Source organism: Eschrichtius robustus, chromosome 9, assembly GCF_028021215.1.
Source record: "Eschrichtius robustus isolate mEscRob2 chromosome 9, mEscRob2.pri, whole genome shotgun sequence".
Lineage (NCBI taxonomy): Eukaryota > Metazoa > Chordata > Mammalia > Artiodactyla > Eschrichtiidae > Eschrichtius > Eschrichtius robustus.
This window is the reverse complement of record NC_090832.1, coordinates 23,699,996-23,772,084: the sequence shown is the minus strand read 5'-3', so window position 1 is coordinate 23,772,084 and position 72,089 is coordinate 23,699,996.

Sequence of the window (72,089 nt, the reverse complement as noted above, 5' to 3'; positions counted from 1 at the left end):
ATCACAGTCACTCTGGAAACAGTTTGGCAGTTTCTTAAAAGGCTAAGCATCCACCTATCATAAGACTTAGCAGTTTTACTCATAATATTTACCAAAAAGAAATGAAGCATGTATCCACAGTAAAGATTTAGAAAATCATGCTTATAGGTATGCTCTAAATAATAGCCCTTAATTGGCAACAACTCAGCTGTTCATTAACAGGAGAACTAATTTTTTAAAAAAATGTATCTATGTTTATAGCATTGAAAATACCTAGAAAAAAAAGAAACTACTGACTCATACAATAACATGCATGGCTCTCAAAAACGTTTTGATGGTTCTCTGGAAAGATAAACAAAATTGACAAACCTTTAGCTAGACTCACCAAGAAAAAAAGACAGAGGGTTCAAATAAATCAAAAATGAAAGAGGAGACATTACAATTGATACTACAGAAATACAAAGGATCATAAGAGACTACTATGAACAATAGCATGCCAACAAATTGGATAACAGGAAAAATGGATAATTTCCTAGAAACATACAATCTTCCATGACTGAATCATAAAGAAATAGAATACCTGAATAGACTGATTACTAGGAAGGGGATTGAATCAGTAATCAAAAAACTCCCAGCAAACAAAAGTCCAGGACCAGAGAGCTTCACTGTTGAATTCTACTAAACATTCAAATAAGAATTAATACCAATTCTTCTAAGATCTTCCAAAAAGTAGAAGAAAAGGTAACACTTTCAAGCTCATTTTATGAGGCCAGCATTACCCTGATACCAAAACCAGACAAGGATGCTACAAGAAAATTGCAGCCCAATAGTCCTGATGAATATAAATGCAAGAACCCTCAACAAAATATTAGCAAACCAAATTCAGCAATACCCTAAAAGCATCATATACAATGATCAAGTGGCCCTTTATTCCAGGGAGGCAAGAATTGTTCAACATCTACAACTCAGTCAATGCAATATACTACATTAATAAAATGAAGAATAAAAATCTATGAGCTTCTCAGAAGATGCAGAAAAAAGCTTTTGACAAAATTTGACATCCATTTATGATAAAAACTCTCAATAACGTGCATTTAAAGGGAACATATCTCAACATAATAAAGGACATGTATGAAAAGCCCACAGATTACATCATACTTAATAGTGGAAAACTCAAAGCTTTTCCTTTAAGATCAGGAATAAGACAAGGATGCCCACTCCCACCACTTTATTCAACATAGTATTGGAGGTCCTAGACATAGCAATTAGGTAAGAAAAAGAAATAAAAGGCATCCAAATTGGAAAGGAAAAGTAAAACTGCCAGTATTTGCAGATTACAGGACATTACATAGAGAAAACGCTAAAGACTCCATCAAAAAACTGTCAGAACTAATAAGCAAATTCAGATGAGTTGCAGACCCAAAACAGTCAATGAATGGACACACTTTATAATATAGTGACTACACAAGGTGTTGATGATGTGAAGCTGAATAAGACATAGACCATTTTAGGAATAAACTTAGAAACACAAAAGTAAAATAGGCAAATAACCAAATCTGTATATATACAATGTACAAATATAACCTATATGAATTTTGTTTAATATATAATATTAAGCTATAATATAGTATGCTATATTTCACTACAAAAGTATCAGGGATAATGGTACTAAGTCTTCCATAATGTATTGAATTTTCTGCCTAGTGAAATAAAAAAGAACGTAACATGTAAATCACAGTTCATAATATATTTTAAAGTTTGATTTTTCAGCCAAAAAATACTAACCTGTTTTTTCAACCCTCTTAGTCACATTCATTTTCCTTCTGCTTTCCTTTGCATTACCCTTTGGATAAACTCCATTTCTGCAGCATCAAACAACTCATTTCCAACGGGACTGAGTTCGCTTGCTGCCAGGGGTAGACATATGACAAAACCCTGGAAAGTCAGTGATTTCTACTTCACTGTGCTCAGTAATTACCTCCAGGAAGTTATATGACTAAGGCCAACCCAATGCATGTTATTGTTGGAATTTTACCATGAATATTAAGACTGAGGCATTCTATTTTTATCAAGATTATAGGATATAATGGTGTTTAAGCCTATAACTCTTGGCAGTCATTTTTGTCACCATGTGGGAGAGCGTTCCTGAGAATTAAGCCAAAAAGAAGAAACAGGCTAATAGGTGTATTGAAAACACACTTACCTGATGACGTTGCTTGAATCCTTAACTCAGCCCTGGCTGGAATCTATTTTCTTCCTTGAGGTTCCAAGTCTCCTATTTATTTCTGAAATTTTGGTAACTGGAAAAAGTAAAAACAAACAAACAAACAAACAAAAAAACAGCTTTTTAAAAAGCTGCAAGAAATATCTTCCTATGATTCCAAGTATATAATTGTGTGTTTGTTTGGAGAGCTAGTTTGGCATTTCCTGTGAGAGGGCCACTTTGGTGAAACGACTAGTAAACTCAATAAAATGAAAATACCTGAAACTGAGAGTGGGTTTTTATTGATAGCATAAATGACTGTCAAGAAGAATACTTCTCTAGGGAGTAACTTATTTTGAACGATAATAATATTATTTTATAAGTATTATATTACTAGTATTATACTGGAGAGAGGCCATTTCTTTGGGCAATCTAAATATAGATATTGGTGTCCTCTGGTACTAGGCAAAGGAGGAGATGAGATAGCAGTACATGAAAAGACTAAAGAATATATACATATATGAAAAACAGATTCATGGAATTAGTAACAAATTAATCTGAGTGTTTCCTTTAAATTCTGTAAAAATATTTTGAATAGAGTTATTTCTACAAGAAATTATAGAAACTTTATAGAAACTATCTAAATAGTAATTAGAAATTGCATTAATAAATGCACGCTTTTATCTAAAATTTATTTTTAAATATGTATTTTCCCACCACTGAAGGATAGCTGGGAAGCATGATCAAAATTAGCTTGAATGCTGAAAAAATATGACACAGTGTGTACTAAGTATGTTATCATTCTTGTTTTAAAAATTAGGACATGATTTTAATGCATCTTTTACAATACATTTCAATTAAAATATTCAGCTAATTGTTTTTGTTTCCTTAATCTACTGAACCAGACTTTTTTCCTCTTCTTTGAGATATACAAAAGCATGGTTTCTCTTATCACCAGTAATATTTTTTTCTTATTGTTGTTTTCTGAAGACTGTATTGTTTTTGACTTTTGATTATTCTGAAAATAATATGTAAGTGGAATCATACAGTATGTGACCTTTTAGATTGGTTCTTTTCACTCAGTATAAAAGCCTTGATCCATCCAAGTTGTTGCAGGTATCAATAGTTTGTTCTTTCTCATTACTGAGCAGTATTCCATGGCATAGATGTACAGTTTGTTTAATCATTCAGTTATTGAGGGACGTTTTGGTTGGTTTGAGTTCTTGGTGAGGATGCAGAGAAATTAGATCTCTCACATATTATAGGTAGGAATGTAAAATGGTATAGTCAGTCACTCTTGAAAGAAGTTTGGCAGTGTCTTAAAAAACTAAACATGCACTTACCATACAATACAGCAAGTACACTTGTGGGCATTCATCCTATATAAATGAAAACCAATGTCCACACAAAAATCTAAATAGGATTATTCATATCAGCTTTATTTATGTAACGTTTTTTTGTTTCCTATCTTTAGAGTGACAGTTATTGCAACAAATATGTGCTCAATATCTATTCCACACCCAGTCTGTAATTTCACAAGGTACTTGTCTCCATCAAATATACGAACTTTGTACATGTGCCTCACTCCTCCAGCCTGCATTCAAAGCACCCGCTACATCTGACCAGGCCACACCCATACCTCCATGCACTGCCTGACCAAACATGTGCCACTTTTCTATGAAAACCATCCTGACCTCATTCCTATATGTCAGACCTGACCCCTCCCTCAGGAGTAACATATACTCTCATGACTTTTATGAATATTCAGTGCACTTATATTTCCATATGCCTCTTCCTTTCTATTAGCTGTTTGAAGGGAGGGTCTATGTTTTATTCGTCTTTGCTTTTCTAGCACGTGGCATATAATTCTTCCCTCAGAGTGGACACTAAATGCTTAGTAAAAGAACAAACAGATAAGTTAATCTTTCAATTAACTGTGACTGACACTTTTATATTTAATTCTTACAACTATGCTTTGAGTCGATATTATCATCTCCATGTTATAAAGAGTATGGCAAGGCTGAAAAAACTGTTTTTAACTAGAACTTTACAGCTCAGCCTGGAGTTGACGGAATGTAAATATCCTGATCTAAAATCAATCTTCTTTCTACTATAAATGGCTGCCTAAATCAATAGACTGCCCTATTTTTAAAAATTTGTTCATATTGTTTTTCAATTATGAAGTAAGTTTTCTTCAAAAATGGAGAATAAAATAAAGAGCAGGGGGCTCAGGAACACAGAGGTAACTTCTCTGTACGCTGACCCAGCTTTGCTTCAGGCTGGGCTCCAGGCCCTTCCCTACGGGGCATGAGGTCTACAGAGGTTTCCTATCCTCCACTCGTCTGTGGAACATCCCTTCAGAGATTTCACTCCAAACACTTGTTTTAAATTAGTCCTCTAAAATCCTTACAGCTCATTGTTTTTAATACAATTTTAACAAGGCCTCTAAACTTCATAATATCTTTTTGCCAACTTTATTCTTTTATTGCAAAAATAGAAAGAGCTCCCTTTTCTGGGTGGTGGTGGTGGGATGAATTGGGAAATTGGGATTGACATGTATACACTAATATGTATAAAATAGATAACCAATGAGAACCTGCTGTATAAAAAAATAAATAAAATAAAAAAATAGAAAGAGCTCCCTTTTCTATCTTATTTAAATATTTATTTTCATTAAAGGCAGTAGGATCACCAGCTTGCCAAACACTGATTCCTTTCCATTCTGTGCTTCCCTCTCCCCCTTGCCTCAAAAAAGAGTGAGGTAAACCGTGCCTTGGAACTACCTCAGACAGCTTCTCTACATAATCACTCAAATGTTCTGTTTTGCCTTAGACTGTCTTAGCCCATGTCGCTGAACACTTTCTAATTAGTTATGCTTATAGACCTATCTAGATATTTGCTAATAAGGAATATTTTAGAAAATTATAATATGGTTCTACTAAATTGTCTCTATTTGAGTCATCTACCTGTACTGCTTGCATAAAAATAATATTTCACAAAAATAATCTTTCAGCTTAGACCTTTTGCCTTCAGCATCACAGCTCCCCATAAATTACTGTCTAATTTCAGATAATTAAGCCACACATTCAATATTATACACCTTCAGCTAAATAGAAATCACTGGTATCTAATAATTAGTGACTAAAGGGCTTCCACTTCAACATTGATTATTTTCTTAATATTTCCCTCAGCATGTAGAAGCATTCAATTTTCTTGTTTCTGAATTTTATTTTCTGATTAAAAAAAACAGATCCTTCTGTTTATGAAAATTGGCCCTGTCTAGTTTTGCAGGTTGCTTGGAATATGCCCAAATGAGACAGAAACTTCATTCAAGTCAATGGCTTTTATTTAAACTTTCACTGTTTTTCCATATCATAGTAACTGACATTGGTCTAGTGCACTTACGTTGTTTTCCCACTATTGCTGCAATATAAAATTGTCACCTGGACAGCCAGAAGGCTTTACAACTATACATATTTAGGATCTTAGCACAGTAGCAGTATTGAAGGCGTTTGAAACATTCCAAATGAATAATGCTTAGCAATGAGAACAGAGAACTAATGATGGAAACAGACAAGATTCACTCACTTGATATGAAATAGCATAAGTTGCCTGATAGGACCAGAGAAGGAGATTTCTGCCATAAGTTTCATTTGTTTCACTTGTTTCCATTTTGAGAAAGAATAAAATCCATTCAAAAATATGAGAGCTACTTTTTTAGCCTTTTTATGACTAGACTTCTAGGTTTTCCTCCTTATGTTCCCATTTTTCCAAATTTTTACTTTAGTGTTTTTGTGAATTAACATAAAAAAATAAATAAAAGGGTGAGAAAAGGAGTAGGATTACAAAAAGAGAAGTAAATATATTCAGTATTTCAGAAGATGGGCAGCAAAAATAAATGTAGTGATACATATAGTTAAGGTGAAATGAAGTTAGGCAAAATTATCATAGTTTGAAAGCACTTAAGGTGAGGAATGGTGGGGAGACAAAATATACAGATGATGAGAGAAGGAGGTAGCAGACTTTGTCTCTGGACATAGATTTTAAGTTGAGGGATGCACGGATATATACATGGACTCAGAAGGATCTGAGAGGGAGTAAGGTACCTTGAGAGATGAAGAGTTGACTTAGTGAGAGAATGAGAGAGTAAATAAATGTGACAGAGAAGTAACAGCTCTAGTTTACAAGATAAATTTTTGTGTTCCTTCTCTTGGAAACAGCAGCTGCTTCTTCCTCTTTTAAATTTGGTATATATAGTACTATGTAGAGCAAATTTAATTTATGACATTGTTAACATTAAATTATTGGGTTGAGCTCTAATATCCTCTAACTAATGCGTTCTTTTCTTGATAAGATTTAACATTTGCTTATCTATCTAACATAAAGATTGTTGTCCATTTAAAGTAAGTATAAGTTGATGCATGGACTTTAGCCAGTAAACAAAGTCATCACCACCAACCCCCCTCTCCTTCAAAAGCTTAATATATCCAGTTTCTAACTCAGTGCTAAAAATGAAAATTCTGAGTTGAATATTGGTATAAAATATGGATCGTGTGTGCCATTTAAAAACAGCTTATCCTTGGTGCTAAAGAGTATTTTGGGTAATATGTTCAGGAATAGAAATTTTGTGTCCTCTGGTTGGACATTGAAGGAACTGGTGCTTTTTGAAAATCAGTATTCAAACATAGAGTTTATCCTCTCCTTAGAAAGGATGAATTTTTGTCTTCTTCCAGAAACTTCTAATCTTGCCAACATCAATGACAGTACTACCAACTCTCAATATTGTAAAAAATTCATGATGTAAAATCTAATCTTTGCTTTCTTATTTGTAAGATCCCTTAAAAGTGTTCACATGTGATACTTTTATCCCAGATTATGCCAGAATTATATCTTCAATCATAAATGCATAGGTATAATAATTTGCACCAAAAATTACTCTGGGCATGAATGAGTGGAGAATAACTTCATTGTCATTCTCTGTGTACACCTGGACTTTCTCCATCAACTTAGTACTCTGTGTCCTTCTGTTGACTGCCTCACTTTTCAGACTTATCACACTACGTTGTGCCCCCGGGTTACCTGGCTAATCATTTATATATATAGATATATCCAATAGAGACGCATATCTATCCTTTTCTACATCTTGCCTGGTCACTAAAAGAGTGTTCAAAAGTCTCAGTCTAAATACTACATGATTTTTAAAGGACGGTAAAGGCTTGCAATGCTCATATTGTACTTGTTGGATAAATAACATTTACAATTTACCAACTGCCTCCAGATTTTGAACACAATGCCATAAATATAATAATCCTTTGTCAAGGTCCGATGTGCTATATTGTCAGCATTAGCCTTTTTTCAGATTAATTCTAGCTCTTCCAGAATCTTAATGATGATGGTAGGAACTGCTTAGGTTCTAAATACATATACATGCCTATTCTTTAGGAAGAGTCAGCTATGTGAGTAAAATTTCTACTTTCTCAGGAAAGGCCACTAGTTATTCAGGGATGTTTGATAACTGCCCATAATAAGTGCAGATAATTTGGTTAGAGAGATGAACGGAATATCATGGCCACAGAGATTAAATAAAGGATAAATTTAAAAAACAAGCGAGTTTGTCAAATCAGATGATATATTCAGGGAAAAAGCAAACTACTACTTGAATTTGGAGGATGAAGGAGGAAATCAGGCATTTGATTAAATCCCGAAAATCCTTACCGTGGACTTTTCCTCTTTACTCATTAGAGGCAATTTATGTATTTGTGTTGAACTATTTGTAAATTTTCTAACCACCCTCTGATGGATGCTGATAGAAAGATTTAGTGGCAGAGAAAGGACAAATACATAGCTATTTTAAAATTAGTATTTCTATTTTGAAAATTTGGTTGACCTCTTTTCCTCCTCTGAATGCTTACATAATTTTATGTAACCATTGTATTTATAGCTAAGTGGGGTGATAAAACATAGCGTATGATTTGTTATAATAAAAAGAGAGCAGCAAGTCCCACTGTTTATGTAGGACAAGTGCAGTGGCAGTGACATTGCCTGCTGTGTCAGTGACATTGAAAGAAAGCATTGCAATGGAAACACACACACACACACACACACACAACTATTCGGAGCCCTTACAGCCTTTTCTAATGAGATGCTGTTGCATAAACAAGGAAATAAGGGGGCAGTAGAGGTTCTCTTGTATTCCATTATAAATATTGATGATGGTTTGTGATGAGTGGTAGCGCATATGGAAAAATATAAAATGGGAAATGAAATCAGCTTTAATTTCAACAGGCCAGATCTCTGGAATTAAATATCAAAAGATAAGTTTCCAATTTGGTGAATGATTTTTTTTTAAATAAAGGAAGAAAGGCCTTTTACATTTTAAAACAAACAGCTTAATTTTTCCACCTTATTTCCCCCTTTATATTTGAATATAAAATATTTGAGTTCCATTAAGCTATAAATATGAGCAATACAGATCTATGTAAAATTATCTTTTTGTAAAATTTTACTGATGCTTCAGAAACTATTGTTTTAAACTTTCAAAATATTTTTTGTTAGTAATAATCTAAACCAAATAAGCATGCAAACTAAATTGTAACACCCTGCACTACTTAACATGTCAAGTGTGCTTTTATATATATTATTTCATTAGTATGTTTGTTATCAATGTCTAGTTGAGAAAATCTGGCTTAGTGGTAGTAATGCATTAATAATCACAAAGCAAATAAGTAGAACACTGAGGCTGATATACCCCTTCAACATTACCATACAACTGAAAACAAATTTATGGTAAGAATCCAGACTAGATTTTATTAAATTCAAAAAATTAAAGGGCAGCTGGAAGAAGGAAGGGGTATATAAGAATAGCCATTGACTTTAGTGATACTAGAGAAAAAATACAACAGTATAGTCGATTAAGGGCTGTCACGTTAGTACTTTAAACAAAAATATATTGAGCCCATTAAGCTTGTATCTGAGTTAGTTTCAACACTATAATCACTGAGTTGCTGTTCTTGATACCAGTGGCTCAGTTAAACTCAGCAAGCATAACGTGTGGAAAGATTGACACATGGTAACAGTAACAGTCAATCAAATGAGAAGCTGTCAAATAAAGAATGAATTGTTTCTAACATCAGAAGATTAAAAAGACAAGACTCTCAAAGGAAGGAGATTACTGACCATGGCAACACCTACACAAATATTTTATTGCATTTGTTTTCCAATTACATAAGATTTTAATAAGCTGTGGAAAAACAGTAGGTGTAGATTACACTATATTAGGCTTATCTTCAGCAGCTGTCTCTGGCCTTGAATGACATTTTACCACAACAAAATTATTCAAAGCATATGACCACATGCATAAATCTGGTGATTTTGAAACCCCAATCAAAAGTACCATATTTGTCATTGTTCTAATGCCTATGAAATGTATTGACCTGAATAGTACAAGGAAAATAACTTCTTTTGAGGCAATCAAAAGCCTCCTTTGTGAAAAAATAAGAAGGTGTTAAAAAGCAGTAGATAATATCTCGGATGCTAAAGGATTTTTATGGCAATATGTTTTCTCACACTAATTAAATAAGCAAATAATACTAATAAAAGCATTGCATCATTTTCTTTCTTCTTTATTTTATCTGACAAAGACATGCAAAATGTATTTAGAATAAAATAATTCATAAAATAAAATATCTATCTATTTTTGGAAACAACCAATGACATTCCCTGTTAAAAGCACATTTTATTCACATGCATCTCACCAAACATCTTCCAGAACAGTTCTAAAATAACCACTGTCATGCTGATATTTCTATCCTACTAAAGAACATTGTTTTAAACCATGTTTTGGAAAGGGAGAATATTAAAGTTTTAAGTTAATTCCATTAGTCTACATTAGGAAAATGAAAGGTCTGTTATGAATATAATATTTATATCCACATTTAGAAACACACTATAATAACTTCTACAACTTAGGGGAGATATATGTCTAATTACAAAATTAGATCAAGTTATTTGTGCTGTATTATAGTACCAATATTTCCAGAATAATAAAGGTTCTTAATGAATTTTTGAAGATTAGATAATGAAAAACATTTGAAAGAATATTCCTTAACGATCTTTCTAAATTATTTGAATAATAAAGGTCAGTTAATTTTGAGGAAAACTAAGGAGGCTTGATTCTTATGGAAAAAAGCACCATATATATATTAAGGAAAATAACCATCTTCATACATGTAGACTCGTACTTTAAAGGACAGAAAGGATACTAAATAATTATGAGTTTATTACCAAGACCAGGTATTATGCCAATTTACTAACAACATTTGTTACATTTAATATTCACAAACATTTCCTTCACCATATAAAAATGATATTTCAATAGTTCCTAGGCCAGAAATACTACTTTTTTTCACATAATCATTTAAAAATCTTAATTATTTCTCATATTTTTCACAAACAAGGCAAATATGTTGCAGAAAGTGTTTTTTTAAAAAAGCAGAGATCTAGAGAAGTTAAAATGAACTATCTTTTTAATGATAACAAAAAAGAGAACGATTTTCTCTTTCTCTTATTAAGAAAGAGAATTTTTTTTTAAATCCCATTTTCAATACCATCAAAAAGAATAAAATAGAGGTCTCAGGCCATGGCCTGTAAGAGCGCAGGCCCCACTGGTGCTTCAAACGAGGTGCCAATGGGCAGCCTGCCTTCAGAGGCCATGTCTGGGACATCCCCCAGGTATGCACTCAAGCCTTTTAAAAATATTGGGAGATGTGAATGGGAGCTTTCTCAGATAGTATATGAATAATTCATTTATGGGGCCATCAGGACCTCATGGAGTTTGAGCACAGACCGTTACCTTGCAGAGAAGGAAGACTCCCAAACAGCGACGGCAGATGGCATGCAGAGTACCAGCAGGAGGACCTACAAGATGGCAGAGGAGTAAGACATGGATATCACCTTACCCCCTACAAATACATCAAAAATAAATCTACATGTGGAACAATTCTTACAGAACACCTACTGAACGCTGGCAGAAGACCTCAGACTTCCCAAAAGGCAAGAAACTCCCCACGTACATGGGTAGGGTAAAAGAAAAAAAAAGAAAAACAGAGACCAAAGAATACGGATGGGACCTGCACCTCTGGGAGGGAGCTGTGAAGGAGGAAAAGTTTCCACACACTAGGAAGCCCCTTCGCAGGCAGAGACGGGGGTGGGCAGGGGTAGAAGCTTCAGAGCCACAGAGGAGAGCGCACCAAGTGTGCAAAGGGCAAAGCGGAGAGATTCCTGCACAGAGGATCAGTGCCGACCAGCACTCATGAGACTGAGAGGCTTGTCTGCTCACCCGCTGGGGCAGGTGGGGGTTGGGAGCTGAGGCTCAGGCTTCGGAGGTCGGATCCCAGGGAGAGGACTGGGGTTGGCTGCGTGAACACAGCCTGAAGGGGGCTAGTGCACCACAGTTAGCTGGGAGGGAGTCCAGGAAAAAGTTTGGAACTGCCTAAGAGGCAAGAGACCTTTGTCCTGGGGCACGCGAGGAGAGGGGATTCAGATCACTGCCTAAACGAGCTCCAGAGACGGGCGCAAGCCACAGCTATCAGCGTGGACCCCAGAGACGGGCATGAAATGCTAAGGCTGCTGCTGCAGCCACCAAGAAGAAATACACAGCAGTTGAAGCAGCAAGGTTAAAAACCCACCAGGCCAAATAATTAAGAGGAAATAGGCAATCTACCTAAAAAAGAATTCAGAGTAATGATAGTAAAGATGATGCAAAATCATGGAAACAGAATGGAAAAAATACAATAAACGTTTAACAAGGACCTAGAACTAAAGAGCAAACAAATAATTATGAACAACACAGTAAATGAAATTAAAAATTCTCTAGAAGGAAGCAGTAGCAGAATAACTGAGGGAGAAGAACAGATAAGTGACCTGGAAGATACAACAGTGGAAATAACTACCTCAGAGCAGAATAAAGAGAAAAAAAAAAAAAGAAAAGAATTAACGACAGTCTGAGAGAACCCTGGGACAAAATTAAATGCACGAACATTCAAATAATAGGGGTCCCAGAAGAACAAGAGTAAAAGAAAGGGTCTGAGAAAATATTTGAAAAGTTTATAGTTGAAAAATTCCCTACCATGGGAAAGGAAATAGTAAATCAAATCCAGGAAGCACAGAGAGTCTCATACAGGGTAAATCCAGGAAGAAATATGCCAAGACACATATTAATCAAACTATCAAAAATTAAATACAAAGAAAAAATATTAAAAGCAGCAAGGGAAAAGCAACAAATAACACACAAGGGAATCCCTATAAGGTTAACAGCTGAACTTTCAGCAGAAGGGAGTGGCAGGACATATTTAAAGTGATGAAAGGGAAAAACCTACCAGCAAGATTACTCTACCCAGCAAGGATCTCATTCAGATTCGATGGAGAAATTAAAACCTTTACGGACAAGCAAAAGCTAAGAGAATTCAGCACTACAACACCAGCTTTACCACAAATGCTAATGGAACCTCTCTAGCCAGGAAACAAAAAAGAAGGAAAAGATGTACAATAACAAACCCAAAACAATTAAGAAAATGGTAAGAGGGACATACATATCGATAATTATCTTAAATGTAAATGGATTAAATGCTCCAACCAAAAGGCATAGACTGGCTGAATGGATACAAAAACAAGACCCGTATATATGCTGTGTAGAGGAGATCCACTTCAGACCTAGGGACATATACAGACGAAGAGTGGGGGATGGAAAAAGATATTCCATGCAAATGGAAATCAAAAGAAAGTTGGAGTAGCAATTCTCATATCAGATATAATAGGCTTTAAAATAAGGACTATTACAAGAGACAAAGAAAGACACTATGTAATGATCAAGGGATCAATCCAAGAAGAAAATAAAACAACTGAAAATATTTATTCACCCAACATAGGAGGACCTCATTACATAAGGCAACTGCTAACAGCCACAAAAGGGGAAATCGACAGTAACACAATCACAGTAGGGGACTTTAACACCCCACATTCAGCAATGGACAGATCATCCAAATTGAAAATAAATAAGGAAACACAAGCTTTAAATGACACATTAAACAAGAGGGGCTTAACTGATATTTATAGGACATTCCATCCAAAAACAACAGAATACACATTCTTCCCAAGTGCTCATAGACATTCTCTAGGATAGATCATATCTTGGGTCACAAATCAAACCTTGGTAAATTTAAGGAAATTGAAATTGTATCAAGTATCTTTTCTGACCAAAATGCTATGAGACTAGATATCAATTACAGGAAAAAAATCTGTAAAAAATACAAATACATGGAAGCTAAACAATACACTACTTAATAACCAAGAGATCACTGATGAAATCAAAGTGGAAATAAAAAATATCTACAAACAAATGAAAATGAAAACATGGAGACCCAAAACTTATGGGATGCAGCAAACACAGTTCTAAGAGGAGGTTTACAGCAATACAATCCTACCTCAAGAAACAGCTCAAATAAACAACCTAACTTACACCTAAAGCAATTAGAGACAGAACAAAAAATCCCCAAACTTAGCACAAGGAAAGAAAACATAAAGATCAGATCAGAAATAAATGAAAAAGAAATGAAGGAAAAAATAGCAAAGATCAATAAACTAAAAGCTGGTTCTTTGAGAAGATAAACAAAATTGATAAACCATTAGTGAGACTCATCAAGAAAAAAAAAGAGAAGACTCAAATCAATAGAATTAGAAATGAAAAAGGAGAAGTAACATCTGACACTGCAGAAAAACAAAGCATCATGAGAGGTTACTAAAAGCAACTAATGCCAAAAAAATGGACAGTCTAAAGAAATGGACACATTCTTAGAAAAGCACAACCTTCTGAGAATGAATCAGGAAAAATAGAAAATATAAACAGACCAATCACAAGCACTGAAATTGAAACTGTGATTAAAAATCTTCCAACAAACAAAATTCCAGGACCAGATAACTTCAAAGGCGAATTCTATCAATCATTTAGAGAAGACCTAACATCTATCCTTTTCAAATTCTTCCAAAATATAGCAGAGGTAGGAACACTGCCAAACTCATTCTATGAGGCCACCATCACCCTGATACCAAAATCAGACAAAGATGTCACAAACAAAGAAAACTACAGACCAATATCCCTGATGAACATAGATGCAAAATCCTCAAAATATTAGGAATCCAACAGTACATTAAAAGGATCATACACCATGATCAAGTGGGGTTTATCCCAGGAAGGCAAGGATTCTTCAATATACGCAAATCAATTAATGTGATACACCATATTAACAAATTGAAGGATAAAAACCACATGATAATCTCAATAAATGCAGTAAAAGCTTTTGACAACATTCAACACACACTGATGATAAAAACTCCTCAGAAAATAGGCATAGAGGGAATTTACCTCAATATAATAAAGGCCGTATATGACAAACCCACAGCCAACATAGTTCTTAATGGTGAAAAATTGAAACCATTTCCACTAAGATCAGGAACTAGATAAAGTTGCCCACTCTCACTGCTATTATTCAACATAGTTTTGGAAGTTTTAGCCACAGCAATCAGAGAAGATAAAGAAATAAAAGGAATCCAAATTGGAAAAGAAGAAGTAAAGCTGTCACTGTTTGCAGATGACATGATACTATACATAGAGAATCCTAAAGATGCTACCAGAAAACTACTAGAGCTAATCAATGAATGTGGTAAAGTAGCAGGATACAAAATTAATGCACAGAAATCTCTTGCATTCCTATACACTAATGATGAAAAATCTGAAAGAGAAATTAAGGAAACACTCCCTTTAACACTGCAACATAAAGAATAAAATATCTAGGAATAAACCTACCTAAGGAAGTAAAAGACCTGTATGCAGAAAAGTATAAGACACTGATGAAAGAAATTAAAGACGATACAAACAGTTGGAGAGCTATACCATGTTCTTGGACTGGAAGAATCAACACTGTGAAAATGATTATACTACCCAAAGCAATCTACAGATTCAATGCAATCTCTATCAAACTACCAATGGCATGTTTCACAGAACTAGAACTAAAAATTTCACAATTTTTATGGAAACACCAAAGACCCCGAATAGCCAAAGCAATCTTGAGAAAGAAAAACGGAGCTGGAGGAATCAGACTCCCTGACTTCAGACTATACTACAAAGTTAAAGTAATAAAGACAGTATGGTGCTGGCACAAAAACAGAAATATAGATCAATGGAAAAGGATAGAAAGCCCAGAGATAAAGCCACGCATATATGGTCACCTTATTTTGGATAAAGTAGGCAAGAATATACAATGGAGAAAAGACAGCCTCTTCAATAAGTGGTGCTGGGAAAACTGGACAGCTACATGTGAAAGAATGAAATTAGAACACTCCCTAACACCATACACAAAAATAAACTCAAAATGGATTAAAGAAGTAAATGTAAGGCCAGACACTATAAAACACTTAGAGGAAAACATAGGCAGAACACTCTATGACATACATCACAGCAAGATCCTTTTTGACCCACCTCTTAGAGAAATGGAAATAAAAATGAAAGTAAACAAATGGGACCTAATGAAACTTAAAAGCTTTTGCACAGCAAAGGAAACCATAAACAAGACGAAAAGACAACCCTCAGAATGGGAGAAAATATTTGCAGATGAAGCAACTGACAGAAGATTAATCTCTAAAATATACAAGCAGCTCATGCAGCTCAATATAAAAAAACAAAAACCCATTCCAAAAATGGGCAGAAGTCCCAAATAGACATTTCTCCAAAGAAGATATACAGACTGCCAACAAACACATGAAAGAATGCTCAACATCATTAATCATTAGAGAAATGCAAATCAAAAGTACAATGCAATATCATCTCACACTGGTCAGAATGGCCATCATCAAAAAATCTACAAACAGTAAATGCAGGAGACGGTGTGGAGAAAAGGGAACCCCCTGCACTGTTGGTGGGAATGTAAACTGATACAGCCACTCTGGAGAACAGTATGGAGGTTCCTTAAAAAACTAAAAATAGATCTACCATACAGCCCAGCAATCCCACTACTGGGCATATACCCTGAGAAAATCATAATTCAAAATAGAGTCATGTACCACAATGTTCACTGCAGCACTATTTACAATAGCCAGGACATGGAAGCAACCTAAGTGTCCATCCACAGATGAATGGATAAAGAAGATGTGGCACATATATACAGTGGAATATTACTCAGCCATAAAAAAGAAATGAAATTGGGGTTTTTTTGTAGTGAGGTGGATGGACTAGAGTTTGTCATAGAGAGTGAAGTATGTCATAAGGATAAAAACAAATACCATATGCTAACACACATATATGGAATCTAAAAAAAAAAAGGTTCTGAAGAACCTAGGGGCAGGACAGGAATAAAGATGCAGATATAGAGAATGGACTTGTCAACACTGGGAGGGTGAAGGGTAAGCTGGGATGAAGTAAGATAGTGGCATTGACATACATACACTACCAAATGTTAAATAGATAGCTATTGGGAAGCCACCGCATAGCACAAGGAGATCAGCTCGTTGCTTTGTGACCACCTAGAGGGGTGGGATAGGGAGGGTAGGAGGGATATGCAAGAGGGAGGGGGTATGGTGATATATGTATACATATAGCTGATTCACTTTGCTATACATCAGGAACTCACACAACATTGTAAAGCAATTATACTCCAATAAAGATGTTTAAAAAAAAAAAAACTGAAAAAAAAAAAGAACCACTCCAGTAGAATTCGTTATGACTTTGGTGTACAGAAAGATTTCTTGTACAAGGCTCAAAATATGCAAACAATATGGAAAATATCTGATAATCTTAAAAAAAAAAAAGAATAAAATACCTAGGAATAATCCTACCTAAGGATGTAAAAGACCCTTACTTGTAAAACTAAGACACTGATGAAAGAATTTGAAGACAACACAACCAGATGGAAAGATATACACTGTTCTTGGATTGGAAGAATTAATATTGTTAAAATTACCGTACTACCCAAGGCAATCCACAGATTCAGTGTGATCCCAATCAAAATAGCAATGGCATTTTTCACAGAACTAAAACAAATAATATTAAAATTTGTATGGAAACAAAAGATCCCGAATAGCCAAAACAATCTTGAGAAAGAAAATAGCTGGAGGAGTCATGCCTCCTGACTTCAGACTATACTACAGAGCTACAGTAATCAAAATAGTACGGTACTGGCACAAAAACAGACACACAGATCAATGGAACAGAATAGAGAACCCAGAAATAAACCCACACACTTACAGCCAATTAATCTATGACAAAGGAGACAAGAATTACAATGGAGAAAATACAGTCTCTTCAAAAATTGATGCTGGGAAAAATGGACAGCTACACATAAAACAATGAAATTAGAACATTCTCTAACACCATATAAAAAATAAAATAAAATTGTATTAAAGACCTAAATGTGAGACCTGAAACCATAAAACTCCTAGAGGAAAACATGGGCAGAACACTCTTTGACATGAATCATAGCAATAGCAATATTTTTTTGGATCTGTCTCCTAAAGCAAAGGAAATAAAAGCAAGAATAAACAAGTGGGACCTAATTAAATGTAAAATCTTTCATACAGCAGAGGAAACCATGGAAAAAACAAAAAGACAACCTACTGAATGGGAGAAGATATTTGCAAATTATATGACCCATAAGAGATTAATATCCAACATATATAAACAGCTCATACAACTCAACATACAAAAAACAAATAACCGAATTAAAAAATGGGCAGAACTGAACAGACCTATTTCAAAAGAGGAAATGCAGATGGCCAATGGGCACATGAAAAGATGCTCAACATCGCTAATCCTAAGAAAATGTAAATTAAAACCACAATGAGATATCACCTCACACCTGTCAGAATGGCTATCATCAAAAAGAACACAAGGGGCTTCCCTGGTGGCGCAGCGGTTAGTAATCCGCCTGCCAATGCAGGGGACATGGGTTTGTGCCCCGGGCTGGTAAGACCCCACATGCCGTGGAGCGGCTAGGCCCGTGAGCCACAACTACTGAGCCTGCGCATCTGGAGCCTGTGCTCTGCAACGGGAGAGGCCGCGACAGTGAGAGGCCCGCGCACCGTGATGAAGAGTGGCCCCCGCTCGCCACAACTGGAGAAAGCCCTCGCACAGAAACGAAGATCCAACACAGCCAAAAATAAATAAATAAATAAATAAATTTATTTAAAAAAAAAAAAGAACACAAATAACACATGTTGGTGAGGATGTGAACAAAATGGAATCCTCGTACACTGTTGATGGGAATGCAAATTGATGCAGCCGTTGTGGAAAACAGTATAGAGGTTTCTCAAAAAACTAAAAGTAGAACTGCCATATGACCCAGCAATTCACTCCTGGGAATAGCTCTGAAAAAAACAAAAACATTAATTCAAAAAGATACACACATTCCAATGTTCATCACTATTTACAATTGCCAAGGTATAGAAGGGACCTAAGTGTCAATCAACAGATGAATGGATAAAGATGTGGTGTATGTATATATATATATATATATATATACGTGTGTGTGTGTGTGTGTGTGTGTATATATATATATATATACACACACACAATGGAATACTACTAAACCATATAAAAAGAATGACATTTTGCCATTTGCAGGAACATGGATGAACTTGGAGAGCATTATGCTAAGTGAAATAAGTCAAATACTGTATTACATTACTTATACGTGGAATCTAAAAAAAATACAACAAACTAGTGAATATAACAAAAATGAAGCCGACTCTCAGATATAGAGAGCAAACTAGTGGTTACCAGTGAGGAAAGGAAGGGGGGAGTGCAATATAGGGATAGGGGATTAAGCAGTACAAACTATTATGTATAAAATAAGCCAGAAGGATATATTGTACAACACAGGGAATAAGCAAATATTTTATAATAACTATAAATGGAGTATAAAATTTAACATGGTGAAGCACTATATTGTTCACCCATAACTTAAATAATATTATATATCAACTACCTTCAATAACAAATTAAATAATAAAACTTATGGAAGATAACATAAGAGAAAAAAAAGTAATTTTTCTACCTCAAGAAACTAAGTAAATAGAAGTTAAATCCAAATAAACAGAAGGAGGAATATAGTAAAGAACACGAGATCATGAAATTTTAAATAAAACAAAAACAAAACCAATAGAGAATATAAATTAATATAAATCTGGATCCTTGAGAAGATCAATAGAATTAATAAAACTTCAGTCCAACTGACCATGAAAAAAGGCAGAAGATGAAATTTACCAATATTGGGAATGAAAGAGGGACTTTCAGTTCAGAGTATATAGACATTAAAAGACCATAAGGGAATGATACAAATTTTATGTCAATAAATTAATTAATTTAAAAGAAATTGACAAATTCCTTGAAAGATACATATTATAAAAATTACAAAATGAAATAGATAAAATAAAACCTTATATGTATTAAAGAAATGGAATGTGTAGATAAAAACCTTCTCACAGGGAAAACATAGGGCCTAGATAGCTTTATTTTATAAATTCATCAGAATACTTAAGAAGGAAATAATACCAATTCTACATAATCTGTTCTAGTAAATACAAGAAAAGGGAAACTTCCCAATTCATTTTGTGAAGCCAGCATTGCACTGATACAACAACAAGACAAAAACTTTACAGGGGGATAAAAGAATACAAACTGATATCCCTCATTGAATATAGATACAAAATACCTTAATACAATATCAGCAAATTGAATCCACCAATACAGAAAACGAATGCTATATCATGAAGAAGTGTAACTTATTCCAGAAATGCAAGGTTAGCTTAATATTTTGAAAATGATCAATTCGATTCACCATATCCAGAAGATAAAAAAGATTTATACGTCTACAAGAAACCAAATAACCCAGTCAAGAAGTGGGCAAATTATTTGAAGAAAATGAGTACTTTACCAAAGACGATCTGCAAATGACCAATAAGCTCATAAAAAGATGCATAATATCATTGATCATTAGGGAAATGCAAACTGAAGCCATGCAATGATATACCATTACACTCTTCAACAATGAAAATTAGAAAATTTGACAGTGTAAGTGAGAAAATAGAGCAACTGGAATTCTCATATATTGTCAATGAGAATGCAAAATGGTACCAACACTTTGTAAAGCAACTTGGATATTTCCTATAAAGTTAAGTATATATTTGTCCAATGACCAACAATGCCACTCCTAGGTAATTACTAAAAATAAATAAAAACTTAAATACAAAGGCATGTACCTAGTTATTCATGTTTGCTTTATCTATAATAATCTCCAACTGAAAAGAACCCAAATGTCCATCATAATATATCTAAATTGTGATATACCTATACAATGGAATACTACCCATCATTAAAAAGAATCACCTACTGAAACATGCAGACACATGGATTAATAACAAAAGGAATACATAAAATCAAAGAAGCCACTGAGAAAAGATTATATATTTTATGCATATATTTACATGAATTTCTAGGAAATGCAAAACTATAGTCATAGAAGACAGATCAGCATTTGCCAGGATCCAGGGGATCAAGGAAAAGGAATTGACTGCAGAGGGACATGGGGTTAAGTTTTAGAATGTTAAAGGTATTTTATGTCATTATTTTAGTGATTATATACAAATTATCACAACTCTTCAAACTTTACCCTTAACATTTAGGTGGATTTTATTGTATGTATATGATACTCTAACAAAGCTGATTTAATACAAAAGTGTCTTATCCAAAGTCACTTACTTTGTTAAAGGTAGACTAGTTCTCAAATCCAGATATCCAGAGTCTGAGACACTACAATATATGTTTCTGAAAGTTAGTGCTACTATCACATATGAAGAAATAAACTGAGATGACCTCTCCCAGCTGTGAAGAAAAGTTAATTCAGAGTGCTATGCCTTTTTCATGATTTTCATTCTGATTAATATTATGCTGTAAGACAGGTCCATTGCTACCACACAGAGATGATATGATTTATGTGAATGGGGACTGTTGGTTAAGTTGTGTCCCCCCAAAATTTAAATATTAAAATCCTAACTCCCAGTACCTCAGAAAGTGACTTAATTCGGAAGCAGAGTAGTCCCAGATGTAATTAGTTAAGATAAGGTCATATTGGAACAGGGTGAACCCCAAATCCAATATGACCACTGTCAATATGAAAAGGGGGAGTTTTGAGACAGAACTGCACACAGCAAGAACACAATGTGAAGATGAAGGCAGAAAATGGGGTGATGGACAGAAGCTAAGTGATGCCAAAGATAGCCAGCCACCACCAGAAGCCAGGAGAAAGACATGCAACGATTCTCTGTCACAGCCCTCTAAAGGAACCAACCCTGCTACACTATGACTTTGGACTTCTAGCCTTCAGAACTGTGAGAAAATTAATTTGTTGTTTAAACCACCCAGTTTGTGGAACTTTGTTACAGCAGACCTAGGGAGCTAATTACAGGGACTCATGAAGTTGTACAGGACACAAGGTGCAATGACAAGAGAGTCCTCCAGCAGCTGCAGGGTTCAGGCCTTGGGCATGTACATAAAACTTGGTAAATCAAGTATATATACGGCCCTTTTACAAAGGCAAATTTTATAATAAAAATAAAAATAAATATGGAGTTTTAGATATTGAATGACATATAAAATAGATAATAAGGAACTACTGTATAGCTCAGGGAACTCTACTCAATACTCTGTAATGGCCTATATGGGAAAAGAATCTTAAAAAAGAGTGCATATATGTATACGTATAACTGATTCACTTTGCTGTATACCTGAAACTAACACAACATTTTAAATCAATTATACTCCAATAAAAATTTTTTTAAATGTCTTGAATTGTAGGTCATTTTTAAAGAATGCTTTCTGTTTCCAAGATGGAATTTTAGTCTGCTCCACCACCTTTAGCATTAATGTGTCTGTAGAAAAATAACCAACTCTGAAGTCATTTGGCCTAGTTTCCCAATAGTATCAGTTTCCCAAGTTTCAGTGTACTTACTACAAAGTTTGGTGATGACTTCATGAGCACATGGTTCATATAATAATTTCAGGAATATTTGAGTTACTGGAAGAACTCCAAATGCTATTATCCATTTTTCTAATTCACATTTTTTGGCATATAGCTCTAGATACAAAATTAACGCTTCAATAGTACTTTATTGTAATTGTTATTGCTTACTCTTAACTACATACTTAGATGCTTAGTTACTTTAATTTGTTTATTTAGCTAAGCAATTTCACTACATACTAATCTAATTTTCTTTAGCTTATTCACATAGAATATGTTCATTTGCACGTAGGTATGAAGCAGCTGTGCTAGTTTTGATTTTGAATATCTCCAAGTGCACCTTTGTAAATCAGGAGATGGATCGGGTGGGGTGTTTGTCTGAATATTGTTTAAGGTTGTAGCGGGCAGGACAGAGGATGAGTAATGATCAAAGTGACTAATGAAGCTCTGGAGGACTAGAGGACTGGTGAATATAACGGCCCAGCAAAAGTCACTGGAGTTGAGTAACTCTGGTTTCGGTAAGACAGAGAAGCATGAAAGCAGACCTAAACTGCAGTTCAGGGGTTACGCATTAAATGAATGTAGACAATGTCACTTTTGCTAATTATTTCTTATTTGTTATTAATGACTTGACTGTACAAATAATATTGTAAAACTACTAGAATATTTGTCCTTAAAGAGATTAGAATATAAAATGGAAGATAGCTGCTGATACGGAAAAGTGCTTCCAAATACTTCTGTTTATACATGAAAATGACACTACTCCCTCTCAGCCCAAATTAACTTTAGGAGGAATATATAGGTACCACATCATAACTACACCGCAAGTCATTTTTTGCTGTTGTTGTCCAGTGAAATAATGAATCAATTAACTCACAGGTAACATAGCATATATGTTTGAAATAAAAATATTCAAAAACTCTATCACTATTAAACCTTGGCTTCATTAGTGCCACACAAACCAACTGAACTACAGAATGGGCGAGATACTAGATAACGACTGAAAACTTAAGTAGTATGTCTTACAAGTGAGAACTGTCTTACAGATAACTGTTGATACTATTGCCTTTAATACCCCAAAAGGACTGTAAGGAAAATCTTTGAATTGTCCCATCTTGTCCGGTTATATTTTAATACATATTTCAAGTCCACCCTTCCCCAATATTCATTATCTGCCTATGTTAGATTCCAGTGGTGTCTTCCTTTGAGCTAGACAAAAAATAAAGTTATAACACTTGACCTTTAATCATATACTTCCCAGTTGAAAACCTTTAATGTTTCCATACATGTTAGGCTCCTCTCCTTATCTGGGCTGTAAGGATCCAGATTAGACACTTCACTATGCTTCTTTTGTCCTCTCTGCCAGTTTCAGTTCATTGCTGAGCATATAGTAAAAGTGCTACAATAGCAAACATAGAGAAATCAGCACATATTATTATTATACACCTTGATCAACTTTCACAAGTTGAACTTATTCCTGTAACCTGTTCCCAGGTCAAGAAACAGAACATTTCCATCACCCTCAGAAGCTTCTTCATACCCCTTTTTCAAGTTGATACCTCGTCCTCAAGGAAAACCAATACCCTGACATCAAATTGAGTTGCTTTCGTTTTTGTTTTTTAAATATGGAATCATACAATATATACTCTTTTGGTCTGGTTCCTTTCATTTTGCTTGCAAAAATTATCCATATTGTTTTGTGTAGTTTTAGGCTGTTCACGCTCATTGAAGTATAACATTCCACATTTTAGCTATCCATTTTGTTGTTGATGGGAGTTTGACAGATTTCCAGCTGAAGACTATTTCACTAAATATAGAGCTAAAATATACTGATTTGCTCATTGGTATCGGATTTGATTATTCTAAGGTCATCCATTTCTAAGACTTGAAAAGAATGTTATCAATAATAAATTATTCACATTGCATATGTCAATATTTATTATACTGTAAATATGTGCTGTTTGATCTTAGGAAAGGCTATCTTGAAAATATTAAGATGAAATATTTGGATTGTCCCTCAAAAAGCCAATTTCACTTAGCCACTTTCACTTAGCTCTAGTTTTCAAGTCCTCTATTAAAGTGTAGTCTTGCATCTTAGAGCAAAGAAGATACTACTTTTGGTAGGAAACATTTGAGGATTGGTGTAGGTATTCCCAGTTGACTAAATTCAGAAACAAAATAAACCAACAAAAAAAATAAATCAACTAGCGTCTTCTTCACACGCCACCCAGCTTACTTCCTCCAAAACCTCTTAACGTGATGACTGTGAAATGTGTATATGTACATATACATATACACATATATACATAGACATACATAAATATATGTATGTATGTCTATTTTTAACAAAGACTTTTTTTGGAGCAATTTTGGGTTCACAGCAAAATGGAACATAAATTACAAAGAGTTCCCATATAACCATTGCCCCCCCATACCCACAGCCTCACCCAGCAGCAACATCCTATACCCGAGTGGTACATTGTTGCAATCAATGAACCTACACTGACATATCGTAATCAACTAGTCCATAGTTTACTGTGTTAGGGTTCACTTTTGGTATTGTACATTCTATGGGTATTGATAAACCTATAATGACATGTATTCACCATTCTAGTTTTATATAGAACAATGTCACAGCCCAAAAAACTCATCTGTGCTCTGCCTATTTATCCCTCCTTCCTCCATAACCCCTGGCAACAAGTGGTCTTCTTACTGTCTCCATAGTTTTGCTTTTCCAGAACGTCACATAGTTGAAATCAGATATAGCCTTTCATTTGGCTTCTTTCACTTAGTAATAAGCATTCAAGGTGCCCCCATGTCTTTTCATGGCTTAATAGCACTTTTTTTTAGTGCTGTATAATATTCCATTATTTGGATGTACCACAGTTGATACATTCACCTAATGAAGGGCATCTTGGTTATTTAGTATATGATTTTGCTACCATTCTTACTGCCCTCTTCCACACAAATCTTGTTGAAATCATCATCTGAAAAATATGTGTTTTCTCTAATGAAATGATCCAGGTTCTAATTTTTATTGTCCCAATTCAGAGATAATTCTCTTTTGTTTCTTTGAATTTTACTGTGTTGTTTCAGCATATTATTTTGACAGCTTTTTGACAATTTCAGTGATGAGTATAGATGGATTCCCAGTAGAGCTCTCTGCCTAGGCAGTGTGACTCCTGAAGAGAAATAGTAGATAAACTAATAACATCTAGTTTTTTCATTGCTTGTAAATAGAAATTTTAGTCTTTGAAAAACATACTTGCTGTTTTTACTTTAACAGAGAATAATCCCTTACTTTGTTTTATTTTCACACACCTTCTTAGTGTTCATACTAATTTTTATGTACACATTTTTCACATGAAATATCCTATCAGAAAATTAAGGCATGGTCTTCCTCTTAAAAATAGGATTGTGTAAATGGCAGTAACGTTTAGAAATTTTAAAATCCCTTCAGATATACATTTTTTATGTGAATTTATCCTATTTTGTAATTCATTGAGTGATAAAAATCTAAAACTTATTGGAAATTTAATACATTCAGTAGCTTAAATTTATTTTATTGTGGACATGCACATCTGCACAAATGTTAAGTAAAGCAATTTCGGTTCTGTTGAATAAAGGGAAGAAATACCAAGAGTGAATAACTCATGAAAATAGATCTTGGTTGCAACTTCTACTCTATCTTTATTCCTAAGGAGAGGAAGCTCAACAGTTTCTGTCATAACAGAAATCAATGACTATACTCTTCATATATAGCACATGATAAAGGAAATCTCAAAGAACACATAGCTATGTGTATATAGAGGACTGATGCTCATTCACATAGGCTTGTTTTTGGTGTATTATTCTATTTTGCCAAGATTCATCTGTCTATCCGTATAACCATTTCAGGACCCATTTATTTAATAAAAGGTGGTATAATTTGTGAACCTCTATTTATATTTTCTCTTGTTATATCCTATAAGAGCCAATATGTTAAATACTATGTGTGTGCATAATTATATATTAAACACTTTGGTATAAGTTATACATTATAAAATAATCAACATTTTTGCCTTGAGAAGTTGATAAAATTTAGGTAGCAAAATCTATTTAATACTTATGCTGGATGAGGTTTTGATAAACAATCAGCCCCTTCTATTCTCCAGTTATTTACCCCCCTCAAGAGTTATATCTTATGTCTTCTTGACAGACACAATATGGAAGAATTAAATGAAATGAATGAAGTCCTTCCAGTGTCTAAATAATGTCCTCTTAAACAAATGTAAACTTATCAGAATACCACTAATGACTATGTTATGATACTTTCTCATCATCACACCACCTGTGTTATCAACTAGAATAAGGAAAAATATATACACAATGGTATTTTACTCAACCTTAGTATGTTTTGATTTCTAAATGTGTTTCAAGTCTGTCACAAAATAAAATGTGTGAACTTGTTTTACCATCTTTTAAAACAATTTAAACAGACTGATTCTCTGGGTCTAGTTAACAAAGCATTACAAATCTTATGAAAATATATACTCCACTTACTTTATAACATAAAGTGCTCATATTCTCAGAAGAATTTCCTATGTCATCTCTCCTCAGTCTTTATTTTGTTGCAAAAATGCAGCAGGATAAAATAAATCAGTGTAACAAGCTTAGCTTCAATCTTGGTTCTTTCCCTTCTCCACTGTAATCTTGATACGTCTTTCAAAGATTTTCAATCTTAATTTCCTAATAAAAAGGAGGCTTGAGCTTTATTTTTCTGAAGAAAATCTAGTTCTAAAATTATGTTAATAGTCTCCATTTTCATAGATATAATGTCTTTTACATATTTCCTGAAAGTATTTTCCTAAATATTTAATCACTGTAGGTATTTTTATTTTAAGGAGTATTTATGCAATGCATTTCAATACTTTATTTCAGGTGTGTTACAGCCAGGGAGAGCATAGGCATGTGCATGGGAGAAAAGAGAAAATAGTGACTCAAACTATAGATTTGCTGGGCATTTCTTTCACAATTTTTTCTTTTCTTTAGAAAAATCTCATTTTATAGATGAAAAGAGAACTCTGATTTCAAGAAAGCATGGTATCATAATACTATCCAAAGAATTAACAATTTCCTCTATATTTCCTCATCTGCTAAGGTAATCAGCATATGTTTCTCTCTACTTCCCAATCTATTGATTAAAATATTTAACAGGATTTGACCCATCCTAGGTAGCATTACATTCATTTGGCATCTCCTAATGTGATTTTGTATAATTACTGTTCATTTCAGTAATTCATTGTCCCTGTCACAGAATTTACTTCCATTTAAACTTACGACTCATCTGAATTTTATAGTGAAACCGAAGAAACCCCCTTTAATAAAAGTTACAGACACTTAATTTCCAAAATATACAAACAGCTTGTCAACTCAATAACAAAAAACAAAACAAAAAATAGGCAGAAGACCTAAACAGTTCTCCAAAGAAGACATACAGATGGCCAACAGGCACATGAGAAGATGCTCAACAACACTAACTATTACAGAAATGCAAATCAAAACCACAATGAGGTGTCACTTCACACCAGACAGAATGGCCATCATCAAATGTCTACAAATAAAAAATGCTGGAGAGGATGTGGAGAAAAGGGAACCCTCCCTACACTGTTGGTGGGAATGTAAATTAGTGCAGTCACTGTGGAAAACAGTATGGCAGTTCCTTAAAAAACTAAAAATAGTATTACCATATGATCCAGCAATTCCACTCCTGGGCATGTATTGGGAAAAGAAAAAAGCTCTAATTTGAAAAGATACATGCACCTCAATGTTCATAGCGGCACTATTTACAATAGCCAAGACATGGAAGTAACCTAAGTGTCCATCAACAGATGAATGGATAAAAAAGATATTTTATTTATATATATATAATGGAATATTACTTAGACACAAAAATAATGAAAAATGCTGTTTGCAGCAATGTGGATGGGCCTAAAGACTATCATACTCAGTGAAGTAAGTCAGACAAAGACTCATATATGTTATCACTAATTGTGGAATCTAAAATGATAGAACAAATGAACTTACTTAACAAAACAGAAACAGACTCACAGACATAGGAAACAAACTTATGTTTACCAAAGAGGAATGAGGGGGGGAGGATAAATTGGGAGTAAGAGATTAACAGATGCACACTACCATATATAAAATAGATAAACAACAAGGATTTACTGTATAGTGCAGAGAAGTATATTCAATATCTTGCAGTAAACTATAATGGAAAAGAATATAGATATGTATATGTGTGTGTATATATATATATATAAAACTGAATCACTTTGCTGTACACATGAAACTTGCACAATATTGTAAATTAACAATACTTCAATTAAAAAAAGTTACAGACATGAAAATCCATATTCTTTAAGAAGAAAATATATTCTCTGTTGATATCTAAACTTGTTATTTTCCATCCCCTCACATTTGCTTAAAAAAAAAATTCCACAGTATTCAAGATTAACTTTACTAATAAACAAAATATACCACATTTTATATTTATAGCAGGGATATAGGAGATACCAGAGGGGAAGTAAGATGAAACCTTTAGCTCTCAACATGGGCAGGATTTAAATACTTTTTATTATAATAAAGGAAGAAGGTACCATTTCTAAAGGGCCTATGTAAGGGCCTGGATGTAGAAAGGGGAGAAATGTGCAGGTGAGAAATTTCTAGTCATGTAGCGGAGTGAACTCATAGGAAAGTGGTAGGCTGAAGGTCAGCTACAGGGTATATTATGGGATTCCCTCTTCCATAGTGATGAGTTTTGAGAGCCATAAGTATAATTTGGAAAAAGTAGGTTTAAACATCTCTGAAAAACAGGGGTTTCCCTTATTAATCTGTCAATCCCACACCTGGTGCTCTAAAGGCTTAAAATTTGTATCATTTCTAGAGTCAGAGGATTTATAGGTGCTTATCCCTAGAACTTTCCCATCCTCACCTTCTATGCTGCACATGATATATTTGCAACCTCTGTGTTCATTGTACCATTTCATATATACATTGTTTCAAGTTTTCTTCAGAAAGCTACAGGAGGGGTTCGGAAGCATACGGAATATAGCTTCCCTTCCATGCTTCTTTCCATAAAGATATGGTAAATTTATAAAAACTAGATATGTGCTATTTTTGAAATGTTGCTGAACTGTTTCTGATTGATGAGACTTTGGTCCAGCAGAAGCTGCAAACACTTGACATATTTTTTTCTGCCACATAAATAAAATGATATTTTTTCTAAGAATTAAAGTATCTCAGCAGGTGGAATTGATTATTATTCATAAATATTTTCATAGGCCTTGTTAACAAACATAGCTACCATACCTTCAACAGATGCCGTTTGTGATAAGAAGTGAATAAAGGACTTTTTTCTTTAATATAGACATGCAGAATAAATGCTAAACAAGTAACATGTACCTTTGGCTTGGGAAAATGATCAGTATTCTTCTTTTACTGACTCTACCTCTGAATATAACAATTTTTTGGTAAAAACATTTTTGTTAGGTAAGGGTGGAATTCCAGTTATGATGTAAGAAAATCATCATGTTCCATAGTAAATTGGAAAAAAAAAAGATTATTTACAGGTAGAAGAGTAAAATGCCTTGACAGCAAGAAAAATGTTGGGAGAAAAATGTTTCTGTCTTCTTTACAAAACCTTTACTCTGTTTTTTTTTTTTTTTTTTTTAACTCCCAATTCTTAGAGGTATTTATTGACTCAGAACATTCAATGCACTCTCAGGTAGAGAAAGAAAGAAATGTATACAAAAAATGCGGCAGAGTCCCATGGTTTTCTTCTAGCATACCCCTTTGTGTGTGACTTGGCCCACTTCTGTCCATGTCATTTCCACAAACACAATTGTTCTACTGGCATCCTCACTGCCACCAATCCAGGGGTCACACTGGTGAATGATGTGAGGCCCATCACCATGGATGGTCCAGGCCCAGTCATTTCTACAGACCCTAGACCCTTGTCGGGCTTGACGATGAGAGGCAGGCAAGTAATTCAACCTGGTGCAAAGAAAGCCCCTCCTTGGGAATATTAGACTTGGGACTCCAAACACTGAACTACTCTCTTTATTAAGTGAAGCTATGATTGTAAAACTCTGGAGCTGTCCAGAATTCTTACCATGAGGATCAGAAAGAGTAAAGCAATACTTGCTAATACGATGAATTGCAAATATGGCTAATAGGCAGAAAGAAGCAAGGAAAGCAAATCCTAAGATAGCATTCCAAATTTTCAGTAGTTCGTAAAACTCATTTCAATACCATACCTAGGACTTGCATCTGTACTGCATTTTTCTCATTATTTTTCTCAAACTTGGTCAGTTTGTATTTGTCACTTGCAACTAAATTAGTACTGACAAATGCAAATTGCAATATTGCTGATAAATTTCCCAGGTTATTAAAAGCTCTGCTAGGGAATTCCCTGGTGGTCCAGCAGTTAGGACTCCACACTTTCAATACTGAGGGCCTGAGTTCGATCCCTGGTTAGGGAACTGAGATCCCACAAGCCATGAGGTGTGGCAAAAAAAAAAAAAAAAAAAAAGCTCTGCTAGAGTATAATTTTAAGGGTTTTCCTAAACCTTTTCACTTATTATTCTTAGGATTCATTACTTGACACTCACACATACAAGAATGTTTCATTTCCTAGTTCCTTTCTGGTTTTGATAGATTTGATGGAAGAGATAAGGTGGAACAAAAATTGGATTAGGTCAATTCTTAAGTTTGTGAGCTGTTATTGAGAAAGAAGATATTCCGAAAAATACAGTACAGCTAAAATAAAGTAACACTCAAATATAACTTTACAGAATGTGATGGTTATAAAATAACTGGAATACTTTTAAGGCAAAATCATTTACTCAACATCAATCTGCAAATATTTATGGAGCGTCTATTATGTGTCAAGTATTTTTCTATATGCTTTGGGTATAGTAGTAAATCATTTAAAAGTTCCTGTTATTATGGGCCTTATATTTTAGCATAATCTAAGCTTAAGTAGACCCCAAACCATTTTTAATATTTATTTAATGCAATAAGGCTTGAATGAAAGAGAAAATGTAGTTAATACATGGCTCGAAATTTTACTTCTGTCCATTAGTACTTTTGTGAGTAGAGTACCTTATCAGGTGTTTTGGTAAACCTGCAAATATTTTCAAGAGCATTTCAATCTGTTGAAATTCAAAAATGAAATTTCCAGTGTTCTGAGGTCCTTGAGACAAGTAGACAGAGCTGAGATTCTGGGAAGACCAAGGCAGCTAGAGTTCACAGAGAACCAGAGAATAGAGAGCTACACATGGAGAGCATTCCAGAGATCTTTAGAAGTTTCCATTCTAGTATTCAGCTGAGTACTAGTCAGCCAGCATATACATATGAAGAAACTACCTAAGTCAAAGGAAAAAACTACCCAAAAGAATCAAAGAGGAAAAGAATACCCAAAGCTCGCACAATGCCTGTTCTCACAGCCAGACTAGATTTCCTAATTCACAGGTCACTGGGTAGGGTAGTTAGACCAAAACAATAAGACTAAGTTAGCACGTACAAGAAAGATCAAGAATCATTTTAAAAATACAAAAATTATCCAGCATGCAACAAGGTATAATTTACAATATCTAACATCCTGTAAAAAATTAGCAGTCATACAGTGGATAAGGAAAGTGTGATACATAATGAGAAGAAAAGTAAATCAGTTAAAGTATCCACCAAATGGCACAGATGATAAAATTAATAGACAAGAACATTAAAGCAGTTATCACATCTGCATTCAATACATTCAAGAATTTAGAGGAAAGATAGAAAATAATTAAAAAACATGAAAGATATTTTTAAAAGACCCAAATCAAATCTGTAGAGATAAAACTACAATACCTGAGGTAAAAAGTTTACTAATGGAATTAACAACAAATTAATCCTTGTAGAGTAAAGAGTAGTAAACTTGAAGACAGAGGAATAAAAACTATGCAAAACTAAACATTGGAAAAAATTAGTGAAAAGATTAACATGAAAACAATGAACTGGGGTACAACTTCACAAGTGGTCTGTTACACTCATAATTGGAGTCAACAAAGGAGGAGGACTAAATAAATATTTCAAGAACTAATGTACAAAAATGTTTCAAACTTGATGAAAACTATAAATCCACTCACCTAAGACATTCAATGAATGCCAATCTCAAGAAATAAAAATACACAAAGTCTATCAAATTGTAGACTTAAAGTGTGATTTACTGTATGTCAATTATCTGAATAAAAGTTTAAAAAATGACTTAGAAAACCCATGACTTAAAAATCAACACTCTAAACAAGAAAATATTTTCCAAACTCTCTTTTAGCTCTTCCTTCTTATATGACTCTTAACCCATCAATGTAACAAAACCTGGGACTTTTAAGGGAACTCTTAGCACAGTTTTACACTCTGATCAATTTTCCCTAACCTGCCTTGCAGCTATAAAGGACCTGCGGCCCCAGAAACATAACTTCCCCAGTCCTTTCTTCCCCTAGGGACATCCTCATGAATAGGAAGATTAGATTTGATTCATAGAAGGAATTATCCTTATATATCTAACAGGAAGATCTGGATTTTAAAAGAAACTTTGCACTTTTTTAATAAGTATGTTGCATTTTTAGAATTATTTCACTGTAAATCTGTGGTTTATGGTAAGCTTTGGTAATTCATTCTTGACTAGGTTTAATGATTGCTGTCTCTCTATAACTGTTTCTGTGGAGGCCACCTATCTTTTGAAATCTTTGTTTATACAGTCTCATTAACGGTGAGTTAGCAAAAACGGATTGCCAACCAAAAAATTTTGCTCACATTTTACTCAAAAATATAGAAACAACCACAAATTGTTAAAAATAACTTCCACTTTTAGGCATTTAATTTTATATTGACTAGCAGTTTTTAACTTTCTACTTAAGATTCCAAAACTTACTAGAAATGAACTGGTTAATGTTATCAATTTAAGATCATCACACTTAATACATCAGCTTCATTAAAAGAAAAATATTACATTAAAGTACTTTTGACTATATCTAAAAATATGATTATGTAACATCATACCTATTGTGTAACGTGTATTCATGCCTAGCTATGTTTTCCTTTTTCAAATACTGTATTTTATGTTATTTTTTCATAGCTTCTCTTTCAAATCATTTTCTAGTTTACCTATAAATGATAAAATGAAACAGTATATTTTTACCTGTGCTTTGGGAAAACTATCCTCTGCTTCCAAAACTTTCCATGTAACAGAAACACCCATTTATGTTGTAAATAGAAGTTTAAAAATATGGACAGAAAACAAGCAAAGATAAAATATAGTACAGTGACTCTGATCAAGATAAGTGTTTAAAATATTAATTAAGAGAGGTTGTTGAACACCAAAGGAAAGATTGTTTAGGTAACTTCCCTCCCCAGTACACTTCCTTCTAAAATCCTTGCCAAAGATGCTTTTCTTGTGTCTTGAGTTCAGGTGGGACTTTTACATTACCTTTTTAACTACTAAATAAAAATTGGATATATCTAATATATCCAACATTATCTATCTATCTATCTATCTTGACATATCAGTAGATTATCATAAATATTCATGTAATCACTAGGTAAGATTTTTTTGCTAATCCAGTACCCCTAGAAGCCCCTTGTCTGTGGCTTCTATTTTCCACTTTAACAGTAATTTTAGTTGAACAGAATTTCTTGACTTTAATGTAGTTCAATGACTATCTTTCCTGAGGATTCTGAGTTTTGCATCCTATAAGGGAAATATTTTCCTACTCCCAAATCATGGATACATTCTCCTATCTATACAATATTTCATAGTTCAGTATATTTACTATAGGTTTTTCAGATACATTTTATCAGATTAAATGTGTTTACCATTCCTAATTTTCTAATTAGATTTTATTTTAAATGCCCACTTACAAGTTGATGTTGAATTTTATCACCCTTTCTTACCATTGAGATAATCATGACTTTTCAAAATTTATTTTAATTTGATAAATTACATGTTGATTTTCTAATGTTAAAGCAGACTTGCAGTCCTTAAATAAACCCAAATTGGTCATTATGTGTTATATTTTTATATAATACTTGATTTAATTAGCTAATATTTAGTTTAGAATATTTGATTGCATAAATATGAGTGATGTTGTGCTGTAACTTTCATTTCTCATATCATCCTTGTTAGATATTGATTTCTAAGATATGAAAGGCTCATCAACTAAACTCAGATGATTTCTATTCTGAAAATGGAGAAGAATGGGTTATCATGAGAGTAAAGGAATTGAATGAAGGTCACATTTTGATGGGATAGATATTACTGGAATTATGGTGTTCAAATATGGGCTATTTTATTTTTTTTTAATTCTTATATTTATAAAAAACAACTTTCTGTTGATAATGGTTATAATTTACTGAAATCTGACTATCTGTAAGCCACTATTCTTGTTGTATAAAATGTATTTGAACACATTTAATCATTATAAAAACCCTATGAAGAAATACTATTTCTATATCTATTTTGCATATGAAGAAAATGAGGCATGGAGGCGTTTGAAAGCAAGTAAAATATCTCCCAGCTGGAGATAGTAAATAAATATCCAAAACTCAGCAGCATCTAAGTATAAGAACCTGTGTGGCCCCACCTCCCAACCTCTCCTCCCACACATCTCAGAAATTATCTATAATGTTAGTCTGATGTATCAATCAGAATCCAATCAGGAAGTAGAAACTGTATTAATTATTTTACAGAGAGCATTTAATGTTAAAATATTAACTAGGTATTAAAGCGCTGCTAAATAACAGAAAAGGCAAGAACACACCAACTTATCACAGAGGTAGCTAACAAGGACACAGAGAAAAAAATGTAAGAGATTGAAATGAATGAAACAAACACATGGAGGTGAGGACCTTCAGAGCTGAGCCATAGGCATCTGAGAAGGAGTACTATTCAGCTGGCTCAGGGTCTTTAGGCTTGTAGAAAGTTCTCTGATGATTTGTAACCCAAGCCTCCTTAGTGTGTGTTGATAGGGGAATGATGTGGGGAAGCAACCAGCTGGTGCTGCAAAATCGATTCACCTGTTGCTACTGGAACAAACAGCTACTGATTCGGATAATGTAGCTAGGTTTGTGTGATGCTGACAGGAATAAGGAGCAAGAAGAAAGCAAATAAGGAGCAATACACCCCTTCTTCCTTCTCCAGCTATGCAGTCTTCCGTTAGGACCTCAAGTGGCAAAGCTGACCAGGAAATGTGGCTTGCAGAGTCCCAGGACTAACCCCACAGAGTGCACTATAGAAGAGTATGTTTAAGTTGGGAAATAATAGCTTAATAACTGTTACACATATTAATATTCTTCCATGCCTTTTTATGTTTGTGTAAAATTACACCCTGCCCCTGAACTCCACTGCCCTCTGTCCAACACACACAGAACAAGGTTTGAACCCAACGCATAGGAGCATCTGGTACCAGACCTACACACTTAATGACTGCACTATACATGCAGTCTTCCAAAGGGAGTTTTATTCTAGAACATAGAGTATAACCACTGTGAAATTATTCAAAAGAATTTATTTTACTCATTAATTCATGAATTCAACCTGGGAGAATGAGAGAAGAAAAGATGACTCCAAAATTTTAGGTTCAGCAATCAGAAGGATGGTGTAAAGATATGTGGTGCATATTTGCAGAAGATGACAGTCACCCAAAATGATCCCTATGGTTGTTTGTAGTCCTCATTGTTCCCAGTTCCAGCTCAATCAACCACTAATCTACATTGTCTCTATAATTGTATTTTCTGGAATGTATATAAGTGGAATATACAATATGTTCTCTTTTGCATCCGGCATTTTTTACTTAACATGTTTTTGAGTTTCTTCCATGTTATAGCATGTATTAGCCCATTGCAGAATAGTATTCTATTGTTTATCCTTTCATCAGTTGGTGGACATTTGGATCATTTCCACTTTTTGGCTATTAAGCAAGGCTGCTTTAAACATTTGTGTGGAAGGCTTCGTGTAGACATATGTTTTGTGCATATGGGGGGTAGATACTAAGTGTGGAATTACTGGGTTGTGTGATACGTTTATGTTTAACTTCAGAAACTGCCAAATTGTGTTTCAAAATATCTGTACCATTTGACAACCCATCTGCAGTCATTGAGAGTCCCAGTTTCTCCATATCCTCTCCAACACTCAATATAGTCTGCCCTTTTTATTGTAGCTTTTCTCCTGGATGTGTAGTGTATTTTCATCATGGTTTTCATCTTCATTTCTCTAAGTACTATGATTTGAGCTTTTTATGAGTGTATTAGCCATTTATATATCTTTGATGAAGAATCTATTGAAATGGTTTCCTATTTTTAATTGGTTTGTCTTCTGATTGAGTTTTCGGAATCCTTTGTATATTCTGGATACAAGTCCTTTATGATAGATTTGGCCAATATTTTCTCCCATTCTGTGGCTTGTCTTTTCACTTTGTTATAAATTTCCCTAGATGTACAAACATTTTTAATTTTGATGAAGTCTAAGTTATCAACTTTTCCTTTCATGGATCATGATTTTTGGTGTTCCAACTAAGAAATCTTTGCCTAACTCAAGGAAAAACATTTTCTCCTGTTTTCTTCTAAATTTTTCATAGCTTTAACTCTTTCATATAGGTCTATGATTCGTTTTGAGCAAATTTTTCTGTATGGTGCAAGTTCAGGGTCTAAATTCTTCCTTTTGCAAGTGATTACCCAACTGTTCTAATATCATTTCTTAAAAAGACTATTCTTTCCCCATTGAATTGTCTTAACATCTCTGTTGAAAATCAATTGACTGTAAAAGGAATTATACCTGGACTCTTAATTATGTTCCATTAATCTATATGTCTATCTTTATGCACGTACCAAGCTACCTTAATTACTGCAGCCTAATAGTAAGCTTTGAAACTCTGAAGTACGAGTAATCCAACCTTGTTCTTGATTTTTAGGATTGTTTTGGCCATTCAGGTTCATTTGTATTTCAAAGGCTGCTAAAATTAGAGATTGTGTTGAATCTATAGATAAATTTTTGGGGAAGTGTTATTTTTCTACTCAAAAAGTAATTACACCCATTCATTTATTGTTCCTGATGAATTGCTAGGACATGAGTTCATATAGATTGAGTCATGACTACACAGGTCAGACTTATTCTAGAAACTGAACTCCCAAAGTAGCTGCCTCTTCCAAGAGAGAAACATATTGTTTGTCTTATACAATTCATCAATTTCCTAATTTACTGAGTTTTTCATGGTCTTCTTGAGGGCTGAGGCTTCATAACCTCCTTCATGTCCAAAGGTAGATAGCTTGATACTGGCTCAACATAACAAATGGTTTTTCAAGTCCTCATCAAAGTGTAAGGTTAATGTGAAGCTTCATAAATCTCTGGGAACCCTTCTTGACAAATCTTGTCATGCACATTGAGGTACCCCAATTTTACATCACAAAATTGTAATTTTACAGTCTGCTCAATTTTCCTTTTTGTGGCTAGGAGATAGTAGTGAGCATCTCTTCTTGGATCAGGTTTGTGGACAAATAAGGATTTTAACCAGATATCTTTTCAAAGTCTGTAATCTGAAGATGTTGTTCCTAAACTGGAGGCTGAAGTGATGGAGCAACCCAGGAGGCTGCTTCATGTGCCACATCTTGCTCCCACCATCTTGCTATGGCGCCTTGACTACCACTGCTGGAAGATGTTTGGTAAGATGTAAGACATCATAGCATGTTTGTATACTGATGAGAATAATCGTATAACACAAAGATGGATGATATAACAAATAAATTGCTGAAGATATACCATTGATCAGGAAAGAGATTCCTTGCAAAGGTGGAGGGAGAAATTTTAAATAAGGGAATAGTACATCTATAGAAATATGATGGAGGGTGGACATTTGTGGGTGAAATTGGGTACTTGTATATGGAGTTTGTCAAAATTCTCATTGAACTGTTTCAGTTTTCTCAATGAGTTAGAAGCTCTCTCATTAGCTGAAGAAGATGATAAATGAGAACAGAGGTGTGAAATAGTCATCTTGACTGAGAGAATAATTGGACCAGGGAAATATGGCATGATTGCCCAGACTCATTACCAACCTGCTCGGGATTCCTGGTCATTAATTTAAGGTGAGGCCAGTCAGTATGGCTGTATAGGTGTATGTTTGTATGTGTGTGTATGTATCTGTGTGTTCCAGTTATACCCATCTGAATGCATGGAGAAGTTGGAAAGTTAGATTAAAAAGAGTTTGTCTTTTGCCAAGAAAGTATAAAAATGGGAAAGTAAGGTAGTGTGGTGTGTACTGATATAGCAAAGTCTCAAAGATAGAAGTTTAAGATGTAACTTAAATCTGTTAAATTAACAGATCTAAGTAATCAAATTTGTGTGGATGTAAAGTAAATGTTAAAAATTGAAATCATAGCTTTAGACAGCTGAGATGTTGCCAGATTTTACTATTGTTTTGGTAATGCCATGGTGGTAGATCGCCCACTGCAACTGAGCTCTGAATCAAATCAAATCACACTATACTCTGAGAATAAAGATTTTCCAGAGATCTGCAAGTCAGACAAAGTATTTACTACGCTATGGGGATGAAGCATTTAACAGAGTGCTGAAAAAGGTTCACTAATTCTTTTATGTGCAATGCTGCCAGCTTTTAGCTACTACAGTACTGAACCAGGAAGTGAGGATTGGTAAGAATAGCTACATGTCAAAATGTCACAGATTCCATCATCTTATTCAGGTTCAGTAGTTTCTCTTGGATAAATAATGTTTTAGTTTATTCTTTGGCTTTGGCGAATTGCCAGAGTTCTGAAATGGTTGATTTTAATTGTGTTCTTCATATTTCCATTGTTTTAGAAAAACAGTAAGTTCACCAGGTTCTCATTCTGCCCATCTCAGAAGTCAATCGGGATATGACTGGATTTTTTAAAAAAACATATTTGTCATGTGGATAGAGTAATGAACTTGGAAAATTTTAATCCATGATGTGCTACTATTTACCTAAATGCTCTGGACTATGTTCCTCAACTTCATGAGGCCCTTGTTTCCTCATACCCACTTCCATTATTTTGATACTAAGGTATCATCTCTAATCCTAGCATTACCTGGTGGTTTTTAATTATTATTTAAAATGCTAATAGGTTTCCTGGAAGTTAAACGGATTTTATTTCCCTTTTCCTTCTTTGTTTTCTAACTATTTAAGAATCATATTTAATCAACTAGTTTTTCTACTATGACTCTGCTTCTCTAGTTTAATATATCTCATTCCTCAGCAATGACTTTTCCACAAGAAAAAAATCTTGTGGAAAAAAATTTACATGTTCAGTGAAATCTCTCCCACCTCCATATAATTTGTATGTTCAATACAAAAATGAATGAATCAACTCCAAACTCATTTAAAATGACTTTTTACAGAATCAAACATCAGGATGGAAATAAAAGATTATTCATTTTATCTTCTTGTTTGTAGACTAAAACAATGTAGACAGGTAAGGACTCCCCTTCATTTTAAAAGGCTTCCAGAAAAGAGAATATAATTATTTTGCTAAAAGAGGACAAAAAAATATTTATCTTGTGAAATAATGTGGATCTTTGGTTTTATTTCTACACTGCAAAATATTTGCTAATTTTATTTAAAAGCTGACATTTGGGTCAGAACCAAGATTTTCTTCCAAAAAATTGGCCAGAGTCATTTTTTTTTTTTAAAGCAAGCAATCAATCTGTTCCAAGTCCAAAAAGGCTTTTACTGGACAGTCAAGTAGAGCAGCCTTGTTTTCTAACAATTACATTTTGCCAACCATGTGGATAGAATAAAAAGGGAGATGCTATTTCAATTTCTCCACCTCCTTTGGAAGTGATTTTTGAGTTAAAAGGAGTGCAGATATTTACTAGCTATTGAACTTCTTTTTTTCCCTGAGGAATGTCAGACATTCCTCTGTATACAGAGTGATTTCTCACAAATTCAAATTGAAAGTTAATCAAGAAACCTAATAGAATGTTGGGTGTCAGATTATCCTAGAAATTTCTCTGTTCTAGTTACTCTACTTGAGAAGTAATTTAGTGAAGTTTATTCCAATCATGAAAATTTCAAAAATTGCATCCAAAAAGTCCTAATTTTTAGCAGATGCTTAATAGTAGAAAATATAATTCAGACTGTTCCCAAAGGTAATATAGGTAACAGTAGTAGTAATAACAATAACTGATAATTTTATAATTATACACAGGAGAGTTATACATTTATATACATTGGAGGGTTGTTTTTTATAATTAGGCAAATGCATGAAGGTATAATTTGTTCATGTTCTGAAGTACTGATTTCTCTATGGTCAATTGTCCAAATATTCTGGCTTTAGAACATGATACACTATCTGAAATGCCAATATTTATCACAGACCCAAATGATAGGCAATACAAGACTTACTTAGATGCTGCATTATATCTGTCACATTTCCATCACATTGGAACACCCAACTGTGAATGACCTGAAATGCATATTCCAGGAAGGACTAATCTCAGAGGTAATATTTATATATTTTTCAGAAATATTTCCAAGAATAGATTCCTCTGAGTATGTTGGTATAATGTGGCTACTGAGACTTAAGCAGCTTTCTTTTCTTCTACATTTCATTTGTAAGAACACATACAACTTACTTCTGTACCTGTAAAAGCTATACTAAAACAAAACAGAAGACACTCATCAATTTTAGGCTTCTTTTCACAATGAAGCAAAAACCTATAAATTGGAAAATAAGGCCTTTTGTTTTTCCCTTGGGAGAACTAGGTCCTTGGCAAAAATAAATAACAAAATTCTCACATTTAATATGTTTTAATGCCTGTTTGACAGTATTGAGACACAAGTAGGAATAGGTGTGAAGAAAAGTTACAATTTCTGCTCTATATCATAATAAGCAATACTGACTCCTTTTTTGGACAAGGGTTCTGACAAATTAGGTAGCAATTTAAGTCAACATGAAAATAGTCATGTTTTTAGACAATGTATAATCTTGTCAATTAATACTCACAGATGGAGAATCCACAATGGGAGTATGTACAATCTTGCCCAAGATTCAGAACAGTGTGGAGATAGTGAAGGGAACTTAGAACCACATATTATGATTCTAGTAACAAACCCCTGCTTTTCTGCCATCTAAACTGCTGAAGTTTAGTGACGTTCAATGATGTCAGCACCATCACCAGCCATCGGACTGAAGTCATCCTAGGGCATTATAACTCCAGGTAAAATTACTTAGCTTTAGAGAGATATACTGCTAGTAGACATGAATAGGGAGAGTTCAAACGCTGTACACAGAGTTGGTGTTTCTAAGAGGTGATAGAGACTGAAAGATGAGGGGAGTTGGGAAGAGGGGAATCCAGGGTAAAAGAGCCTGGTTAAGACTGGGGATATTTAAACAAAGTGAACCTACTGTAAAGCTTTTGACTTTCTAAAGATATTCCCTTTGGACCTAGAAAATGTAATATTTTACAACTGGATTTAAGTTTCTCACTATGTTTTGTCCATCAGTGTAGTAAAGAGTACTGTATATGCCAGTATTGTCTTCTACACTGGCCTTAGTGAAATTTTAAATAATTGGGATGAGCGACCCGGCCCATTTCTTCCTCTGCTGGCATCTGTGAAAAGGGAGTAGCTTCCTTTCAGGTGATTTATCCAGAAGTTCTAACTAGTGACCAGAGCAAAGTGAGTGGTGATCCACAGTAGAACTGGCAGAAAAGGTAGTAAACAGTTGTTACCTTTTATATTCTTTTATATCACTTCTAAGGATGAGTTTGGGCTGTGAATGGAAAGACTAAAACATGCATTTGGTTGGAGTTTGAAATCAAGTCTCTTACATAATGTTTAAATTTCCAAAACGTCCACCAATGGATGAATGGATAAAGAAAATGTCATACATACATACACACACAATGGGATTCTATTCAGCTTTAAAAAAGAAAATCTTGACATTTGTGACAATAAGGATGAATCTCGAGGGCAATATGCTAAGTGAAATAAGTTGGACAGAGAAAGAAATAACCCATGATCTCAGTTATATGTGAAATCTAAAACAAAACAAAAAAAAATCAAGCTTACAGATACAGAGAACAGATTGGTGGTTGCCAGGAAGGGAGAAGGGGAGATGGGGAATGGGTTAAATAGGTGAAGGGGGGCCAAAGGGTACAAACTTCCAGTTATAAAATGTTATGGGGATGTAATAGACAGCATGGTGACTATAGTTAATATCATATTGCATATTTGAAAGTTGCTAAGAGAGTAGATCTTAAAAGTTGTCATCACAGGAAAAAAGAAAACTGTATGTGATGGATGTTAACTAAACTTACTGTGGTGATCATTTCACAATGTATACAAATATCAAATCATTATCTTGGATACCTGAAACTAATATGCTATATGTCAATTATCCCCCAATAAATAAAAAAGCATCACTTCTCATGCTGGAGAAAAATATAATGTTTAAAAATCCTATAATTTACCTCAATTTTATTTCTAAATAAAATTAATATCATCAAATTTATGAAACTGACAAAACATAACTGTATAAAAGATGATGTGAGGGGCTTCCCTGGTGGCGCAGTGGTTGGGAATCTGCCTGCTAATGCAGGGGACACGGGTTCGAGCCCTGGTCTGGGAAGATCCCACATGCCGCGGAGCGACTGGGCCCGTGAGCCACAACTACTGAGCCTGAGCGTCTGGAGCCTGTGCTCTGCAACAAGAGAGGCCGCGATGGTGATAGGCCCGCGCACCGCGATGAAGAGTGGCCCCCGCTTGCCGCAACTGGAGAAAGCCCTCGCACAGAAACGAAGACCCAACACAGCCAAAAATTAATTAATTAATTAATTAATTTTTTTTAAAAAAAGAAAAAAAAAATTTAAAAAAACCACAAGGTAACACCTAAAATTAAAAAAAAAAAAAAAAAGATGATGTGAGGACTCAAAACTCCTTTGAATATTAACTTGTTCTGAAAGCCTTATTTTAATAAATGTAATACTATTCTTTTGTCTTTGAGGGCTTAATTTACTTTATACATTTTTGGTTTAGTTTGGTAAATGCCACATAAAAGTAAAACTTAAGAGAGTATTTTTAAATGGTATTTTATTGTGGTAGCAATGTTTATCATAAGCTCTTCCCTGTTAACATATTTTTAAGTTTATAGTACAATATTTTTAACTATAGGCCCAGCTCTCTAGAAACTTATTCATTTTGAAAAATTGAAACTTTATGCCCACTGATTAGCAACATCCCCCATTTTCCCCACCCTCAACCAGTCCCTGGTAACCACCATTCTACTCTGATTCTTTGAGTTTGACTATTTTAGATACCACTACACATAAGTGGAATCATTCAGCATTTACCCTTCTCTAACTGGCTTATTTTGCTTATCGTAATGTCTTCAAGATCCTTCCAATGTTGTCTCATAGTTCAGAATTTCCTTCCTTTTCTAAGACTGAATGATATTCCATTATGTGTGTGTGTGCGTCTGTATCACATTTTCTTTATCCATTTATCAACTGATGGATATTTAGGTTATTTCCACATCTTGGCTATTATAAATAGTGCTACAATGAACACAGAAGTGTTAATATCTCATTGAGATCCTGATTTCAATTCTTTTGGGATTGCTGGATTATATGATAGCTCTATTTTTAATTTTTTGAGGCACACTGTACTGTTTTCCATAGTGGCTACACCATTTTGCATTCCCCCTAACGGTGTACAAGAGTTCCAATTTCTCCACATTTTTGCCAACTTTTTTCCTTTTCTTCTTTGATAACAGGCATCCTAACAGGTGTGAGATGATATCTCATTTTGGTTTTGATGGATTTCCTTTATGATTAGTGACGCTGAGCATCATACATATACAGTCAACTGATCTTCAAGAGCGCCGAGAGTACACAATAGAAAAGAATAATCTCTTCAACAAATGATGCTAGGAAAACTAGATATCTACAGGCAAAAGAATGAACTTGGACCCACATCTTATACTGAAAACAAACATCAACTTAAAATGGATTAAGGACATAAACATAAGACCTGAAACTATAAAACTCTTAGAAGAAAGCATAGGGAAAGGCTTCATGACATTGGTCTTAGCAATGATTTCATAGATACGACAGCAAAAGCACACTGAGACACCAAAAGCAAAAATAGACAAGTAGGACTACACTAAACTAAAAAGTATCTTTAAAGCAAAGGAAACAATCAACAGAGTGAAATGCAACCTATGGAATGGGAGAAAAATATTTGCAAACCATAAGGGGTTAATTTCCAAAATATATAAGGAACTCTTACAACTCAATAGCAAAAAACTAGTAACCAAATTAAATGGGCTAAAGGCTTGAATAGACATTTCTCCAAAGATGACATACAATAGATACAGTATTTTTAAATTTAAGTAAACAGATTGTAGTTAAACAGGATCTAGTAGATATTGTACTACTGGATGTGGGGATAAAATTTCAGTCATCATGGTGGACACAGAAGATATGCTAACCAGATATTCGCCAAAGACATCTTGTCTCAGTTGCTGGGAGTGCTGTCAGCATTTGGCTGTTAGCCCCTTGAAGTATTGTCTCAGCTTCACAGAGGTACCCAGCCCACACCAATGTTAATCTGGGGCCAGCTCACTTCCAATGACTGATTCAGGTGAAGGTCCAGTCATCTTGGTTTAACATGGGACAACTCTGAGGGCCATTTTAAATACTCTACTCCCCCTGGATTTGACAGAGGGTTGTCAAGCCACATTATAGAACAGATTCTCTCTCTTCTCAATCCTGCTTCTTCCTCCTCCATTCCAAAGGTATTGATCATAGGTTGTCCCTCAAAAATATCCTGAATGTTAAACTCTGTCTCAAGGCTGCTTCCTGTGGAATCCAAGCTGTGAAAGTTGCTGATTGGCATAACCCCAGAAAACAGATGTTAAGATGCTGTTTTGGAGCTGGGTCACCTGGCACAGTCTAGCAATGAGGACCCAGTCATGGTGGTAAAGAGAAAACACATATCCTTGGCATAGGTGATGGTACGATTGTTAAGGTTCTTATGGTGAATTGGAACAATGAATTGGTAGACGAGAATGTACTAGTTCATGAGATGAATCAGATATTTGAAAAATATGGAGAAAACAGAAGTAATAAGAAAGAATTGGATGGCTTTCTAAAATCTGGTGAAGATCTACAAAAAGATAACATGCTGAGAGAAATCATGGGCAGTTGATAGAAGGAAATAAATTTCCATTGCTTGAAGACAGTAGGAGGTTTCTTCTCAAACCTATTATGAATATCTCAGGATCTGGCTCCTCTTAGTCTCTTAGCCACTAGGCTTTAACTAGGGCTGAATAGCAACAAAACTCAGCCAGGGATGTCCTAGGCCTGTGAAGAGAGGAATGAAAATACACTTCAAAGGAGTTGCTATTCTAAAAGCATGTCCCAGTGGTAGTTGAGGGAAAGTATATGGGAATAACTTTTGAAAGGTCTTGATAAAGGAGCCCACAACATAAATTTCGATAAGAGCATAGTTAATGATTTAGATTCATTCCCTTGAGACTTAGGATTCAACACCTGGAAAGAATTGCAGGATATGGTATAAACTCGTTATTAGTATGGCTGCTAAACATGAAAAAAGATGACTTATGTTCGACGAGGTCATAATTCCAAAAGTGCCATGTTTAATAGTGGGAAAAGGGATTAAAAGCATCATATAAGTCATTATGGAAGAGGAATATACATACAAGGCTAGAAAACCCAGAAGATATGTCATGTGAAAGCCTAATAGTGCATCACATACTGAGATCATATAAATAGCACTGGTGAGAGACACCATCATTCCTAAGTATGTCAGGAGTGTGTCCCTTCTGTAGGCCAGTGCTGTTGGTAGGAGACATTGTTACAGACCTAACTTCAGTGATTGCAATGGAAATGACAGATTCACAAAACAAGAGGGGCAAGGTGATAGCACTTAACTGTCAGAATCTAGATGGAAGAAAAGCTGGAGTGGCTTGCCAAAGGGGATTGACCCACAGATATTTATGGAGATACTTGACAAAACACATGATCACTATGGGTAAGTTAGGTCAGCATGCAATAAGTGTACTACTCAAAATATGCCAGCAGAAAAAAAACATGGTTGGATATCCGGAGGTCAAAGGCAGTTGTCTCAGTAAAAAGTCCAGGCTCTCTTACCCTATGTCTAGGTCTTAGCAAGTTCTTGGACATGGAACCCATCAACTTCATGAGAGGTCAGGTCCCCAGAAGGAAGGACATTCCAACATCCTGGCATGTGTACATGGTAATAATAAGTCCAGTCTTTCCCCAAAGGCATGTATGACCATTTCCTCAGATAACTGTACGTAGGAAAAGGGGAAATACCCAAACATTGCAAGCATGGTTGGATACAGAGTCCAAGTTGACATTGATACTCAGAAACGTGGAGCATCATTATGTTCCCTCTGTTAGGTTAGAGGCATTTTAGGGCCAGGCAATAAATGGAGTCCTGGCTAAGGTCCAGATCATAGTGGGTTCACTGTCAGCCAGTAATTATTTCCCTGATCCCAGAGTTTATAATCAGGATAGACACACTTGGTAGTCTGCGTGACTCTCACATTGTCTCTATAACCCGAGAAGTAAAAGCTATTAAAGTGAGTAAGGACAATATGAAGTCTCTGAAAGTACCTGCTGCCACATACACACATAACCAAGTTAGTAAGTCAAAAACAATATCATACCCACTTTCATATCCAGAAGCTGTAATATTCAGAAATCTATGAGGACATAGAAGAAGTATCAGCTTAGAGCAAATACTTTACAATATTGGGTGCTATCCTCCAAGACACAGTACATACCTTTACTAAAAGATATTTACATTTTTTTTCCTCATAAGAAGAATACATAGGTCTTGAGACAGGATTGGAAGCAAAAGTGGCCTATTATCATCACTTCAAATGACCTTAATATTTTCTCCCTGCTTCCATAATTCTATGTTCGGCATGGTTAGAGCTTCTGGTCCCCAGTGGGGAAATACTTCCACCAGGAAATACAAAAAGGTCCCATTACATTTTACACATTGGCTATCACCTGGGCACTTTGGATTTCTCATGCTAAGGGACTAACATGCAAATTGAGGAGTAACTATCTTGGCAGTGGAAATTGACTCTGATCATAAGAATATATAGAATATATATTGTTACATAATGGGGGAAAGTAGGGATAGGTCTGGTACGTAGGTCATCCACTTGAGTGCCTCTTGTTAATTCCTTGCTTAATTGTGATGAGATTTTACTGACCCAGGCTTATTGACCATGGATAAAGATATGGGTCACAATACCACATAAACCACTAAGACCAGTAGAAGTATTAGCTATGGATATAGAAACTCTAGAATGCATAACAGAAGAGAAATAAGTGTTAGTTGTTTTACCAAGATCAGTTGTAATGGGAAGGGTTATAATTTGTTCCATTCACCCTTCTCTTCTAGGTTTCCCCCAGAATGAGAGGTGCTTTTAAATTGCAAGAGGAACTGTCCAACAAATATATATGGAGATCTGAATCTGAGTGGTGCAAAGGATGGGCTATATAAATGCACCCAAACCTTTCAGCAAGCACTTTTGGTCCCATTTCTTGGGAGGGCTGTCAGTAGACATTTTTCAGCTCTGAGAGCTTCAGGGATTTCTTCAATTGCAGAGATCTGCCTCGCTTAAGGTCACAACTTTCTAGGGGCAGCCCAAATCCAATACCTGTTTAGGTAAGGGTTAGTCAAAGGTTTGATTATTTGGGCTCAGTTGGGGACCAGTCTGAAGGGCCATTTTAACTCCAGAGTTTCCCATGAGCTTGGCTGAGACAGTCAGGCCTGTACTACAGCTCAACTTTATGCCTCTGTCTAACCATCACCCTCCCTTCCTTTCCACAAGTTTGATGCCAAGGCTACCCCTTAATAATCATCCTGATCATTGTGCTTTGTCTCAGGGTTTGCTTCCTGGAGAACCCAATTTGTGACTATCATTTAAAGAATTATTTTCCCGTTACATCAAAAAATTTATTATTAAAAGTAATTAGCCTTCCAGAGTATATGAATGTTGTTCATTGAATAGATAATTTAAATCCCCACTATGTGCTGTGAACTGGTACAAGGGACACAGCAGTGAAGGTGCCAGAGAAGATCTTTGCCCTTACTAAGCCTAGAATCTAGTGGAAGATATAGAAATTTAAAATAATCACAAAAATAGTTATAACTGTGGTAAGAGGGAAGAGTATAGAATATGTATCAGTTCAACATGAGCTGAGGTTAGATTTTTGAAAGAGTAACAGCATTAAAAAGAATAATGAGAAGGACAAAAAGTAATTCAGGGGAAGAGTCAGCAAATATGTAACATTGATAATGTCTGATAACAACAACCATAACAGCAGCAACAACAAATATATGATATCACCAATGGAGAAACTAATCTTTTAAAAGTTGTCTTCCATCTGTTCCTGTCATAAAGTAAAACCTAGCTCAAGAGAAATCTAAAAGACTCCAATTCAGTTTACTTTTGAAACTTTACTAAGGCAGTGTTGATTTGTCATGACATACACAAAAAAGTCAACATTCTTTTGTAATACTTCTCTCTTTATTCACTTCTTCCGACAGCATTTTTTTTTTTTTTGGCACATTCTCAAGTTTTTGTGTGTGTGGTTTTATGCTGAATCCTTGATTAACCACTTCAAGGCAATACCTTTTATGCCAGTGAAAATATCAACCACATTATTTGTGGAGCTTTGCATGGACTATAGCAGGAAAGTGAAAGGAAAATTTACCAGAGAGAATAAAATGCTCTAAATAAAGCAAATCTGTCAAAATTAAACATTTATATAAAAAGCCTTAATTTCATCTGTGACATTAAAAATATTGCCAAGTATGAACAAAGGATATGCAAGTGAGAAGATGGAAACCCACAACAGTGTTTTCTCTAAACTCAGTTAACTAATTTTCTAATGGTTAATTAAAAAGGGATATTGATTTTTGGTGTGATTTTTCATGACCACTCACTGAGTTTCCCTTGTGGAAAAGAAAAAAGCAGTTAAATCTTAAAAATAAGTAGCAAAAGGCAAAATATATTTTTATTTTAAATATTAAAAAAAAGCATTTTATACTATTCTTCTATTGAATGAAACTAGACTATTTTATTTTAAAATTTTCACTTTGGGAAAAGATTTAAAATACCAAAATAAGGCCTTTGTACTTAGAGTCATAAAATATCAACATTTCTAACAAATCGAACTTTCATTTGGGTACAATTTAAAACTACTTCTACTATGCCAAAAAATATGTGTGTTTCCACTGTAAAAAAATTCAAAGGGCTCAATGTATTCTAGAGAAAGCTTAGAATTTTATATTGGCACTCTTGACAATTTAATGACTCTTTTTTTTTTTTTTTTCCATTGTCCCTGGCAATGTAATTATCTTACTAGCATTATTTAGTCCAAGTCTCTTGTCAAAACTAGCCCTATAAAATGCCTACTGACAATTCTGAGTCTACTTGCTTTCTGTTCAGCCCAAGTTGTTTTATTTTATTTTTTTCCCAGCAATTGATTTAAATGCTACCCAATTGTAATAAACTGTTCTCTTTCTTTGATGACTGCTACAAGCTATTCTTATTTACAGCATCCATCCTTGAAATCTACTCAATGGTTTTTGGATCCTGCTTTTATTTTAACAGGACTCTATTTCTGTTGCTCATTTTTATGTTTTTATGTCTAAATTGCTCTAGGATTCAAACTGAGTTATCCCTTTAATTTCAGTTTAATATTTTAAAAAATATTTAAAAGGTCAGTTTAATATTTTAAAAAATTCTGAGGTTAAGGGCAAAGAAAGGCTTTTATTCAAAAATTATTTGAGAGAAATTACAGAAACCATTCCCTTATGTATTTTATGATAAATATACACATTTTTATTATATTAGTATCTATAGAAGTTATAGCAAGAAATTTAGGGTACAGATTCTAGACAAATTGAGCTTATTAGCTTTTTTCTTTTTAGAATTTATAAAGAACTGAATAATTTATATAAATAACCATATAATTATCTCTTAGCTATCTCATAGTTTTTATGAGATGAAAATTATAATAAAAATTTATTATTCAAAGTAACACCTGTTTATGAAGTTCAATTATAAATATTTAATTGCTTTTCTGAAAGCCCTAGAAGAATGTATATTCTCTTAAATTAGAAAATTGTTCAATCTGATGTAATGGAATCTCATTTGGAAAATAAAATCAAATAAGCTTTTCCAAGACCATTTTTTTTCAGAATGAAAATATGTGGAAAGTGCACAAACAATAGGTAATAATGAAAGGTAATTAAAGTATATATCGCTAAGGGCAGTATTCCATGAAATTATGTTATATAAGTTATAAATTCTAATAACGTCAATCTCATCAGTAACATTGTGGATGTGAGGAATATACATCAGAAAATTGTATAAAATTCAGTGAGAAATTAAATCAAAATTAATGAAAAAATTCTTCTTTGGAAGGAGCATGATTTTTTATTATTGGATAAAACCTCTCTGCTCTTTTTTATTATTGGATAAAACCTCTCTGCTCTTTTTTATTATTGGATAAAACTTCTCTGCTCTTTTTCTCTTCCCTCAAATCAGAACAATACTGTCAAATCTAGAGAAATGGTTCCTAAAATAGCAAAGTAGAACTATGTGTCATGTATCATATAAGACACACAAAAATTAAACTGAAAAGCTTACACAAGCAGAAATAGACTTTACTAGGTGGCAAAAATCTCATGTGGATGTTAGAGCTGGCTACCAGAGCTGATATTTGGCAGTAAAGGCAATTAATATATATGAACCAGTTACATCAACTATCAAATATTTATATCAAAGCTGGAAATCATCACTCCTCTTAATTCTACAACTTACACTAATTTTTTGTACCAATCAGTTGGCATTTATCCTGTGATTTTTTTAACTATACATGTAAACATATTTTATATTCCTAGCTAAATTGAGGCAAGAGATCATCTTGTCTACTTTATACTTGTCTTAGTTATTATCTCTATATCCATCATATACATATAATTTCTTTCACTAATTTATCATCCCTGCTTGGTTTACATGAGGAGGCCTGGAGAATATGAGATTTTACTTAGTTTTCAAACCAGAGGAAAGACAAGATAAATTGAAAGATTTAATATCAGGAAACATTCCCTAAAAATAACTGGAGAATGGAGAATAGAAAACAAAACAGAAGAAAAATTAAGAGAAAACCTAATAACATTGGGTATTAAAGGTGAATCTGATTCAGAATGACTAGCCTCTAATTTTTGCCTTAAGTACTCTGGATCTTTGGTGACAACAAACCGACAAATAAATAAGAGAAGTCAGCAAGAAAAACATCTTTATGAAGTGTTATTCTTTTATGACTAGTGTCAAACTTTAAGGTTTTCCTTTGGATCTTTCTTGTCGCTAGCATGCCTCATTTCTGTATTGGGGAATTTCATGGACAGCATGGTACTTTGAAATCAAGACTGCTTTTGAATGATCTCTTCTGTATACAGTAGAGTAAAAGTTATTATAAATAGATAGATAGATAGATAGATAGATAGATAGACAGACAGACAGACAGACAGACAGACAGATAGGAGAGGGCAGAAAGAAGTAATTGCTGGAGATTATGGAGACAAAAACATTCAAGGTTACCTGTGTTCAGCTTACTGCTGTCCTTATATATCTATTATAATGGCTAATGTTAATTGAGTACTTACTTCATACCAGGCAGTGTTACACAGCTATTAAATATATCAACCCACTTATTAACCTTCTTGTAAGTTAGGTAGTGTTAATAATGCTTCTTTTATAAATGAAGAGTCTTGCCAAAGAGTCAAGATTAGCATGATTCCATGCCAACTAGATCATTGCCAACTGTTTCAAACTGTTTGAAATAAAAATCAATTCAATTAAATGAGCTCATATTTATCACACCAGAAGTAGGTTTCATGTAATGAACCAATGATATATTTGAAAGAGTTTTCAGATCAAGAAAATGCCAAGAACTCAGTGTATTGATATTCAGTGTCCCCATTTCCTCTGAAAGTGAACATTAGCAACGTGAAACATATGGACCAGTGTATTTATACTGTGCCAATGTTCAGGGAGAGCAGAAGACACTGTCGCTGAATTTTATGAATCTCAACTCATGAATGCTTAAATTAGTGCCATTATTAATATGAAGATTTAAAAATAATTCCTATGAGTAGACCAAAGACATGATGAAAATGGGGCCTCATAGCAGATTGTGTAAGATCCCCATGAATCTTAACTATTACCACAAATGTACCCGTGGTAAAAAGTTTTTCAACCTGACAAAAAGTCTTCCCTGTAGAACAAAGCAAAAATATATTGATTGTCTTAGGCTATTATGTTTAAATTCCTACAATTGCAGCATTTGTGGATTTTTCATGATTGAGGGGTTCAAAAGTTATTACACATAGTAGTAAGATTCCAACTGTGAAAGATATTCTTTTAACAAGTTCTGGAACTCTAAAAAGGAAAAGTCAGTGGGGAGAAGACGAAAGAAAGCTTTTCCTATAAACTGAAAAGAAAACTTATTGTAATGATGATGAAATTATTCCCAGTGCTCCAAAGTCCCTAGAAACAACAACAATTATTGTTCATCTCCTGTCATCATACGAAATAAAAGACTGATGCTTTTATACAATCATAAAGATGAGTATTCTACAAAGAACCTGTTTACTCATACTTCTTATTTTTATACAAAAAATATTCTAGCAATATTTATCTGAGGATTTTAGGTGACAATTTTAATAAATTCTGGTAGATGCATACACTAAATTTCACCATTCTAAGACTTTAGAAATGAAGTTACATGATTTATATCCATTCCTTTTTGGCTGAACCTTGAAGCTATAAAAAGTGACTGATTTTGTGCTCACATGAACATATAAATAAACAAATTTGTTCCTCTATTGCTATAATTAGTCAATGACATAAATTCAAGTCAATAATTTTAATTTGTATTGCATTATGTTGCCTAACACAGATTTATATGTTACAAAATGCAATTAAAATATAGCTTAGAGTCATTGCAATAAATAAATAAATTCGTAACACAGATAAAACAGAGGAAAATACTTAACTGTTAGTGTTTTGAAATTTTATTTTCAAAATATGTATGAAAAGTCTAGGGTATGTCTATGAATTAAAATGCAAAGACTTCCGTTGTAAACTACTGTAGCAGGAATATGATAGGTTCCTGACTAAGTGTTACATTTACCTACACTTTAATAGCAGTATTATAAAACTATTTTTATAGAAGACCTAATTATCTTATACTTTTTATTTTAAAGTGTACTTTAGAAATATGGAGTAGGACATACCCTGATTTTAAGTTTTGAAAGGGCTTGATATAATGGGTCAGTAGCTTAAAATACAAGATGACAGTGTATTTCTTTAAACATTTTCTTGTTATTTCAAAAATTTAGGGGGGGAGGACCTTCAAGATGGTGGAGGAGTAAAACATGGAGATCACCTTCCTCCCCACAAATACATCAAAAACACAACTACATGTGGAACAACTCCCACAGAACACCTACTGAATGCTGGCAGAAGACCTCAGACTTCCCACAAGGCAAGAAACTCCCCAAGTACCTGGGTAGGGCAAAAGAAAAAAGAAAGGGACAGGACCTGCACCTCTGGGAGGGAGCTGTGAAGGAGGAAAAGTTTCCACACACTAGGAAGCCCCTTCACTGGCAAGACAGGAGTGGTGGGGGAAGGCTTCGGAGCCACGGAGAAGAGCACAGCAACAGGGGTGCAGAAGGCAAAGCAGAGAGATTCCCGCACAGAGGATCGGTGCCGATCAGCACTCACCAGCCCGAGAGCCTTGTCCGCTCACCCCCCGGGGTGGGCGGGGGCTGGGAGCTGAGGCTCGGGCTTTGGAGGTCAGACCCCAGGGAGAGGACTGGGGTTGGCTGCGTGAACACAGCCTGAGGGGACTAGTGCACCACAGCTAACCGAGAGGGAGTCCAGGAAAAACTCTTGACCTGCCAAAGAGGCAAGAGACCATTGTTTTGAGGTGCATGAGGAGAGGAGATTCAGATCACCACCTAAATGAACTTCAGAAACGGGCATGAGCTGGGGCTATCAGTGCAGACACCAGAGACAGGCATGAAATGCTAATGCTGCTGCTTCAGCCACCAAGAATCCTGTGTAAGCACAGGTCACTATCCACACCTCCCCTTCTGGGAGCCTGTGTAGACCACCACTGCCAGGGTCCCATGATCCAGGGACAAGTTACCCAGGAGAACACACGGCGTGCCTCAGGCTGTTCTGACGTCACGCTGGCCTTGGCTGCCTCATGCTTGCCCCGCATTTCAATTATAACTACCTTACCCCTCCCTCACCCCGACCTGAGAGAGCCAGAGCCCCCTAATCAGCCGCTCCTTTAACTCTCTCATGTGTGGGCGAAGAACAGAAGCCAGAGGGCAACCTACATGCAGAGGCAGGGCCAAATCCAAAGCTGAACCCCAGGAGCTGCGCAAACAAAGAAGAGAAAGGAAAATTTTTCTGTGCAGCCTCAAGAGCAGTGGATTAAATCTCCACAATCAACTTGATGTACCCTGCAACTGTGGAATACCTGAATAGACAATGAATCATCCCAAAATTGAGGCAGTGCCCATGGAGCAACTGTAGACTTGGGGTTCACTGTATGTGACTGATTAGTTTCTGATTTTTATGTTTATCTTAGTTTAGTTTTTAGCACTTGTTATCATTGGTGGATGTGTTTATTGGTTTGGTTGCTCTCTTCTTTTTATTTTTATCTTAGTAATAATTTTTTTACTTTTTATTTTAATAACTATTTTCTTTTATTTATTTACTTTTCTTTTTTTTTTCTCGCTTTTCTTCTGAGCCGTGCGACTGACGGGGTCTTGGTGCTCCAGCTGGGTTTCAAGCCTGAGCATCGGAGGTGGGAGAGCCAAGTTCAGGACACTGGACCACCAGAGAGCTCCCAGCCCCATGCAATATCAATCAGCGAAAGCTCTCCCAGAGATCTCTGTCTCAATGCTAAGACCCAGCTGCACTCCACAACCAGCAAGCTCCAGTGCTGGACACACCATGTCAAACAACTAGCATGATGGGAACACAGCCCCACACATTAGCAGAGAGGCTGCTTAAAATCATAATAAGTTCACAGACACCCCAAAACACACCATCAGACTTGGTCCTGCCCACCAGAAAGACAAGATCCAGCCTCATCCACCAGAACACAGGCACCAGTTCCCTCCACCAGGAAGCCTACACAACTCACTGAACCAACGTTAGTCACTGGGGGCAGACACCAAAAACAATGGGAACTACAAACCTGCAGCCTGTGAAAAGGACACCCCAAACACAGTAAGTTAAGCAAAATGAGAAGACAGACAAATATGCAGCAGTTGAAGCAGCAAGGTAAAAACCCACCAGACCAAAAATTTGAAGAGGAAATAGGCAGTCTACCTGAAAAATAATTCAGAGTAATGATAGTAAGATGACCCAAATCCTGGGAATAGAATGGAAAAAACACAAGAAACTTTTAACACGGACCTAGAAGGACTAAAGAGCAAACAAACAATGATGAACAACCCAATAAATGAAATTAAAAATTCTCTAGCAGGATTCAGTAGCAAAACAACTGAGGCAGAATAACAGATAAGTGACCTGGAAGATAAAATAGTGGAAATAACTACCGCAGAGCTGAATAAAGAAAAAAAGATGAAAAGAATTGAGGAAAGTCTCAGAGACCTCTGGGACAACATTAAATGCACCAACATTTGAATTATAGGGTCTCAGAAGAAGAAGAAAAAAGAAAGGGACTGAGAAAATATTGGAAGAGATTATAGTTGAAAAATTCCCTACCATGGGAAAGGACATAGCCAATCAAATCCAGGAAGCACAGAGAGTCCCATACAGGATAAATCCAAGGGGAAACACGCCAAGACACATATTAATCAAACTATCAAAAATTAAATACAAAGAAAAATATTAACAGCAGCAAGGGAAAAGCAACAAATAACACACAAGGGAATCCCCATAAGGTTAACAGCTGATATTTCAGCAGAAACTCTGCAAGCCAGAGAGGAGTGGAAGGACATATTTAAAGTGATGAAAGGGAAAAACCTACAATTAAGATTACGCTACCCAGCAAGGATCTCATTCAGATTCGATGGAGAAATTAAAACTTTTACAGACAAACAAAAGGTAAGAGAATTCAGCACCACCAAACCAGCTTTACAATATGCTAAAGGAACTTCTCTAGCCAGGAAACACAAGAAAAGGAAAAGACCTACAATAACAAACCCAAAACAATTAAGAAAATGGTAATAGGAACATACATATCGATAGTTACGTTAAATGTAAATGGATTAAATGTTCCCACCAAAAGACATGGGCTGGCTGAATGGATACAAAAACAAGACCTGTATATATGCTGTCTACAAGAGACCCACTTCAGACCTAAGGACACATACAGATGGAAGGTGGGGGATGGAAAAAGATATCCTATGCAAATGGAAATCAAAAGAAAGCTGCAGTAGCAATTCTTATATCACACAAAATAGACTTTAAAATAAAGACTATTACAAGAGACAAAGAAGGACACTACATAATGATCAAGGGATCAATCCAAGAAGACGATATAACAACTGTAAATATTTATGCACCCAACATAAGAATACCTCAACACATAAGGCAAATGCTAACAGCCATAAAAGGAGAAATTGACAGAAACACAATAATAGTATAGGGGACTTTAACAACCCACTTTCACCAAAGGACCGATCATCCAAAATGAAAATAAATATGGAAACACAAGCTTTAAAACAAGATGGACTTAACTGATATTTTTAGCACATTTCATCCAAAAACAACAGAATACACTTTCTTCTCAAGTGCTCATGGAACATTCTCCAGGATAGATCACATCTTGGGTCACAAATCAAGCCTTGGTAAATTTAAGAAAATTGAAATCTTATCAAGTATCTTTTCTGACCAGAATGCTATGAGACTAGATATCAATTACAGGAAAAAAATCTGTAAAAAACACAAACACATGGAGGCTAAACAATACACTACTGAATAACCAAGAGATCACTGAAAAAATCAAAGAGGAAATCAAAAAATACCTAGAAAAAAAGGACAATGAAAACACGACGACCCAAAACTTATGGGATGCAGCAAAAGCAGTTCTAAGAGGGAAGTCTACTGCAATACAATCCTACCTCAAGAAACAAGAAAAATCTCAAATAAACAACCTAACTTTACACCTAAAGCAATTAGAGAAAGAATACGAGAAAAACCGCAAAGTTAGCAGAAGGATAGAAATCATAAAGATCAGATCAGAAATAAATGAAAAAGAAATGAAAGCAACGACAGAAAAGATCAATAAAACTAAAAGCTGGTTCTTTGAGAAGATAAACAAAATTGAAAAACCATTAGCCAGACTCATCAAGAGAAAAAGGGAGAAGACTCAAATCAATAGAATTAGAAATGAAAAAGGAGAAGTAACCACTGACACTGCAGAAATACAAAGGATCATGAGAGATTACTACAAGCAAGTATATGCCAATAAAATGGACAACCTGGAAGAAATGGACAAATTCTTAGAAAAGCACAACCTTCCGAGACTGAACCAGGAAGAAATAGAAAATATAAACAGAAAAATCACAAGCACTGAATTGAGACTGTGATTAAAAATCTTCCAACAAACAAAAGCCCAGGACCAGATGGCTTCACAGATGAATTCTATCAAACATTTAGAGAAGAGCTAACATCTATCCTTCTCAAACTCTTCCAAAAAACTGCAGAGGGAGGAACACTCCCAAACTCATTCTACAAGGCCACCATTATCCTGATACCAAAACCAGACAAATATATCACATAAAAAGAAAATGACAGGCCAATATCATGATGAACACAGACGCAAAAATCCTCAACAAAATATGAGCAAACCGAATCCAACAACACATTAAAAGGATCATACACCATGATCAAGTGGGGTTTATCCCAGGAATGCAAGGATTCTTCAGTATATGCAAATCAATCAATGTGATATACCACGTTAACAAACGGAAGGATAAAAACCATATGATAATCTCAATAGATGCAGAAAAAGCTTTTGACAATATTTAACACCCATTTATGATAAAAACTCTCCAGAAAGTAGGCATAGAGGGAACTTACCTCAACATAATAAAGGCCATATATGACAAAACCCACAGCCAACAGCATCCTCAATGGTGAAAAACTGAAATCATTTCCACTAAGATCAGGAATGAGATAAGGTTGCCCACTCTCACCTCTATGATTCAACATCATTTTGGAAGTTTTAGCCACAGCAGTCAGAGAAGAAAAAGAAATAAAAGAATCCAAAATGGAACAGAAGAAGAAAACTCTCAGTGTTTGCTGATGACAAGATACTATACATAGAGAATCCTAAAGTTGCTACCAGAAAACTACTAGAGCTAATCAATCAATTTGGTAAAATAGCACGATACAAAATTAATGCACAGAAATCTCTTGCATTCCTATACACTAATGATGAAAAATCTGAAAGAGAAATTAAGGAAACACTCCCACTTACCACTGCAACAAAAAGAATAAAATGCCTGGGAATAAACCTACCTAAGGAGGTAAAAGACCTGTATGCAGAAAAGTATAAGACACTGATGAAAGAAATTAAAGACGATACAAACAGATTGAGAGGTATACCATGTTCTTGGAATGGAAGAATCAACATTGTGAAAATGACTATGGTACCCAAAGCAATCCACAGATTCAATGTAATCCCTATTAAACTACCAATGGCATTTTCCAGAGAAACAAAACTAAAAATTTCACAATTTGTACGGAAACACAAAAGACCCTGAATAGCCAAAGCAATCTTGAGAAAGAAAAACGGAGCTGGAGGAATCATGCTCCCTGACTTCAGACTATCCTACAAAGTTACAGTAATTAAGACGATATGGTACTGGCACAAAAACAGAAATATAGATCAATGGAACAGGATAGAAAGCCCAGAGATAAACCCACGCACATATGGTCACCTTATCTTTGATTAAAGAGGCAAGAATATAAAATGGAGAAAAGACAGCCTCTTCAATAAGTGGTGCTGGGAAAACTGGACAGCTACATGTAAAAGAATGAAATTAGAATACTCCCTAACACCATACACAAAAATAAACTCAAAATGGATTAAAGGCCTAAATGTAAGGCCAGGCACTATAAAACTCTTAGAGTAAAACATAGACAGAACACTCTATGACATAAATCACAGCAAGATCCTTTTTGACCCACCTCTTAGAGAAATGGAAATAAAAATGAAAATAAACACATGGGACCTAATGAAACTTAAAAGCTTTTGCACAGCAAAGGAAACCATAAACAAGACGAAAAGACAACCCTCAGAATGGGAGAAAATATTTGCAAATGAAGCAACTGACAAAGGATTAATCTCCAAAATTTACAAGCAGCTCATGCAGCTCAATATCAAAAAAACAAACATCTCAATCCAAAAATGGGCAGAAGACCTAAATAGACATTTCTCCAGATTGCCAACAAAGACATGAAAGCATGCTCAACATCAGTAATCATTAGAGAAATGCAAATCAAAACTACAATGAGATATCATCTCACACCGGTCAGAATGGCCATCATCAAAAAATCTACAAACAATAAATGCTGGAGAGGGTGTGGAGAAAAGGGAACCCTCTTGCACTGTTGGTGGGAATGTAAATTGATACAGCCACTATGGAGAAGAGTATGGAGGTTCCATAGAAAACTAAAAACAGAACTACCATATGACCAAGCAATCCCACTACTGGGCATATACCTTGAGAAAACAATAATTCAAAAAGCATCATGTACCACAATGTTCACTGCAGCTCTATTTACAATAGCCAGGACATGGAAGCAACCTAAGTGTCCATTGACAGATGAATGGATAAAGAAGACATGGCACATATATACAATAGAATATTACTCAGCCATAAAAAGAAACAAAATTGAATTATTTGCAGTGAGGTGCATGGACCTAGAGTGTGTCATACAGAGTGAAGTAAATCAGAAAGAGAAAAACCAATACTATATGCTAACGCATATATATGGAATCTAAAAAAAAAAAAAAAGGCTCTGAGGAACCTAGGGGCAGGACAGGAATAAAGATGCAGACGTAGAGATAGGACTTGAGGACATAGGGAGGGCAAAGAGTAAACTGGGAAGAAGTGAGAGGGTGGCATGGACATATACACACTACCAAATGTAGATAGAGTAGATAGCTAGTGAGAAGCAGCCGCATAGCACAGGGAAGTCAGCTAGGTGCTTTGTGACCACCTAGAGGGGCAGGATAGAAAGGGTGGGTGGGTGATGCAAGAGGGAGGGATTATGGGGATGTATGTATACGTATAGCTGATTCACTTTGTTTTACAGCAGAAACTAACACAACAATGTAAAGCATTTATACTCCAATAAAGATGTTAAAAAAAAAATTAATCATACATGTGGCCAGGCACTCTCCTAACTCAATTTAATAATTAGAAAAAATGTTCAATTAACCTTATAGTTCTCAGTAAATATGTCTTTGTCATGAAATTATATACAACTTAAATTTTAATATATTAAGAACACAATTTAAGTTCTATTTAACTGTGTTACTTGTAGATGAGTTTAATTGAAAACAAATGTATTTTTTTCTAAAAGATGAATTTCTCAGAGCTATGCATAATTTTCTTTTAGGGCATTATTTCTTTCATCTTGTCCCTTCTTTAGTGGTGGAAACTTTCATGTCTCTCATGATGAAGTATGAGCCATTCATACCCAAATGGAATAAATTTCAATACATTGCCATAACGATAAAGGAGAAATATAAGGTATGTCAAAAAGCAGATCCTAAAAGCAAAGCACTATCAGTTAAAGGAATGCTATAAGCAGTCATATTGTCAGTCAGTCAACCACAGACTAATATATGCTTCAAATGGGTACATGGAAGCAACAAGGGTAAGCTATTTCAGCCTTACTTACATCAGTATGAGATTAAAAAATCTTGAATTATTTCTCAGTTTTGTTTTGTTTTTTTCCTGAATTCTCTACTACAGGAATCAGTTATAAAACCACTTGATAAATATCAGGACATTACATTTCACAATCAGTGATGTCTACGATTGCTGTTAGAACAATGATAAAAGAGAAAAGAAGTAAATGAAACAAAGTAGTGTACAAGGTCACAGATATTAACAGAGATACCAGAGATCAAAACAAAAGCAAAACAAAGTCATCACAGCATTTAGAGGATACTGTTTTTTTTTCTTGGGAGGTCAGAACATTGTTCTTGGAAGAAAAACATATTTTATTTCTACATGAATATACAATAATGACCATTCTGAAAACAATCAAAGTTCAGTTAAAAAGAAAGAATAGTACTGCCAAAAAAAAAAGGGGGGTGGGGGGGGAGAGACCGAGAGAGAAAAGCCTGCCATTGCAATAGTTAAATCCCATGCTTAGCACATTGAATATCACATTGTATGGTTCTATTTTCAGATTTTCTAAACTCCCTGGGTTAATACACTAATATCTTGAAACAACATAATGGTTTACCACACTATATAATGCTTCTGGCAAAGATCCATTGCCAAGGCACTGACTTTTATTTTCCTTTTGCCATGGTAACATCTCACTGTCTCACTCCATTCAGAACAAAGGGGAAAAACTTGGAGTATCGACTTCCAAATGTAGTTGCAGAATAAGCAGCAGCCAGGGAAGGTCCAGACAGGTTTTCTAGGACAGTATGTTGTATTCTCATGATTGGATTCAGATTAAAGTTTTGGAGCGACTCATACAATTGTTAATCTACATGTTTATTACATCTTTTCATGGGTTGCACTGATGTCAATTATGGTAATAATTGTTTGACCATTTGGTTAAGGTAGTGTCACCAGATTTATCCATTATAAAGGACCTGTCCTCCAGAGTATTAATAACTGGTTTGTAGTTTGATAATGTGAAGCTCTGTGAATATCCATTCCTAAATAAATTTTCATTGACTATTTTAGCATCTATTGATGATTCTTGCCTTAATGAGTTATAATTAGAGTGGCAGCAAGTGGGACTTTATAATTATCTTATTTATTATACATTTACTACTGGTATTTGCCTGTAAATAAGAGTTTTCACTACCACTCTACTTACACGTTTTATTTTTATGCTTTTTATTGTCAGTTTGGATTGACACTTTTATATTGTTGTAATGTATTCATTGTGTTGCTCAAAGTACCCCTGTGAAAGATCTTTCAACCAGATCCTATGATGTTTTAACAAATTCACATTAAGTATGTAAGCAATTCTTTTCTTCCTGGAATAAAAATATTCTGGACTTTTCTGTCCTAGTCATGGATTCAGCTATTTCTCCAAGGAGCCCACATTCCTTTGAGTCATTAATGGGCACTTGTACTCTTCAGTCCCATTCTTAGGGCACAGTTACTGACTTTTTTTTTAATGATTTCATTTTGATACCTCAAATTTCAATCCAATAAGTTGGCTTCTCTCTTTCCACAGTTCCGTATTTTTATCTTCCTTCTACCAGAGTGAAATTTATGGTTTCCAAAAATCTCAATATACTTAGTCATTTAAACTTACAGGATGCAGAAAATAGATTTACAATTACAGCATCAAAGCCTCTGCCAAAAAATAAATTTAGTAGGTAAAGTTAAAGATCACTTTGTGTATTTTTTTTGTTCTCTTTATGTTTATAATCAAATTGTTCAAAACTTTCTTGTGCTTTTTTCCTTCTTAGATATTATACAATCAACTTGATATATCTTTCAGTTTCATTGAGAAATAATTGACGTACATCACTGTATAAATTTGATGTACATATACTGGTTTAATTTACATATATTGTGAAATGATTACCGCAATAGGTTTATTTACCATCATGTCATATAGATACAAAAAAAAGACAATTTTCTCCTGTGATGAGAACTCTTAGGCTCTACTCTTTTAACAACTTTCCTATATGTCATACAGCAGCATTAACTATAGTTATCATGTTGTACATTTCATTTTGCTTTAATAATTTTTCTTCCTATTTTTAAAGTTTTAAAAATCAAATGTGTCATGGTATACATTTTACTAACGACAAAATGAAACATTTTAAGGCTACAGTTTGATGAGTTTTGACAAATGCATACTCTTATGTAATCATCAATATAATCAGGAATATAATATTTATGTACAACCAAAAGTTCTCTCCTCTTCCCTTGTTAGTCTGTGTACCTGTTAATAATTGGCACCAGGTTTTATCTGATTTGCTTTCTGTCTTTATAGATGAGTTTTCCTTGTTCTAAAATTTTACATAAATTCATTCAGTACGTACACTCTGGTGGAACTGGCTGTTTTCTCACGTTTTTCAGGTTTATTCATGTTGAACGGATCAATAGCTCGTTTTTATTGCTACTTAGTATTCCATTACAGAGGTATATCATAAATTTCTTGTTTGAGTTTGGGGATATTATGAATAAAGCTACTATAAACATTTATAAACCATTTACTTTATGAACATTATTTTCATTTCTCTTTGGTAAGTAACTAGGAGTAGAAAAGCTGCATCATATGGTAAGTCTATGTTTAACTTTATAAGAAACTCCCAATCTGTGTACCGAAATGATTTTCAGGACCAACTATGTAATTCATGGAGACCAGTACAAAATGGATTTGGGAAACTCCTGTTCAAAAATTAACAATTTCAAGATGATGACAACAGAGTTCTGAGTCAAGCACAAGACCCTTCTGAGATAGAGCTCTGTCTTATGCAACTGCGTAGATCGCATGCCCAGGAAGCAGGCACTGGTAATAGGTACCACATTATATTGCAGCCCAAAAGTATGAAAGTCCCAGTTGCTCCATACACTTGTCAGCATTTGGTAATGTAGATCTCTTTGATTTTGACCATCGCAGGGGTGGGGTAGTAGTGTCTAATTTTGGCAATCATTTCCATTTTCCTGATGAATACAGTCGTCAATAATCATTTATCTACCATTTGCATATGTACTTTTACAAAGTAACTGCTCTGACCACTTGTATATTTTTGAGATTTGTCTTTTTGTTATTGTTGTAATAGCTATATTATCTGGACACAAGTCTTGTGAGATTTATTGAAAATACTCTTAGTACATGTAGCTTTTTGTTTTTTTATGATTTCTTTCTAAAAAACAAAAGTTGTTTGCTTGTTTTGTTTTTAACAATGAAATTCAACTTATCACTATTTTTCTTTTGTAGTTAATATTTTTGTGTTAAGAATTGTTTGCCTGCCTCAAAATCATGGACATCATCTTCTATGTTTTCTTCTAGGATCTTTATAAACATTAACATATTTTTAAAACTCAAATTCATTTTTGGTATGGTGTGATATAAGGGTAAAAATTCATATTTTCTGTGTTTTATATACATAACACATTTTTTGCAGAAACATATTGAAAAACTTATTCTTTCATCCATGAATTATCTGGGCACCAATTTTCAAAACAATGGACTATATATGTGTAGGTCTATTTGTAAACTCTATTGTTTTCCTTTATTCTATGTTTATTCTTATTGAAATATCACTGTTAATATTACATTTTAAGAGTCAGCTAGGAAATTAAGGATTTAATTATGTTAAAGTACTTAACTTTCTTCCTTATCAAAACTGTATTATCAGTTGTAGGTCATTTCTTTTTGCAAATAATTTTAGAATCAGCTTGCCAGTTTCTATAAAAAGCCTGACAAAATTTTGAATGGGATTTATTGTTGAATCCATAGACTGTAAATCATTGAATTTTCCAATCCATGAACACTTTATCTCTACTTCAGATTTTTAAAATTTATGCAATATTTTACAGTTCAGTGTACAAGTCTTACACAAACTTTATTATATCTCTATGTCATGTTTGCTGATACAATTCTGTTGTTGTTGCGTGTATGTAGAAATGTAATTGAGGAACTGACCTTGTATATTCGGTAATCATGTGAAATTCACTTAATTTTAGTAGATTTTTAAAATAAATTTTTAGGATTTTCTATGAACACAATCTACAGATACTGAAAGTTTTACTTTTCAATCTGTATGCCTTTAAATAATTTTCTTATTGCACTGGCTGGGACTCAAAATTGAACTAAAATGATTGGATTGAATATCAATACTGTGTTGACAATCATCCACATTAAAGTATGAGGCTATTGGAAGGATTTTTTTGTTTTGTTTTGTTTTGTTTTTGCAAATAACATCTTCAGCCTGATAAAGTTTCCTATTTCTAGTTTGCTGAGAGTTTTTATTATGAATGGCTGCTGAAAGTGTTCAACAGTGGTGAACTGCGATGTGAAACTAGAGGAAGTAATTCAAAAGCTTGTGTAATGTAAGTAATTGAGTAAAATACAAATAATTTCAATTATATTGTCAATGGAATTGGCTGACTATAGCTTGGGTAAATGATGCTGTAGAGCAGAAGTCTGCATTTTCTGTAAAGGGCCAGATAGTAAATATTTTAGCCTTTGAGGGTCACATAGAGTCTCTGTAGCAATTTTCTATCACTCCATTTTACTTTTTGTTTGCCTGTTGGTTTTTGTTTCTTTGTACTACTTAAAAAATATAAAACCATTGTTGACTTTCAGGCCTTACAAAAACAAACCCAAGCCAGATTTGTTGCTGGGGCCTTAGTTTGCTGAACCCTGCACTGGAGAAAGATAATGAAAAACTCCACAGGGCCATTAATCATCAATTAAATGCTAAGCGTGAAAGCCAGAGGGCCTCCTTGGAAACATATGTTCTAGTTACTGTTGTAGCAGAACAGATCTCCCAAAAACCTTAATAGTCTGGATCAACCATTTTATTATGCTCACAGATTCTGTGGTCTGAAATTCAGAAAGGGCATATCAAAGATGACTTTTTTTCTCCTCCACAATATTTGGAAAGATGGAACAGCTGGAAGTAATGCAATGACTGAGTTCTGGAATTAACTGCAGGTATCTTTACTAATTTGTCTAGCACCTGAGCTGGGTTGACATAAAAGTTTGGCTCAGCTTAGAAATTGACTATCCACGTGGACATGGCTTCTCCCTGTGGCCTAGGTTTCCTCACAGCACGTTGGCCTTAGGTTATTCATACTTCTTAAAGTGTGGCTTAGAGTGCCAAAAGTTAGCATCCCAGTATGAGGCAGAAGCTGCAATTCATTGTATAGCCTAGACTCAGAAGAGAGAGTCACTTCTGTTGCACTCTTTTGACTAAAGCAGACACAAGCCCTATCAGACTCAAGGGAATGTAAAGTAGATCTCACCTCTTAGTGGAGGACTGTCAAAGAATTTTTAGTCACTTTTATAAACTTCCACAATCAACCCCCTTGCAACAAATTACACTTGACTCTTGAACAACGGGGGGTTAGGAGTACTGACTCTCCATGCAGTCAAAAATACACATATCATTTATATGTGGTGCTTCGGTACCCACAGGTCCTCGGTATCTAGTTCCAGATCTGCAGATTCAACCCTCCTTGCATTGTGTGGTACTGTAGTATTTACAGTTGAAAAAAAAAATCCATATTTAAGTGAACCTGTGCAGTTCAAAAACCTGTGTTGTTCAAGGGTCAACTGTATTTTGATTCCTTCCAAATGTAAAATTCACTCACCCTTTTTTAAAATTCCCCCAAATTTTCATCTTATTTTGGCTTCAGGCTCAGGCTGAAGGTCCTGAATATTGTCAGTTCATCAGGTCTATGTGCAGATGAGGCTCATACAGTGCAGTTTAGGGTGCAAATCTTTATCTAAAAATTTATGCACAGAAAAGACAAGTTGTCTGTCCCCTACACCCCAGTATACTATGGCAGGACAGGAAAAGGATGACTGCAGGTGAGTAACCTATTCAAATGGGGGAAGGAAGGGAAGCACACAACAGTCACTACTCCATAGCAATTTTGAAATTAGACAGGGCACTTGTGGTCAGTTCCTTAGTTAGGGATCATTCCTGTTCACTAGGACTGATTCCTCAGGGCTCTTTGTTCGGCTCTTCCACCTCTTGGTTATCCCATTTTAGTCATCCTTCCATTTCTATATAGTTGCCTATAGTTCCATGGAATTTTGGGATTTAAAGGCCTATATTAATTTTGCATGGTCTCTATCCCTTTTAGCGCAAACAGGTAGAGTTCCTTTAAAATCTTTCTGGGTTTCTAATAATTTATAGTCCATTCTATTAGACAGAAGCCACATGAACTAATTTCTTTAAGATGAGCTCTTGTCTATTTTGGACTCACTAAAGATGCTGAGTGGCAACGTTCTTAATATTCTCAGGAGCTCTTTTTTTTCAATGGGTGCTAAATAGGCATGCCATTTATATTGTTTGTGGTCCTTTTTTCTAACTAGCATAAAGTTTGAGATACTTGGATTTTTCTATGGCTCTTACAGTTTCATCCTATATTTTATATTTTACTCAAATCTATTTCTTAATTTGACATTCTTTTGCTGACTGGAGGGGCTGGGAATTTATATTCCTTCTTAATGTTGTTTAAAAACTGAATAGTTCTTTTTAAGCTTATGTTATTCTACCTGCATCTTACCATTTGAAACTAAAGGAATCCATTAGCACTGTCAACATTTTGTCTGGAAATCTCCTTAACCAAATTCATTACTTCATTGCTTATTACTACATTGTCTATTTTCCACATGAATACAAGAGTTTTGCTAAACTTTCTGCCATGACAGAAGCCTCCTTTCCTCCAGCTTTTAATAGCATTTTCTTCATTTTAAGCCCTTATTAACACTTTCTTCCAGGCTTTAACTATCGATCACTTCTTGATGTGTCCATCTCCCGTGCTTATTTAGTCCCCAAAATAATGCCATATATTTTAGGTACCAAATTCTATTAACTATTCCTGAATAATTATACCAAAACTTAGTTGCATAAACCACTATTTTTAAAAATCTATTTATTTATTTACCTACTTAATTATTTAGGCCATGCTGAGCAGCATGTGGGATCTTAGTTCCCAGACCAGGGATCAAACCTGTGCCCCCTGCATTGGAATCATGGAGTCTTAACCACTGGACCACCAGAGAAGTCCCAAAACCACTATTTAATACACTGGCTCATAGATTCTGTTGGCCAGGAATTGTCTCAGATAGAGAAGGGACATCTTGTTGATGCTACAGTTGTCTGAAGATTTGGATGAGTGATTCAAGGGCTAGACACTATAATAATCTGGAGGCATCTTCATGTACATGTCTAGTTCCTATGTAGGGATGACTCAAAAATTTGTCTCAGGTGGGACTGAAAATGGGAGTTCTTATATATAGCCACTCCATGTGGCCTGGCCTTCTGACAGCATGGTGGACTCAGAGAAGGCAGACTTCTTAAATGATGACCCAGTGTTCCAAAATGAGTATTCCAGAAGATAAGACAGAAGTCACACAGCATCAATTCTGCTGACTCTGTTGGATAAAGTAATCACAAGTCCACCCAGATTCAAAGAGAGGGACATAGTCCCCACCTTCAATAGGAAGGGCATCCAACTATTGTAGGGTTTTTTAGCTCCACACCATATAAAAAAGGCCCTTATCTCCTTTACATGACAGAAAAAAGCTGGAAACAATGGCCAAGACTTACTCTTAAAAGTATATATGCTACAGAGGATAAATTCTCAAGTTAGGCAGATCAGTTCTGCCAAGTCAGGACCCTGAAAGGGAAAGAATGGAACCCTAAGATGTGGCCTGAAGACACAAGTATAAAGGCTTGACTCACTCAAAAGTCTTGAATAATTCAAATCTGAATTCTCTGAGCCTACAGAAGTGGTCCACTCCACCCTCTTAAAGAACAGTGCTCATTACTTCTCACCTACAAGACAATGCATGCCCACCCTCCCAGGATCTACCCCACCTTCCTCCATGGTCATGATGCCAATAACTAAAACAAAGTCAAAATGTAACCTGGCCAGAGAAATTCTGAGTTTTTTAAGGAAATAAAGACACTATTCATTGAAGAAACTATAGAAACTAGTCATAGTGGGACCAGCAGAAGATGGGAAATTAAATATGGAGCTAGATTCTAGGAGTGCTGAATCAAGGGAAACCAAATATAAAGCTAGAGGAGGAAACATTTATTGACATGGGAGAAATTGCCCAGGTTATACCAATTAACAACCTGACAAAGATGTTGGGAGACACAGCCAACATTCTTCTAGGACAGTTCTTAGAAAAAAAAAGAAAGCTAGAGCACATTCTATGTGAACTTAGAAATGTCAGAAATGTTGTGGCAGAGAGTAGAAGGAGAGATCAAAAGGCTGAGGGAAATGGTCATGATACTGTGGATATGTTATGTAAATCCAGAAAACACAACGGATGAATTTGTTTCATAGGTAACCCCTGGTATACACTCTTTTTAAAATTAATAACGAATACACTGATGAGAAGGGCACCAGCATGATGGAGAATTTCAGCAACACTCCTCTTCTATAGGTTAAGGACTGATACAAGGCAATTACAGAACTGGACTCTTTGATACCAATAAATATGACAGGATCCTAAAATAAGACAGGGTTGGGGAGAGGTAGAAGAGGGCCTTTATTCATTAGGTACAAAAAATTGCTATATTTCTCACAGTTTTGGAGGCTGAGAGGCTGAGACCAGGGTGCAAGCATGGTTAGGTGAGGGTCCTCTTCCAAGTTACAGATGTCTCATTGTATCCTCACATGTATTCCACACAGTAGATGGTGTGAGGAGCTCTGTGGAATCACTTTTATAAGGGCACTAGTCCCATTCATGAAGGCTCCACAACCTCATGACCTAATCACCTCCCAAAGGCCCCACCTACTAATGCCATCACCTTTGGGGTTAGGATTTCAACATATGAATTTGGGGGGAATACACACGTTCAGACCAAATTAAAAGTCTTGAGTAGATGATATGCAGTTACTGATCTTCCAAATGAATTGGGATCAAAATGAGCTGGTCTTCACTTGAAACAGACACGAGTATACATTAGAGTCCTTCACCAGAGACATGTTAACTTTTCCACCCCCTGTCATAATATAGTCCTCAGAGGTCTGGACATCCTGCAGAATATAACTGTACTGCACTCTATCAACAAATACGTACGCAAAGGACTGCTTGGGCAAGAAGTGGAAGATACATTGGAGGCATTGGTAGTACATATGCACTCCAGAGTGTGGGAAATAAACCCCCAAAACATACAGGAACCTATAAGTATTCAATAAGTATTAAGGTGTCCAATCACCTGTGTCACACTCGGATATTCTCTCCATTGTAATGAAGAAATTATTTAATCTTGTACCTCCAACCATAAATGGAAAACACAACATCTAACAAGATTCTTCAGACATGATATTTCACACTTATGAATATTGCTCTGATGCATATACCAGGTGACATCAATGGCTGTCAGTATCGACTGTGCAGAAAGATAAAAAAGGACATAACACCCAGTTCAGGCTATGCTACTGAGTAGCTCTGATGCTTGGACCATATGATCTGGCAAGCCTAATGCTATTAGATATATAGCTAGGAACAAAACATGCTTTGTGGAGTTCCCAGTAAGGCCCAATGGAAGACTAACAAGGCAGACCTCCAGTTCCTGAGTAAGACTGACATGTGCAGTGGAGAATTTTGAAAAGCACAGATGGTATATATATACATGATATAGCCTTAAGTTTATGCTCATTATGATATTACAAGAAATTATCAGTCCCTATTGGAATTTGATAGTGATGGAACTCATTACTCTGAAAATATAGGAAAAAAGAATTTATCTTGACTTTTCTAATCAAATTTGATTGCAAAAAAGTCAAATAGATAAGGAAGTTTTATTTTTAACATAAGTAGTCTAGCTAATAAATGGAGAAGGGATAATCAAAATAGAAATATGCCATTTGGCAGTACCTAACAAAATAATGAAAACAAAGGATATAGGGAAAAAGTACAAATGAATGCTAAAACCATTACACAAAACGTCGATGGAGAAATTTATGATGATGATATCTGTTTAACAACTTATTAAAAGCAGGACAAATTTTATGATTCATGTGATTTGATAGACACCTGATAAGGAATACACAGCATCACCTATAAAACATCATTGACTCCCAAAGTTAAACAAGATCCTTAATCAAATCAAGCATCTAGTTTATAGCAAACACAGGGTTGGAGGAATAAGTTTAATACACCATGCCAAAGCAACCAGGCATATACAGAATGTGGGATATTCTACAGTATAAATGACATGGTTTCTAAAATTATGTGTACATGTCAGTATACAAACATACACACAGCCTTCTCTAGAATACAAAAGAGACAGACTTTGAAATAATAACAAATGCAGTATACCAATGTAGAATTTGTATGATGTGTGCTATGTAAGCAACTGTAAAATTCATATTTGAGACAGGACATTTTTAATATGGACTAGATATTTGATAATTACTATCTATTTATTTTGGTATGATAATGGTTAGTTTTTGTCTAGAAATAGTCATTATCATTAGGAGATATATATGAAGGATTATGAGTGATATGACTTGACTTGTTTTGACATACTTCCAACAAAAAGGGTGCATCTGACAGATAAAGCTTGAAGAAGGTGAAGAACTGCTAAATCTGTGAGAATGGCATATGGGCCTTCAGTATACTTTCCTGTTTCTCGTGTATATATCTAACACTTTCTCAAATAAAGCAAAATAAAGCTTTTGTTGATTTGAAAGACCAACACATAAAGAAAAAAAGTAATTTATAAATAAAAA